The sequence below is a fragment of the Vicugna pacos genome, chromosome 12 (assembly GCF_048564905.1).
Source record: "Vicugna pacos chromosome 12, VicPac4, whole genome shotgun sequence".
Lineage (NCBI taxonomy): Eukaryota > Metazoa > Chordata > Mammalia > Artiodactyla > Camelidae > Vicugna > Vicugna pacos.
In genome coordinates, this window is record NC_132998.1 from 15,005,678 (window position 1) to 15,077,512 (window position 71,835).

At 43.3% G+C, this 71,835-nt stretch overlaps 2 protein-coding genes and 1 long non-coding RNA gene across 3 annotated transcripts in view; 2 read left to right on the forward strand and 1 right to left on the reverse strand.

The window, feature by feature from the left end:
- The first annotated feature begins 10,236 nt into the window (after window positions 1-10,236).
- Window positions 10,237-24,469, forward strand: SLC38A2 (solute carrier family 38 member 2). The gene is made up of 16 exons (XM_072972940.1): window positions 10,237-10,553; window positions 11,701-11,899; window positions 12,194-12,275; window positions 12,417-12,532; window positions 15,398-15,471; window positions 15,569-15,661; window positions 15,790-15,880; window positions 17,258-17,340; window positions 17,738-17,796; window positions 17,890-18,054; window positions 18,464-18,543; window positions 18,660-18,760; window positions 19,346-19,470; window positions 19,834-19,978; window positions 20,092-20,189; window positions 21,401-24,469. The coding sequence occupies exons 2-16, from the start codon at window positions 11,784-11,786 to the stop codon at window positions 21,494-21,496; spliced, it is 1,524 nt and encodes a 507-aa protein (XP_072829041.1). The 5' UTR covers window positions 10,237-10,553; window positions 11,701-11,783; the 3' UTR covers window positions 21,497-24,469.
- A 32,142-nt stretch (window positions 24,470-56,611) lies between these two features.
- Window positions 56,612-62,230, reverse strand: LOC140700144 (uncharacterized). Its single transcript, XR_012078396.1, has 3 exons — window positions 62,125-62,230; window positions 57,738-58,036; window positions 56,612-56,860 (listed from the first exon to the last, which is right to left on the reverse strand). It is a non-coding gene; the product is annotated as an uncharacterized lncRNA (long non-coding RNA).
- A 107-nt stretch (window positions 62,231-62,337) lies between these two features.
- Window positions 62,338-71,835, forward strand: part of SLC38A1 (solute carrier family 38 member 1) — a 60,644-nt gene continuing 51,146 nt past the window's right edge. Inside the window, exon 1 of the mRNA XM_015238050.3 lies at window positions 62,338-62,923. The gene's annotated coding sequence lies outside the window, so the exon portion shown is untranslated. The remainder of the gene's footprint in view (window positions 62,924-71,835) is intronic.

Below are 71,835 nucleotides of genomic sequence, written 5' to 3' on the forward strand. Positions count from 1 at the left end.
GCTGAGCTCCTACTAGGACAAACAACTGTGCTGAATTCTGGGGACACACTGTTCAGAAGGACAGACTCTCTGCCCTTCAGGAAACTTAAGAATCTCCAGGGAAGCAGAGTCAGGGGAAAAGAGCTATGAGAATACAGTCTGCCACCACAAGGGCAGATTCTGGGTGCCACAGGAGCACACAGAAGCGGGTTCTAACCCAGTCCTGGAGGGTCAGGGAAGATTTCAAGGGCAGTAAAGTTTCCAGAAAGAAAAACAAAAACCAAAATCCAGCGTATTTTCCTATTGAATCCACCTAATATTGATGTTTCTTTTCGGAAATTTCCTTTTCATTTGGCATTATGTCATCGTGCATTTCAAGAGTGCTCCCTTCTTGAGTACATTTCGATCAGTATGTATTTTTCAGACACTGATGACTTAAGAGCTTCACTGTCACTTTCCTGGAGGGCTCACCATGCATTAGGGGCCCAAGATATATGAAGACAAACATTTCTTCTAAAGAAAGTAAGTTTCCAGGTCAAATATTTCAATAATCTTCTATATAAAAAAAATTTAATACTGCCTTGCAATACATGAGTTTTTTTTTTTTTTAATTTTTCATGGGTTCTCTATTCAAACTAAATTTGCACATTTCTCCAAAATAAGCTTCAGAAGTCTAAACAAAAGGGAGAAAAATCCCACCAAACTGTAAGTTAGGTATTTCAATACAATTATGTTTGTTAATAAGGAATTTCTATAGCATAGCCACCACAGCATGGGATTTACCTAGGTCAGACTGGTTCAAATTTCAGTTCCTTCACTTACAAGCTGGAAGGGACTTGTTACCTAACAAGAGCAAACCCGTAACTGTCTTCCCTGGCAAAGCGGTGGGGAACAAAGGTCTTAACTTTCTAATAAAGGCTAGTTTTTTTTTAATTTGTTTCCAAGACTTTGATGGAATGATTTGAGGAAAAGGAAATGGTCACAATTACTAGAAAGAACCTAAAAGGACAGGAGAGATGAAACGGTTGAAGTACTTCTGTAATAAATGTTTCCTTACAAGAGCAGAGATATGGGCGGGTGTCTGTGTAATGTCTGCTCAGTGCAGCTGCAGGAGTCTTTGATATGCCGAGCTCGATTTCCAAAAGTCTTAACGGGGAACCACCTGGAACCCGCTGCACAAATCCCACATTGACTGAAACCTCAAGGATTTCCTCGGGGGTCGAGGGGGTTTAATCTGGCAAATACCACTGGGTCTTTGGGACTCCCCGGCCACAGAGGATGGGTCAGGACCTCACCCTTTCGTCCCTCCCTCCGGGGCACGCTGTCGCAGCCACAGTTCACCACGTCAGGAGCCACGTACCCAAGCACCTACCGATGCCAACAGGGTGTGACTGCTTCCCACATTGCAGTCTTCCTAAGCAGTGCCTCCCCACGCTGCCTGGCGCGTCCGCGAAAACTCCGCGGGGCCTCGAGGACCCCTGCGGCTTTCCTCAAAGCACCCCGAGATCAGCCCTGATGCTTAGGACTCTCTAGGTTTCCACGTCACGGGCAAGTGCTGGGCGCGCCCGGGGCGAGCCCGGCTGGCGCGCACTTGGCAGCCTCCCAGCTGGCCGAGCTGGACCGAGGGGGCATCGGGGGGCCCCGCCTCCCTCGCCCGCACCGCGGGGCCGAGATAAAGGCCTGCGCCTCGGCACTTCCAGTCTCAGCACTCTCCCGCGCGCCCCTGCCTCCCTTGCCTCCCGTGCAACACTTCCCTCCCCTCCTCCCCACCCCTTCCTCTCCCCTCCTCTCCGCTACCCAGCCCGGGGCCGGGGAGGCGGCGCCTGGTGAGTCACCGTCACGTGGCGCCAGGGGCGCAGGGACGGGCCGCTCCCGGGCCCTCCGAGCGCTCCGAGCCTAGTGGAAAATTTCCGGAGACCTACTGGGGCTGCGCGCCCCAGGCCCCGCCCCGCCCCCCGGCTCTGCGCGCAACCCCCCCCGCCTTCCGGCCGCGGCCCGCCCCGCCCCTGCAGAGGTTCCTCTCTCCCCGGGGAGCCGCGCTGCGCACGCCCCGCCCGCCGCCGCCCCCCCCAGGCTGGCGCCGCGCGCGCCGCTTGCCCTCCGGCCGGCGGCCGTCGCTTCCTTCGCGCCCCTCCTTGGAGCTCCGAGCCGCCGAACGGCCTTGCCCCCGACCTTGCCTGGGGCCGGCTGGCATCCTGAGCGGCGAGGAGCGGCGTCCTGGCGCCTCCGCCTTCGCCTCTGGGGCGCCGCACCCCCTCGGCCCCGCCACCTCAGATCCGCGTGACCCGGGTCCCCTCACACCTCTCGGGGGGATGGAGGACAAAGGGAGGAGACGGTTCCGCCGGGCGTCTTGCCTTCTAGTCCCTGAACACGCCGCACTGCATGGTCGATCAAACACCGCGTGTGCACGGGCCTGCTGTGCTTTACTTCCCCCCACTTCCCCCCGGCCCTCAGGAAATTAAGTTGTTTTCCCTGCCCCATGACATTCCCCGCTTCGTTTTCCAACCAGAAATAAAAGGTGTTCCTGAGACAGCAACTTGGGGGAGCTTGTTGACCTCATCCTCCCAGGGGTGACAAATGGCTACACGGTGACATTATTTCACTTGTGGGTGTGTTACGCGCTTGGTTCACCTCAAGAAAGCAAACATATAACAGTTTCTTCGACATGGGGGGGGTGGGGCGAGAGGGCGGTATCGCCCGTCCTGTAGGGTGGGTGTCACCCAATGGGTTGGGGGGGTTGAGAAGTGGCGTCAGCGCCACGTGTCCCACAGTGAGGTTACTTGACATGGAGGCAGGCGTCTGAACCAGACACAAGGTGCCAAAGATTTTGGCCAAAACAGTGGGAGTTTTACCTGAGTAAAGATCCCAGAACCAAGCCCAGATATTAAAATGTTTTCCATCTAAGAACCAGAATTGCAGGTATGTTAATGTTAACAAATCCCTAATTCAGTATCTTAGCCTTGGGCACGGGAAGATCCGGGAACTGACTGAAGGCCAGGAATATAAGTCCATTGTGGCCTGAGAATGTTTTGAGTAAAACACATCATTCAGTCGCTGTCATTTCTCTTTGGACAAGAAAACAGACAGCTAACAATTAAGCGCAAAAATAAAAGTATTTTTAAACTGCCCTATACTAGAAAAATATTATGAGTCTGAAATGTTTAATTTTTCAAAAGAATGGAGCATAGTATACTTTTCCACAAAGCTTATAAATCTTTTCCCTACTAAGTATGGACATGTCTTGTTTCCTAGCTTAATTCTTGATCCTTAGTGTAACCTTGGCATGTTCTGAACCACTTGTTAGCACGTATGTGAGAACTCACATCTGTGATTTTGCTCTCACATTTCACTTTCCAAGCCACTTATTGCTAATTAGCAGGTGTCATTTTACCCAATGAAACAACCATGGACAATGTAAAAACCCTTCATCTTTCTGACACTGTTTGCATCCATATTCATTACACCACACCTACCAAAATGGACTGTTCCAGGGTCACATGAAAAGGCCAATGGGTAAGTACCACAAAAAGGTCTTTAGGCAAGCTATTCCTTCCTCCTTTTGGGGAAGGAGATGAGATAAACAGCATATTGATACTCTGGGAAATTCTACAGTGTTGATATAATTAAATAAGTTTATACCAAAATGTCTGTAAAACTATCTAAATATTTCTAAATTGTTCTTGAGGTTGAGTTTCTGCAAGCACCATAATTTTCTTTTTCTGGATGAGACATGAGGTATGCACTTACAAAACATTAATGCTGCTTGCAAACATATGGACTCATAAAGTGTTTTTTTATGCATGACTGTTACCTAATTCTAGCCAACAGGATCTAAGACATCCAGAGCAGTACTTCCAGGAAATATTATCTCTCATAATAAAATTGACTCACAGAATTGACACTTCTTTCTTTTTCAGTGAATGTGGCCCTGTATGCATATGACCCCTGAAACCATAGCAGCCAACATGTGACTGGGAGAGGAGAGATCTTCAGCATGCTGAAGATAGAGTGAAAAGGTGGTGAGCTCTCAGTCTTTGAGGAGATTAAAAGGCCAAGAATTTAGCCTAGGACTGCCCTATCTGTAGACTTCCTACTCTATGAGATAGTAAGTGTCCTTATTACATAAGTCATTCTTGATTGCATATTGTGTGTCTTGCAAGAAAAGGCTTTCTGCTGCTGACCACCTCTCTCTGGTAGCCAGCCTCCATGAAGGCCCCAGTGGTCCTCACTTCCTGGTATTTACCTCTTTGTATAATCCCCTCCTATGCTGAATCTGGGCTTGCTTTTGTGACTAATAGAATATGGGAGAAATATAAAGAGTGACTTCCAAGTCTAGTGTATAAAGGCATTGCAGCATAAGCCTTGATCACTCTTAGATCACTTGCTCTGAGATAAGCAGCTGCCATGTCATGAGGTCACTCAATCAGGCCTGTGCAGAAACCTTCTTGGAGAAGAACCACCTTGCCAGCATGTGAGTGAGTGACCTTAGAAACAGATCTTCCCACACAACATTGTAAAATGATTATAAATCAATAAAAAATGTTAAAAAAAAAAAAAAAGAAAAGAAACAGATCTTCCAACCCTAGTCAGGCCATGAGATAACTACAAAGTTGTCAGATGACCACAACCTCAGAAGAGACTCTAAGCCAAAACACACAATTGAATTGCTCTCGAATTTCTGATTCACACAAACCTGGAGAGTTTCAGCCACATTTTGGAATAATTTGTTACACAGCAATTGCTACCTAATAGAATATCCTTCAACACCAAAAAAAAAAAAAAATGCCAAAGTCACCAGGGTTCTCAGAGTTAATACTATTGCTTTGGGCTTAGGAGCTGTCTTAATAAAAATAAAATACAACCCTTCTTCATTTGTTGAGCCCCTACTAAACATAATCCCAAGAATAAAATATAAAAAATGATCAAGAGAAAAAGAAGAATAGAGAGAGGAATTTGTTGAGGAACCTGGGAAAGATTAATGCTAAGAAAATATGGACGCCACTGGAATAAAGGGAAGGGTATGGTTTGAAGGGAAATGGGGATGGGGGGTTCACTATTTCTTCATAATGCCAGTATCCATACTTGAATTTTGAATAACACTATCTAGACAAGAATGTCAGACTGTGTCCATCACAAAAGATCAGATTAATTAGGTAAAAGGAGGCCATTAGAAAGTAAGTCTTGGAATCAGTTCTCATGCTTATGGCTTACAGAAGACTGAGCTCAAGAAAAACCCGTCCTTTTCCACCATCAAGTCATTGCAGCAGACGTTCATTATGTGCTAGGCACTGAAGGGTAAAGTTAAATGTGCTCATTCAGTGAACACGTATTGAACTCATATTTATCAGGCACTGTTCCAGGCACTGAAAATTCAATGATGAGCAAACCAAAAGTCTTGTCCTTGTAGGGTTCACATACCCAGGAAGGGGTTTGTGAAGGAAGATACAGGAAGGAGGAAGAGATCATAGGGAAATGATCATAGGCAAATAATGTTTTCATACCATGAAAAAAATGCAAAGAATAAAATACAACAATGGAGAAATGGAGATTGCATGCAAGAGACAACTTTTGCTGGGAGGATCAAGGATGACTTTTTTGTTTTTTTGGAGGTGACATTTAAACAGACCTAAGTGCCTAAGTGATGCCACCCAAACATACAGGCAAGGAGATTTCCAGGAGGAGGAAACGACAAGTACAGTGCCGTGGAAGGGGGATAACTTAGAGTACTTTGGGGACAGACAGAAAATCCCTGTGGCTAGTATGCAGTGAAAAGGAAAAGAGTGGTGGGAGATGAGGTTGAGGAGGGCAGGCAAGGGCACAACCAGGTGAGGCCATGGTGAGTGAGGAATATGGATTTTATTCTGGTTGCAAAGAGAAGCCACTGGAGGGGTTTGGTAATGTATCCCTTTAAGCAAAGGATTTAATTTATGTTCTGAGAAGATCCTTCTCGCTGCTGGGTGGAAACTGGACAGTGAGCACTAAGCATGGGAGCCCAGAAAAAAGTTAAGCTATGGCTTTGCAGGCATCTGGGAGAGAGGTAACAGTACCAAAACAGTGGAGATGGTGAGAGGGGGCGGGATTCTGAATATATTTGGAGGCAGAGCCCTCAAGCCTTGCTGATGGACTGGCTATTTGAGCAAAAGGAAGGCTGAAAATGACCGCCTGGTCTGAGGCCTGAGCTTCCTCATGAACCGTGGTATTATTCTTCTAAATTGTAAAGAATTAGGAAAGGAACAGTTTTGCTAGGGAAGTCAAGACTTCTGCTTTGGCCAGTAAGGAATGAGATAGATGCCATTTAGACATATTAGACACTGTTTTCTCCTGGTCCTAGAGAAACTCAGAACTATTTACTCCTGCATGTATTCATTCAACAAAAATGTATTACCAGGCACTGTTCTAGCTGCTGGAGCTAACAGTGATTAAAGCAGATTAAACCTCTGCCTTCACGGAGCTTACATCCTAGAGAGGGAGACAAATAATAAACAAATAAATATAATTTAGGTAGTGGTAGGTACTTAAATGTAGCTAATTCAACCATATACTCAACAAGTGCCTTCTTTTTCCAAGTGGCTGGGTGTGATTAGACAGGTTCTACCCTAAAAAGACACTAACAATCTAGCAAACAGACAACACAAAAAGAAGTGCCACAGAAAGATACTTCAGGAGCATGACTGGGGTACAGCTCAGTGGTAAAGCATGTGTTTAACATGCTTGAGGTCCTGGTTTCAATTCCCAGTACCTCCATTAAAATTTTTTTTTTAAAAAAAAGCATCATGTTCAAAGTAGAATGAGATCAGTTTCAAATGGGAGCATCAAATTGAGAAAAATTAACGAAAGCTCTGGTATTTAAGCTGGGCCTCAAAGGAAAGATAGAGTTTAGATACACAGTAGTAGCAGGGAAGAGGAGGTACGAAGACTATTCCAGGCACTGGGAACAGTTTGAACAGAGAATGGTTTGTGTTGAGAATAGTAAACAATACATTTTGGCAAAAGCATAGGGTATGTGAAGAGGAATGTATTATTTATCTACAGCCGAGTAATAAACTACGCCAAAGCTTTGTGGTTTAAAACAACAAACATTTACTGTCACTTCATTCTGTGAGACAGGACTGTAGTGTGGTCTTAGCTGGGTCCTCTCGCTGATGTATTGCCTGGGGCTGCCAACATCTCAGGGTTAACTGGACAGGGTCACCTGCCACATTTACTCTTGTGACTATTGGCAGGCCTCAGGTCCTCCCTGGGCTGTTGCCAAAGACATTAGTTCCTTGCCCTGGGGGCTTCTCTGTAGGACAGTTCACAAGATGGCAGCTGGTTTCCCTCAAAACAAATGAGGAAGAGAAGAAGAGAGACCAAGATGGAAACCAGAGACCTTCTGTAACCTAGTCTTAGAAGTAACATGCCATCACTTTTGCTGAATAGAAGTACATCACTAGATCCAACCCACATGCAAGGAAAGAGGATTATACAAATGGGCGTGCGTATCAGGTGAGATTCACTGGGCGCCCTCTCAGGAGCTGCCTACCATAGGGAATAAAGGGGGATTAGGGTGGAAATGTAGGCTAGTGCCAGATCAGAGAAAGCCAACCTGAGAATGAGACTACTCTGTTGGAGATGAAGGGCAGAGGAAAGCACATTTAATGTTTGAGCCCACTTCAGGCAAATTGAAATGCTGGAGAAACAGAATTTGGAGGATCATCCAAAAGATGATCTTTTTCAACGAGTTGGAAAAGTTAACTCACTCTAGCCCCCAGATACAGATAATTTCAGGTGATGATGGTCAAATAATTCTACAGAAGATAGCTATCTACCCTCACTAAAAACTTCTACTGACCTACCTTGACAATGCATTTCTGAAAATCCAGAGTTGACAACTAATATTCGTGGTTATTTTCCTATCTTACGTTTATTCTCAGTAGCTTTCAAAATTCTTTGATCTCAACCCACAGTAAGAAATAGATTTTACATCGCAACTCAGAATACATACACATTTATATGTATCAAAACTAAAGTTTCACAGAATAGTACTTAGCCTTATATGGCATACTGATATTTTAAATTCTATTTTGTTCTGGGTGAATTGCAGGAAAAAAAAAGCTTGGAGTAATCCACTGAATTCATCACTATCCATTACTGGGTCCCATTCTACAGTTTGAAAAACACTGTTCTTCTAAAACATTAGCTTAGAAATAAAGCAAAATCGTAGCACTTCTGAGCAACAAGCACTTGGTGGTACAATTTCTCAGAAATTTACTCAGGGTACTGTGTGTGTCCCATGCATTCTAGTCCAAGGCCTCAGTTGGAAGCCACCACAGTTAGCAGATATGCCTCAGACTGGCCTTTGAAAACAGGAATCAGACTGGCAATAGAAAACTCGGTGTTTCAGTACTTCACCCTCTTTGTTTTTTGTTCACGTTCTTGTCTTTACAGAATTCAGAACAAGATTACAGCCCTGTCCCCCAACACACACAAACACACACACACTCTCAATTTTGCAGATTTTTTAAAGCATGCATTGCAATACAAACCACCAAAAAATCAAACAGGAAAGAACTAGTTGTGAGAGTAGGACTTGACAACCATAACTACACCTCTGATCATGCAGGGGACTAACCTGGATGAAGAAGTGACTTGTCCTTTTGATTTTCATCAGTTGAAACCTGATGAAAAGGAACTTCCAGGAAGTCCTCTTTAACCCACCACTAAGGTTGCTCTCCATACAAGAAGAGTTGATTGGTGTTGTTAAGGAATGTATGTGGACGAAAAGAAAAAAAGTGTTTTTTTCCTGCCCCAATTGTGTATCAAGTGCCAAACTTGCCTTAGGGAGCTCTCAGTCTCCCTGGTAGGGCAAGACTACAAACTTGAACGATTTTTAGTACAGGTTTAAAAAAAGTCCTGCACCACACTCCTTAGAAAACAGTTCCTGCAAAAAGAGGGGTATGGAGGGAGGGATTAAAGCGGACGGAGGCTTTCCCGAGGCTCAGTGACCAAGCCTTGAGTGATGGGGAGGGGAAGTTGGACACTAAAGCAAGACAGAGCATTGTTTAGGTGAGACTGGTCTGACCAGTTTAAGGGGTGGGATACAAAGGAGTGTAAAGGGAAAATCTGGTCCTCCCTTGGCAATCCTGAATACTGCTGCAGGCCGAGGGCACCCGCATCCTCACGTGCCACGGAAATAGACAGTTGTACAGATTTCCTCAGGAAAACATTGAAAGCAAAAATTGTGATCACACCCAACCCTGCCCAGTCTCTCCCACGCCCCCAAAAGGAAGAGAGCAGTAGGTCAAATCGTTTGTTTATTCATTCGTTCAACCAACAATTCTTTCTCCTAAGAGGCCTTTGTTTTCAGCCTTTCCGGCAGCACCAAGTATTCCACAGCGAAGGGGCGCCCTAGTTGCCTGGCTCAGCAAGACCGCATCACCACTGGAAGGGGAGGACCAGCATTCCAACGGAGGCAGCGCCTCTGCACAGACAGGGAAAGGAAGGCGGGGAGGGCGAGGACAGCTCTCAGATTGGGGTGGGGGGTGGAATGAGTGCGAGGAAAACGGGGTTCCTACACCTCGTCGCAAGAGCCGGGTCCCCTATTAGGGACCCCTTTTAAGGAGTCTGGCTTGCTGGGCAGGATGTAGCTTTAACCTTAATAGGGCTTTCCGTGTCCATACAAAAAAGATATCCCTAAATGGAGCTGCCGACCGACCTAACCAGGCTAGTTTTGAAGGGTGAAAGCAGGTCTAGGAAAGAAGAAAGAACGAGAACAGGAATCTACCACGGAGACAACGTTGCTGCGTTGGCCCAAGTTTGCGAGAGAAAATCCCCATGTAAATCACAAAAATAATAGGCAGAAAACGATTGGGTGGGCGTAATGTGTCCCCAAAAAGCCTCGAGGAGAAAGCAAAGCCTGTTGGTAACTCGGACAGAAGGGGATTTGAAGGAGAAGCGTCCTTAAAGACAGCCGCATGTCTAGGGCACCCGTCCGGACTGAAAGGAACCGACCGAGGGGGTCCTTCCGGGAGGACCAGGGGGCGGCCGAGCGGGATTTGCCCGCGCGGAGTGGGGTGGGGTGGGGTGGGGTGGGGTGGGGTGGGGTGGCACTGGGGGCTGGCGGGCGGGGCGGGGCCGCCCGAGTCCGCCGCGGGGGAGGGGCGCGGGCGCGGCGGGGCGGGGCCTACGGCCCGGGCGGGCCGGGGGCGGAGCCCAGGTGGTGTTGATACACAAAGAGCAGGCACCCGGAGGCTGGGGCCCCGCCCACTGACGCGTCTTCCCGGGCGGCCGCTATAACCCGCCGCTCGCGCGGCGGCTCCAGAGCCGCACGACGCCGCCGTCCCGGAGCGCCTTCCTCACACCGCCGCGAGCAGCCCGACCACGCGTTCCCACACACTCGCGCGTTCCTCTCCAGAGGGCAGACGCCGGACGATTGGGCAACTTGCCATTTCCTTTTTTAATTAAAATCATTTTCCTGCCTATTGTTGGGTTTGGGGGTTTTGTTTTTGTTTTTTCACGATTTTTGTTTAACCGACAAAAACTCACCGAAGGCGTTTGAGTGTTCTTTCCTGGAGACAGGAGCCGAGACCACCGAGGTAACGCGCGCGGGGGTGTCTGCAAAGGGCGGGGGACCTGGGCCAGAGTGGGGGAGGGGCATCCGGGAGGGGCCGCGGTGGGAAGGCAGCTGCCGGGGTAGGTTCCTCCCGGGGAGGGGGCGCCGTTATCTGTCTGCGGGGCAGCCTTTGACGCGGGCCGGCACCGGGGTCGCCGCCCTCCTCCGGGCGGGGGAGGGGCGCAACGCGGGGGCCTTGTGCCCGCCCGGAGCGGAGCCGCATCTTCCCGTTAGGGGGAGGGGAGCCAGCTGGACCCGCGACTCCGCTGCGACGAGTCTTGTGACTGGTTTGCATTAATGAAAACAATTACATCCAAGGGTCCCAGAATTTGGGGGCAGTGGAGGTGGGTTCGGGCTTCTAGTGTAGCGGAGGCCACGAATGGGGAAGACAGACCGGGAACGTTTGACAATCGGCGATCAATATTGCATCAGTTTCCTTTCCGGGCATAGGAGGGGCCGGCCCGGCTAAGCGCTCGTGAGCCAAATGCCTGTGGACTGGTGTGCTCGAGGGCACGGGCGTGCGCGTGTAAACAAACCCTGAGCACCTTTGCGCGCCCGTGAACGGGCGATCTCCCCTTCTTAGAGAGAAGGTTTCGTGTCAGCCCTTTCTGCCCCCTTCGAGTCTGTCTGCCGCAGAGGCATCTCCCCATCTGGGGGCTCGGGGCGGGAAAACAGTGGCACTGCTACTGCAAATGCTAGAAACTGGAGCTGTGCTCCTGGGTTGCTTGCACATCTAGCCAGTGCCTGGGTGGGATGTATGCCCTGCGTGCCTGTGCACGACCAAGGAGGCTGCGGGAAAAGCCAAACAGATCCCCCCCTCCCTGCACCCTTCCCGTGAAACTTGGGATAATGGAGAGAACGAAACATTAAATACCGCTGGAGAGGCGCCTCGGGGTCCGGGGGGCGCGGGCCCCCTCGGGCGCAGTGCTGCGGCGGGACCATCTTTGTTCTCCGCGGCTCCGCGGTCTGTACTTTTCCGCCCCTTGGCGCGCCCCCGCCCCTCGCGCTCTGCTGGTACTTTTCCACTCGCCTGGCCGGGGATGAATCAGCCGCGCTGCGCCGCCCGGCGGCGTCACGTGACCCGGGCGGGCGGGCGCTGCAGTCCTGACGCGCCGCCTCTACCTTCGCAGGCAGCCGCGCGGGCCGTGCATCGCCAAGGACAAAAGGAACCCAGCGTCACAGTCTCTAAGCCTGAGTCCTCCCGTTGCCCAACATGAAGAAAGCCGAAATGGGAAGGTTCAATATTTCCCCAGATGAGGACAGCAGCAGCTACAGTTCCAACAGCGACTTCAACTACTCCTACCCCACCAAGCAAGCTGCTCTGAAAAGGTGGGAGAAGTTGTGCACTTTTTTTAAAACCTGCTGTGTGCGCCGGGGGGGGGGGGGGGGTTACCTAGGACTCTGCTTTTGTTGCTTCAGTTTACTTTAGCGTTTGGAGTGTGTGTAATCGCTGGAAGACTATCCGCTTGTCTTATTGCAGTGACGTGATGTGAAAGTCGACTCCTACTTAATATGCCTTTAAATAAAGATGTGTGATAACTAAATAGGGAAGGGGGGCTTTTGTATTAACGAATTCTTTTGTATTTTTCAACTCAATTTAGGATTTTTTTTTCTTTTTTGCAGCCATTATGCAGATGTAGATCCTGAAAACCAGAACTTTTTACTTGAATCAAATTTGGGAAAGAAGAAGTATGAAACAGACTTTGTAAGTTAAAATAATTTGTGTCTCTGTGGCTTTATGGAGTAAAAGAATAGTTTTACTTTTAGATTTCAAATCTAACTTGCCCGAAGCTGGTTTTCTCCATTTAATTATTATATGTTTGGTTATCGTTTTCCCTCTATGTAGCATCCAGGTACTACTTCCTTTGGAATGTCAGTATTTAATCTGAGCAATGCGATTGTGGGCAGTGGAATCCTTGGGCTTTCTTATGCCATGGCTAATACTGGAATTGCTCTTTTTATGTAAGTATGTGTAAGTAGTGAGTCTGCCATGCAGGGCAGTTAATATGATAATACCACATATATTTTGGCTCCAGAGACTGAATTTACAGTTGAAGTAGTTAAGTTAAAACTCATTTGCTTAAAATATAAAATATGAGAAATCCAAAAACCTTTTTATTCTACATAACTGCATGACATCAAAAAAGCCAATCAAGCAGGAAAAATTAGGACAATGTTTAAAATGGAAATTAAGCCGAAAGTCTTTAAGTTGACGGGAATAGTTAAAGTTCAACAGGAATTGGATATTAAAAAAGAACTATTGATAAATCCAGGATAGTTAGAATTTTTGTTCTGGCAAAATCTGAAGCAAGAACTATTAATATTAAAAATTATAGTACCTCCAAATCAGTTCAGTAAATTTTCAAGTCTTCCCAAGGACCTGTGGCCTCTTAAGTACATAAGGAAAAACTAATTTTTTTTTTAATATATAGGGTGTGGTGGTATTTGCCTAACCTGGAACATGTTTGTTTTAGGAAAATGAGTCTTAATTTTCTGAACACTGAAAAGCTACCCTTATGTGATTTTTTAAAATTTACTATTATTTTTAACATTTATTTCTTCCAGGTCTGTGATTGCCACAGCAAAGTACCTGCTTTTGATTGGTTCCCCTCCCTCCAATTGTCCAGTTAGAATTAGTAACTCCTGTGCTTTCCAGCATAAATACCTAGAATAGAATTTTAGAAGCTATAGGAGACTTTAGAACAGCGATTCTTAACTGTTCTTAACCATTTTGGGGTCACTGATGCTGGGAGAATGTAAAAGGAAAGTATGGACCTTATTTTCAGGAAAAAAGCATAAAAGAAAAACACATGTGAATTTGAGTATGCATTTCCAATGATGTGTGTATCTTAGGTACTGAGACTGTGTGCTCCTGGCTAAGGAACTTTCTATGGAAGACAGTGTGATTTATTGTGCAGACCAAGAAACCACACATTCATGTCCCATGGAGTTGCCTCCTTGGTACAGATGTGTTTCAGTTATCTAACTGGTGCTTTCTACTCAAGTTATTTCCTCCAGCAAGAATAGAGTGTTCATGGAAAGAAAAGCAGACCTTTGCACAGGCCTGCTTTGTGGTGAAATTCCGCACTAAAGTTAAGCATGGCTTTTTGAACATTGGAAGCTTGCATGAGACTTTTTGAGGTCTAAGAGAAGGACCAGAAATTTACATAGAAAGGGCCCTAGAATTTCAAAGTTTTTAATGGGGTAGTTGAATGACATCATTGTTAAATATTTGAAATCCTTCCTAACTCTTAGTATAAAATCTGGAGGCAGTTTTAAAATGCTGCCGCTGTGGTTATGGTGCAGAATTTACGTAAGATAAAAGGGCACCTTTGTTCCTAAGAGAAAGCAAAATTCTGATATCTTCCCCTTGCACTTTTGAAGTTGGTTTTTACTTGAATAGGGTCTGTATGTTTGATGATAAACCGTTTTAATAAATTGTTAAATAATATCAAGAGTGCTAAAGTGAGTTTTTAAATCCATCGGTATTTTTCAAAGTATATTTAGAGGTAAATAATCCAGAAGCCACATGGCTGCCATGGTCTGGTTAAACACCTAAGTGCCTAACCCTATTAAGTAGAATTAATTCTGGGGTTGAAAATGACCTCAGGGGGTTGTGAGGTTGAAAATGACCTCAAGGGGTTGTCCATCCCTCGTTGTCCTTTCCATGTAAGAGAAAGGACTGAATTTGTCCGCATACTTTGAACGTTGTTTTTGATTGAGCCATCAGCTTTTTTGTCTAGTCAGAGGTGAGGCTGATGGTATCATTTCTACTGCAGACTAGGCCCCATAAAACTTTTGGCATTAGAATGGCAGCTTAATGCCACCACCTCTACTTAATTAACAGACATCAGTTTCTTTGCCAGACCTTACATGATACTGTATTTAGTTTGCCGGTATAGAATTTTTAAAATGTGACTGTCTTTGCAGAGTTTTCTATGAGTTTCCCTGATTTTGATTTTTTTTTTGTTCCTTTTAATAAAAAAAAATTATATTTTTCCTGGTTTGCCTCAGGGGAGGAAAGTAAAGCTGGAATGAGAGAGAACACATGCCCCAAAGGAAAATTCAGTGGCTTAGTAGGGAACCTTCAGTCCCTGTGTTTTCTGTTTGTTTTTTTTTTCTCCTGTTTCATCCAAGTTAAAGGACTGACGGAGGGGACAACCCAGACAGTCTGACTGAGAGCCTGCTTGTTCCAGCAGGCATTGTTTACTTTTGTGACACTGCTGGGCCTGTGTTCCATACCATGGGGTGCAATGTAGTATATCGTCACAGTGGTTACTTCTCTGATTTACACCAGAACGTGTTTGTAAAGCTTGTGTCTGACACTAGAGTATCTTTTCCCCCTTGTTAATTTATAATCCCAATCCTCTTGTCTATATGGTCCAAGTGGTCTTAGGATCTTTCATGAACCTGTTTCCGATGGATTTCACAAGTACCTTGTAGGCTGGGCTTATTGGTGGGTGTTAAACCCATTTTACATATGAAAGGAGCTATTAGTGCAGAGAAGTGGCAAGTACACAGCTGGTTGTTATGGTGCCAGAGTCAGAATATAAGTCTCGTAACTATCCCAGCACCTTTGGTTCAGTGGGTGAACCCTCTGCTTAGCCAGTAGAGCTATTCCCTGAGACACAGTGCAGATGTTTAGTGCCAGGTAAGAGAACTTGTTGACACCCTAGCCAGGAGAGTAAACACCATTCTTGGAGGCATTCTATCTGGCCTCAAAATATTAGAAGTTTCGTATTTAATGTTTAACTAAAACCAAAAAAAGTCATCTTCAAATACAGATGTGCTTGTTTATAACCCTGTGCCTTTTCCTTCTCTCATCAGAATTCTCTTGACATTTGTGTCAATATTTTCCCTGTATTCTGTTCATCTCCTTTTGAAGACTGCCAATGAAGGAGGTATGGTAGCATTCTTGTTATTTCTAAAACAACTGTCTATCATGATTTTTTTTTCCCCTCTTTTAAAACATTTCTTGCTTCTATATTTCAATTGTAGGGTCTTTATTATATGAACAGCTGGGACATAAGGCATTTGGATTGGTTGGAAAGCTTGCAGCCTCTGGATCGATTACAATGCAGAACATTGGAGGTAAGAATTTTTAAGACGATTTGGGTAGACTTTTTTGCTCTTTATGTAGCAGAGAGTGGTGACACATTGCTTTTGGTGTCACATGCCACATTTTGCACTTGTAATGGTATAATTTTGTTTTCCTCCAGCTATGTCAAGCTACCTCTTCATAGTGAAATATGAGTTACCTTTGGTGATCAAGGCATTAATGAACATTAATGAACATGAAGATACAACTGGGTAGGTGCTAAGTAAGGTTGCTCATAAGAAACAATTATAGTTGAAAATGGTTAGATACATTTTATCAAAGTTGGATACAAAATGATTACTAGTAAATTATTTTTGGTAAATGTTCCTGTTGAAACTGACCAAGAAGTTCCCCATAAACTGATTTGAACTTTTGAGAATGAAAGGCTGAAGATAGGAGCTCATCTTCTAACTGGATAACTAACTAATCATCTAACCTGCGTGTGAACACAGGTTTTCTAGAACTACTCACCTTTTCTTTTTATATTTACTGTCCCGAGGAGTTACAGCTGGGTAACACAGAGCCTGACCTAAGTTAGGATTGAAGCTTTCAGTTACAGTAAAAATCAATTCCTGTCTGGTTTTTTGTAAATTCGAAACTTAATCTATTTGAAATGCAGAATATCAGAAAACATATGACCATGCTATATAAACCTTACCCTTCTAGCAAAGTTTTCATCCAGTGGACTAACAGGTTTTTATCTCAAGTAGACACGAGGAGGCATAATTTACTTCCCAACTTACATGCAGCTCATTATCTCAAAATAAAGAGGTGTGGTTATCTCCGTGGCTTTTGAAATTTAATAAGCTGATCTTTAAGCATCAGTTTTCTGTGAGGGGTCTTTGTTGCTGCGCTGAACTGAGTGGAACTGACAGGGCAACTAGACTTTGAAAAGTAGCAATGTAAAACTTCAGTTGACCTAAAAAGGAAAAGGCATTGCTAGAGCTCCTAGGAGGGATGCATGACATTTTCTTTGAGTTCACACGGGGTCTTTTTTATTGTTTTTGGACTCAAGGTGGGTCAAGGTGTCACAACATACTCTTGACAACCTGGAATAAGTTCTTGTTTTGGTGGAGGGAGGGTTGGGTTTTGCTTTGTTTTTGCCTGTGTATTTTATCGAAGTATGAAAAAATTTCCTTGTTGAAATGTTCAATAAGTACACTTGCTAACAAATGTCTGAAAGATACTTTTTAAAAAATTTACTTGTTTCCAGCATTTAAAAATGTGAGCTAAAGCTATGACATAGTTGGTATACAATCCTGTAAAAATACTTAAAGATAAGATTACAGGCTTAACAATGCCGCTTTGTTCCCTATGTTAGTGTCAAGCCTTTAAGAAGCATTTAATGTTATGAATCGGCTGGCAGCCTTCCCAGAGCAAACAGTGGGACAGAAGTTACACTGTTTCATACCCCATTTCTAACCTGAGTGCACAGGAATCTGTCCTGTCTCTGTGAATTAGCCATACTCGTTTCAAACCTGTCTTCTTTTTAAAAAAATATATAAAATGAGTCTTGTGAGAAGTTTGTGTATGATATTCTGAGGGTTTTTGTGGCTGGTCCTGATCTGTTTTTCTTTTCTTTAATTCAGATTGTGGTATCTGAACGGTGACTATTTGGTTCTACTGGTGTCATTGGTGCTCATTCTTCCATTGTCACTGCTGAGAAATTTAGGTGAGCAGACCCGTCTCTAAAGAGGATTGAAGTGAGCCTCACCAGCTAGTTGGCATCCTGTTAGTAGACATTGACGAGGGCCAAAGAGCCCCAAAAACATACCTTTGGGAGTTGTCACACTCAAAACTTAAGGCTTTGAAGATCCTAGCAGGATACTTACCAAAGGGCCAAAATATTTTATTGACATTTATAATATCTTGTGCTTTATAAAAATACAGATAGTTTTTATTGTTTTAGATATTAACAAGTGTTTTTAAGCAATTTTACACCTGACTGTATAAGAATTAGAAATTTGATGCTGTGTCCACACTGAAGTCTTGCAAGCAGAAGTGAGTTAGATTAGCCCTAAATCTGTTTTGTTATGTTACACTCACCCCGACTTTCCCTCCTGTTACAGGATATCTGGGGTACACCAGTGGCCTTTCCTTGTTGTGTATGATGTTCTTTCTGATTGTGGTGGGTACCGTTTTTCTTAAAAGCTAGAGATTTTTTTTTTAAATAAGCTGTCACGTCATTCAGTCTTACAAATGCAAAATAATATGTTTTCAGGTGATTTTCAAGAAATTTCAAATTCCTTGTCCTGTGGAAGTTGCTCTGATAATGAATGAAACAGTAAACGACACCTTACTGCAGCCAACAGCTGTTGCACCTGGCGTGGCATTTAACATGACTGAAGATTCCTGCCGACCACGTTATTTTATCTTCAACTCCCAGGTAACTAAATGTAATCTTCATTTTCTCAAAAGGAAGATTTTAGGGAAGAAGACAGGGAAAACAGCCACTGGAAATGTTAAATCGCTCCCCAGGTAAAGGGAGATGAGGTAGTAACTGTTCTTGAGGAAACGTGGTTAGCTAAGTATGGAGGACTGAGGGGGAAGTGTTGGTCTGTGTCTTGAAATAGACTGAGGAATGAAATGATCACGTGATGTTAGTAACTGACACGTTGAGAAGTGAGGATATCGATCACACTTAGTGAACCAGATTAGAAGGGTGGGAGCGGATATGTAAGAAAACATTTTTGGCTTTGATCCTGAGATAAATGAATATAAAATCTAAGTTGTAGAACTGTGACAACACATGAGTTACTTCAGGATATTAAGTAAGTTTTTTTTTCTTTTTGCAGACTGTCTATGCTGTGCCCATTCTGACCTTTTCGTTTGTCTGTCATCCTGCTATTCTTCCCATTTATGAAGAGCTGAAAGGGTGAGTAATTTACCAACTTGTATATAAATTTATTGGAAGAAATGGGATAAAAGATTAGACTGTTGCTGTAACTACTGCTAAAATGTATGTCTGTATTTTCCTTTGGATTCCCATAGCCGCAGCCGTAGAAGAATGATGAACGTGTCCAAGATTTCATTTTTTGCCATGTTTCTCATGTACCTGCTCGCCGCCCTCTTTGGATACCTGACATTTTACGGTAAATAATGTCTAGTTCACAGAAAGAGCACCCAGTGAAATGAAAGGGATACTTCTGTAGGCATAGTTCTGACACTTTAAAGATTCAGTCTTTGATATATTCCATACTTGTGATGAGACATTGAATTTAGAGCTTGAAGAACTTCCTGTAGTACATACTGAATCCGAGTTCTAGGACTCAGTTTCAAAGCGACACCGGTAGCCGTTTGACAGCATTTTTATGTGATATGCTTGCATCTAGGTTCATCCTGACTATCTCCTCTCCCGTCCCCTTCAGATTATACAACACACACAAACTGTAAGCCAAACCATGGGATTTAGCTGTTTAGCTCCTGTTGTTTTTAATGGGGGTCATGTGGCTAAATCTCTACTTGGTATTTAGAAAAAAATTTCTTCCAATGTTCTTTTAATTGCATTAACCCTAATTCCAAATTAATCTTATTAGCCTCTTAGTTTATAGTCGTTTGTGAGTAGCTAATAACTTTGGTCCATATTATGCTATGAGTTAGGTTTCTAACTCATCTCCAGAGAGAACAGCACACTTGAAGCTTTTTTTTTTTTTTTTTTTTTTTGTCTTCCTCTGCAGGACACGTTGAGTCAGAACTGCTTCATACCTACTCTTCTGTCGTGGGGGCTGACATTCTTCTTCTCATCGTCCGCTTGGCTGTGCTGGTGGCTGTCACCCTGACAGTCCCTGTGGTTATTTTCCCGGTGAGTGTCACCTGCTCTCCTTTCAGTAGGAATAAGTTGTCAAAGGTGCAGATCTGTGAGATCTTCCTCTTCCGGGAGAAGGGAAACCCTGATACCACAATATCAAGTTGATGGTAGTTTATGAAGGGGCTTTTTTTTTTTTTTTGAATGTTTTGTAGGTTTTATAAACATCCTGGGACTTTTTTTTTGCCATAACTGAAGATACAAAATAATTTTTCAGTGTTCAGATGTTTAGAAACGAGGAGATGGTACAATTTTTAGTATGTAAAGAGCTGTTTGTTTTGGATATATTTCATATCATTTGGGTTTTGTTTTTTCCTTTAATTAAAACTGTAAGTTTTATTTATCTGTGTATTTTTGCAGATCCGGAGTTCCATAACCCACTTGCTGTGTGCAACAAAAGACTTCAGCTGGTGGCGTCACAGTATCATTACAGTGTCTATCTTGGCATTTACCAATTTGCTTGTCATCTTTGTCCCAACTATCAGGGATATCTTTGGTTTCATTGGTAAGTTTTCGGAACTATCAAAGTTGATTGAAATATCAGGGGTTTTAAGGTTTAAAAAATTAATATCAAGTGATTCATTGAATTCTTAAGGAGCGGTAAATGTTCTTTTACAGGTGCATCTGCAGCTGCTATGTTGATTTTTATTCTTCCATCTGCCTTCTATATCAAGTTAGTGAAGAAAGAACCTATGAAATCTGTACAAAAGATTGGGGTGAGTAAGAGGCTATGATTGTAGAAATAATAATACTTTTAACACCAGAAATTCCTCAACTGCCTTTAATTTTAGTCTTCCAAATGTCGTTTCATTTAAAGTTTCTAGTAAATGTGTCTTTAATGGTGTGCTTCACAGACCAAAGACTGGGGGAGGAGGGGAGGTAAAAGATGCTTTGCCATCTAATATCTATGCTGAAGTTAATTGCAAGAAAGTTATTAGATATTTCAGAGAGGAATAGAGAGGAAGAGTGTAAAGCTACCAAGTCAACTTTCCACACTGTTGAACCTGTGTTTGCTGGACTGCCTACTGTGTGACAGTCACTTAAGCGGGACTAGAGTGTCTAAAAGAGAAAACATGGGGTATTTAGTGGGGTAAGACAGCAAAGCTCAGGGGGGCTGTTCATTAATACATTTTGAAGTGTAGTAACAACTGACTTTACAGAGTAGTAACAACTGACTTTACAGAGTGTGTGTTCACCATAAATGATCTGGTGAGGATATTGAGGGAGAAGGCTGCTTTTCAGTCCCTTTTCTCCACTCCTGTTATAGTCTGATTGAAGTCCTAGAGTTGTTTTTATTTATTTGTTTATTTATTTGAGGGGGGAGGTAATTAGGTTTATTTATTTACTTTTAGAGGAAGTACTGGGAATTGAACCCAGGGCCTTGTGCATGCTAGGCGTGCGCTCTGCCACTTGAGCTAGATCCTCCCGCCTAGAATTGTTTATGAACTAACAACTGTCATCTTGGTTCACTCAGAGCACACAGTGGCAGTAGTTGAAGGGTAGGTTTAGGAGTAGACTTAACTCCTGCCTGCAACCCCAGGCTGCATTTTTAAGATAACTTCGGTTTAGTTTTGTAACTTACGGTTTTTTTGCTTTTTAAAAAATGCAAAAATCCCAGTCCAGTTGTGTTATATGAAGTAGTTTATTTAGCCAAAAAAAAAAATTACTTACCTTTTCATTTGCCACAAAGGGATGAAAAGGGAAAGTTTGGGAAAATTTGAAAGACACAGTTATATAGCACTATATAGAGTACCCCTTGATCAGTCACTTCAGACAGTTTAAATACCTTCTAGTAAGGGGAAACTAGCTCTGTGAAACCCTATGTACACACTTTCAGCAATTATAAGCCTGTTTTTTAACGTAGAAAGGGGAATGTTTGGCACATGTTTTGTTGCTTGCTGACCCGATTTCTCTGCGCTCCCTGCAGGCTCTGTTTTTCCTGTTGAGCGGCATAGTGGTGATGGCCGGGAGCATGGCCCTGATTGTCTTGGATTGGGTACACAACGCCCCAGGAGGCCATTAACTGGCGCCACTAAAACTCCAGTAGTCCATTTGATGCCAGTGTTGGGTCAACTCTCAACTACTATGAAATTTCACCTAATGTTTTCAGTTTCACTTCCTTTTGAAGTGCAGATTCCTCGCTGGTTCTTCTGAGTGCAGAATAAGTGAACTCTTTTTTTTGTTTGTTTGTTTGTTTTGGTTTGGTTTTATTTTTTAAAGAAACTATTCTGTATGATAGAAATGGATATTAACAACAAAACCACGAGTCTCGGGTTAACGGAAGTGACAATTTTATTCCATTCCAGAGAATGGACAAACTCTTAACTTTAATCAAGCCACATGTTTGGCTGTGTCATTGTTTAACTTGGATATTTTATGATTTTACTTGAACGTGCCTAATGGAACCATTCGATGTGAGAAACAATTCTTAATTTACAGCAAAGTATTGAAATAACCATTGAGAAAAACACTATTATTTTTTTGTACCAAAAATATTTAAAGACCTCAGAAGCACTATTTTACTTTTTTAAAATTGCTTTTTTTGAACTTGATCCAAAAGCGGTTGTCAGTAAATTCCGTGAAAAAAAAATTCATTGTTATTTAACAAATACTGGTATTATGAAATGATTTGCCTTTTTGTAGGCATAATAAGCCAAATACTTTTTTTACCCAAAATAATTTTTAGAGAAAATGATGTAATGAAAAACTGTACCATGAATAGGAGCATAGTTTTTTCCATTCCAGCTTCACCAGTAAAGGATGATTGGTTGATTGTGGCTGCACCAAATCAGATGAACTCTGTTCATCACTTTTTCTTCTCTGTCCGCAAATTATTTGGTTCATTTAGACTGAAATGTTTATGGCATCAATCTGTTAGAATGGAAGATAATGCTGCCATTTCTGTGGGAAGTAAATTAACTAATTTTGAGGTACCAAATAGTGCAATTGGGTAAAACAGGGTTTATTCAGTTGCATCTGCCTCCGGAGTTGTGTTGACAGCTCCGGGTGTGTTCTGTTTTTTTTTTTGTTTTTTTTTTTGCTTTTTTTCGGGCCAGCCCTTTTTTTTGGCATTGCTTCCAGCAGTGGAAAATGGGCATTCGATGGCTATAGGCCAAAACAAACCTATCCAGAGAGTACAGCTTTTCAGAATGCTCATCTGCTACCGGAAGTGTGAATTACTTGACAATGTGTGGTTTAGTTGTGTTCATGTTTTGTCTTCAGTAGAGGTCTAATGCACAGGTTACACCAATACTTGGTAGGAGTTTTCTTCATATAGGCCACTGGGTTTCTCATGCAGTAAGCTTTTTTAAAAAACTCGCTTGCACTGGATTGTCATCTCATTCTTGTACAACATAGAATCACTTGTTTACATCCAACAGATGGTTAGCTAGGGAAAACAGTGCAACCGGAGTGAACTGGTTGGTCTGACTGCATGTTCACCCTTCCATTTCAACCCCAGTTAGAAGTGAAAAAATTACTTGGCTTTAAGAGCACATTTATTGTACGTCATGGTGTATGGTGAATATATTATTAAATAATGTGGTACTTTGCTCATCAGGTGTAATGTCAGAAATCTAATATACATAATTCCATTAGTGGTTGAGGGAAGCAAAAAATGGAATCATCACTTGGTCATCTGGCTCTAAGGTGGCTCTTCTGAGCCAAGCATTTTTAGTTTTAGGCAAGGGCCAGAAATGTGGCAGACATGGCTTTTGTTATGCATTCTTGTATTATATGTGACTGAATTACAGACGAGCTATGTCTGTGATCAAAGACCCTTGTGGAACTGGAAGACGTCCTGTAGTGCTACATTGGGTGAAACCAATGGTCCGTTTTTGTTTGTTTCTACGGAAACGGAAGTGGGGACCATCTCGAAAGGCAGTGAGAGGATGGATTCTATAGCGCTGCTTTCATTGAATTGGGCTTTTGGCACTCCTTCCGAATCCAGAACCTCACTCTAGTTCAGACCAAGAATTGGCACTTCTGCGTGAATTCCTGGAAAGATTTGCTGGTTTTGTATCTTAAGACTTGCCGGGGAATACCAAGAGCTGTTCTCTACAGTTTACATCCTTTCGTGTGGGAGAAAAATACCATGGCAACCAGGAAGAAATGAAAAAATACATATATATTCCTCTTCTCACAGCAAATTGATGCAGGAGGCTCCTCCAACCCCCTGGCTGTTTGAGGCTCAAAATCAGCTGCCCGGGGTAAATTCCATTGCATGATTTTCTTGGAGCAAGAACTTGTCTACCTGGAGGTTCCTAAACAGTGAATTCCCAGTAATGAGCAGTCTTCAGTATTAAAACCACTGTCTTGTCACCTCATTTTGCATTACTGTCTTCCGTGGATGTTTCAGTTATAACTGTAATGTTATTTATAGAACAACATTAATCCATTAAAGCTAACCTATTTTTCAATATTTATGATAATCTTATGTACATACATTGTCTGTCCATATGTATTTGTAAATAGGTTGTATATAATGTCAGGTTTGGGTCTTGGGTTCAAATGTATATATTCCTATAAGTTTCTTAACTGCATTTTGATGAATTCACATTATGTATCTATAAAAATTGTCCCCAAAATACCTGTACAGAGATTTCAATTGACAAATTGTGTAAACACTAAAAATTGAAAATATTGTTTAAATTGTATTTGCAATAAACAGACCGATTGAACATTGCATTTTTTCATGAAAACTTGGTGCAAGTTCAGATCTCTTATTTAAATTTTTAAATAAGGTCTAAATTTTCAAAATGCAGTAGTAATCAAAATGTGATCTAGTATAGTGAAATGAAATGTGATCTAGTGTCATGAAAGACCTTTGAGAACCTGGGTGTGTTAAGCTTTCTGTATATAGTGTAAATATCCCCACCTTATTGTTAGAAGCCAACAATTCCAGTAGGACTTGTTGGCAAAGAGTGCTACACTGTTTCAATGAAACATTGTATGTTTTGTTTTAACTGAACTAAAATAAATACATGCTTAATCCTGAGTGGCAGTGTTTTGTTTCAGGTAATGGGATAAAGTGTGTGTGGTGTGTTTTCTCAGTACAGCAATCCAGCACCTAGTAGGTGGCTATATAATGCTAGTGATTATGATGATAAACAGGAAAAAAGTTCAAGTTGCTATTTACATTCCTAAAGGTTTTATTTACCAAGTATGAGGAGGAAGGAAAGAAAATGCTCAATGGCATTTCAGGATCACCTGGGGAACTTTTTTTTTAAATACAGCTTTCTGGAGCATGTGTCTATGTCCAGTTCCATAGGTCAGGAGAGCAGCCTGGGTTCCCCCTCCCGCACCCCCACCCCCCACCCCCACTATCCAAGTGATTTCTGATGCTCAGGGAAAGGGGCTGAAAGGGGCCCAGGAAAGAGCTGAGTTCAGCCTTGGAGCAGTCGCAGGACAGCAGAGGAAGCTGCGGGGAGAGGAATCAGACAAGCTGGGGTTACCTGAAGGACACTAGGTATGAGGAGGGTTACTAAGATACACCAGGAAGCTCAGGTGTGGCCCGCTGACAGTCTTAAAAGCTTGGGGCTAGTAAATGAAATACCCAAAGCTGAAACAGGAAGTTACCTCAAACGGCAGATGTGCTTGGGAGTGGTTTCAAAAGCAAGGGGACCTTAATGCTAGAACCTTATATTCAGTTACTAACCGTGGGCTAGTGGGAAGGAATTATTTATTAGCAGGTACAGCAGAATTTGCAACAAATCTCAATTGAAGAACAAAGGGCTAGTGGAGTTTTTAGTTACTTCATCTGAGAAGCTTTCACTGAACACCTACCGTATGCAACTTAACATGCCCGTGGGAAAGAGACTGGGGTAATGCGTCAGACTCGGGTTTTAACAGAATCCATAGTTTTCAGTTGAGCCATTTAACAAAACTGAAATGAACCAGGATGCCAATTTATTGATCTGAAATTTGGAATATATTTGCCAGGTGAGTCTCCTGAGATGAAAATCCAGTTCTCCAACCAGAGAGCCAGCCATTCCCATGAGAGATTTCCAGTAAGCCCGAGGAGTCAAGGAACATCTCTAAAGGACCAGAGCTGTTTGTCAACCTGGAAATACTCTTACCTACAGAACTGGCTTAGTTAAGCTTCTGACAGCGAAGTAAGGAAGATCCAAGAAGAGCCATTTCAATTAGCTTAAGCAAATATCGTGGCAGAGAGAGCTTCTTGGAAGGGGACTGGGGTACTTCAGAAAATTCAAAGATAAGCAGGTTTCCAGAAGGTCGAACTCTGGATTTGTTCTAGAGGCCTCGATGACAGCATCATGGAGCCTTCGGTCTGGAGCTACGCTGTTAGATTCCTAGCAACTTCTTCAGCCAGCTTCTCAAGATAAACTGACTAATAATGGTTCCTGAACTCTAATAGCCACGTGGGCAAGGTTACAGCACAGCTGTGACTTCAAAGACCTACCCCTATGGCTGGGAGACTAGTTCTCAGAGGAGGAGTGAAATGGTCACCAGCTGGAACCTGGGTCGCCACCTGCCCCAGTTTTAACACTGAGAGTCCTGCATCCTGGCAAACCCCTCCGTTCCAGGCAAACTGGGATGGTTGGTCCTATGAAACAACCTAGAGATACCGATAACCTCAGTTTCTTTCTATTTTCTTTTTCTAGACTTCCAGGTAAGACTCCTGTTTTCTTTTATGACTTTGCCCCGACTCAATGGATTATAGCTTCCTCCAGTCACTTTTTTTTTCTGATTTCCCCCACCACGGTTATAAGCTTCATAAAAAAGTCATCTGACTTTTCATTAATTTATTCCCAACACTCACAACAGTGTCTAGCAAAGAGTATATACATCCTCAATATAATTGTTGAATGAATAAACACGTCCTTCATCCCCTATAGCACACTTGAGGCTGGGCTCCAACTTTTAAGCAAAAATTTACTAAATGCATGCAAAATAAATATAGCTAGTACCATGAAATTAAACACTCAGACTTCAAAGGTAGAGTCCAGTCATCTTTAACAACAGGACGGCTTTCTTGCCTAGCTTACGATCTGCCTCCAGGTGGCAGAAGCCACCTTTAACCTCTACTACGGGTAAGTGTGTTTGTGGCTGTGAAATCCTTTTCCACATCCTAGCCAGATTTGGTTGTCCTCCACGTATTGTGGGGGGAAAAAATCAACACTGTCTACTTATGTCTTCAAGAGAATCATGAGTGACCCTCGGCCAGTGCCTAGGAATGGTGCCCACAGGATGTTCTTTATGTTAGTGATTGATGATTTTCTTGTATATGCCTGAAGCAACAGAGCGTCCTATACTGGGTTTTCAAGTTGCTTTACAAACACCAAGATTTAGGATGTGCACCCAATTTCATTGTTGGGGTCCTGAGTTTTGGTAGCCAAGGCAGAATATGTCCACGTGACCAGTTCCCCATAAAAGCCTTGGGACCTTGAGGCTTATACGGGCTTCCCTGGGCAAAGACATTCCACACATGTCCCTGTAGTTCAGTGCTGGAAAAAGCATTTTTTTGTATAACGTTGGACAAGGAAGTTCTCAGAAGTCCATGATGGTCCTCTCTGGATCCACTACTGCATATCTTTTTCCTGTTGATTTTGCTGTAATAAGCCTTGGCAGTGAGTGTTACCTGCTATTGAGTCTTGGGAGTCCTGGTGAATCACCAAATGAAACACATGGTGTCTCTTTTCTCCACGCCATCAGTTTGCAAACTTCAGCATCTCTTGCCTTCTCCAGGAAGAATCTATTCACAATGAAAGCCCCGAAGCATTATTTGAGGAAGTTTTTTCTAAATATGGTCTGGGGCGTGGGGCGTGGGGAGGGTTAGAGAGTAAAAGGACTTTTTATATTACACCTTCCACTGTGTGCAACTTTGTAAAGTCGCATTTGACATTTCTCCCAAGTCGTCCTGGCTGTGCTGTGAACTGGAGAGTCTCTCTGCCTGCCCCTCCTCCCACACCATATACACCTGTCCCCTAGTCTCACGAGTAGTTCAACTCTGTCCTTGAATCTCAGATAAACGGAAGTCTGGAGTCGTCAGGACCGGCTCTCCTGAGATGGCAGTTAACTGGTTTTATCTTTTTATTGCCATACTGCTTTTGAAGATCTCACTAAATGACCTGTCTTAGTATGCTTTCTAACCACGAACAGTACTTTCCCTGAAAGGAGTTCTGGTAAGTTCAACTTATTCATCCAATTATTAAATATATATATATCTAATGTGGGAGGGGAGGTGGGTATCGCTCAGTGTAGAGCACGTGCTTGGCATGCACAAGGTCCTGGGTTCAATCCCCAGTGCATCCATTAAATAAATAAATAATAAACGTAAACCCTCCCCCTCCAAAAAAAAAAAAAAAACAAAATAAAAATACTTTAAAAAATACCTGATATAGAGCCTCACCTGAAAAGTCAGTAAAAGCAGAGCTGCACTGGGTGACTTCTAGAGCCTGACAGCTCAGCTCCCAGCCTCGGGTTCCCCCTGTTCATCCCGCCGCAGTGGTCCACGAGTGCCGCCTTAACCCAGGGCTCAATGACACGTGATTCAAAAACAGGGCTCTAAATTCTTTCAGGGGAATGAGACCCCAGGACTACAAGGATCCCGACAGCCTGGAGCTCAGCTGCTGAGTCCCCTCTTTCTCTCCTTCCTGACCGGATGGTGGCCTTAGCTTCCTGCCCACAACTCAGTCATCTTTATCTCAAGAGCGACACGAAGCACCCATGGAGGTCAAGCGTCCTCAGCTGTGACTGTGTGACCGAGGAGTCCTTCCAGGGACCTCTGAGGGGGAGCAGGTGACGACATCAAAGTGGAGAAGAGACATGATGTCAAATAACCCATTCCCTGTCCCCCAGTCAGCAACGGTGCCATCGCCAAGAACTGCCTTCAGTTTGCTGAAATTGTGGTCTCTCCAAATACGTAGGGTAAGAAATCTTAAAAAAAAAAGCAAAAACCGTTGATCTTTGGTTAGATCTAGTTCTGGAGATTTTCCATTTTAAAAGAACAAGTGATCATACATCCATCTTCCAAATCATCTGTTTCTCAGAGTTTTGGGGAATTAGTCATCGATCCTAAGTGTCTAACTTTAAACTTCCAGAGTTATATACATGCTTCCTGAAAAGGTGGGAAAAAATCACACATCAATATTGTTTTTAAAAGTGAGGTATCTGGTCTAAATTGGCAATAAAAGGAACTAAATATACTGACGACATTTACTTTATTTATTTTTTTAATTTTTTTGGAGGGGAGGTAATTAGGTTTATTCACTCATTTACTTTTAGAAGAGGTACTGGGGATTGAATTCAGGACCTCACGCATGCTAAGCATGTACTCTGCCACTGAGCTACACCCTCCCTGAGCATACTTACTTTAAGGCTACAACTCCAGGAAGCAGCTGTTTATTTTTCTCGAAGGGAAAATCACCCCTTAAGTTTTGGTCAATGATGAATTTTCTTCCAGGGTCTCCAATCTACTGCAGCCTCTCATGGAATCATACTGTGTTCCAAGCCAAAACTAAGCTATATTTCTTTTTAATTTCCTTCCTTTTTCTTTGTATTTTGCCTTTAAAGTGACTCAAAGTCTCAAGAGATGCGGAACTCATGGTTCACAACCCTTCCACTCCAGAGAGAGGGATTGTATTTTTAAACTGATCCCTAAATAGAAAGATCCAAAGAAGGACCTATGTGAAATATGAAAATCTCTTTTCAAAATGCACGAGAGCCTCATAAATTTGAAAACATTCTTCTCTCACAAACTGCTCCAAAAAGAAACATTTGGTGCTAACCGCCTGTCTTGCAGACAATGAAGCAAACAAGGGAACATTCCTTCTTGCTTGTAGGGGAGAGACCAGCGAAGCAAGGACTCTTTTTTCTTAAAACACACACACACACACACACACTACACATAAGCAGTAATACCTTAAAAAGCAGTCACAGATTTTACGATGATATTTATTGAAGAAGAATTAATTATCAACAATGCCGGGAGTGTCTCCACATGACTTGTCCCTATGCCACGCTGTTTATGGAAAGCCCTCCTGGTCTAGGGAGGAAAGCATGACCTTGTAGTTGTGCAGAGGTGAATTCAAGATCAGCTCTGCCCATACTAGCTGTGCGATCTCCAGCGAGTTCCTAAACCTGCCAACGCGTCAGTTGGCTTAGTCTGCAGTGAAATTTTCCAAAGCTCCCATCTTTCAGGGCTTACCACATGCCGGGGTCTGCCTGGGGAATCACTGCAGCCCCCCGGGACTGACTGGTGCCTGTTTTAATTAGAGATTTACTGCAAAAGGATACTAAGTCTTGTTGGGTAAGCCTCAACCTTAAGGAGTTAAGTTAACTTGCTAAGGAGTGGTGGAGCTGAGACTCGAGCCTCAGTCAGCTGATTTACTCTCACAATGAGAATGAATGGCAAGTGCCCGTGATTGGGGTAGTTTTGGAGATTAAATGAAATAACTTAGAAAGTGCCTATCACTGTATACATCACACAACGGAATATCACACAGCACCAAAAACGAAGGGGCTAGAGTTTATTTTAGTAATACAAACTTGAATGAAAAAAACCCAAGTCTCAGCTACACGTCAGTAAACAATAAATAAAATAAAATAAAGTAGATAAACAACAAGGTCCGACTGTATAGCACAAGGAACTATATTCAATAGCTTGTAATAACCTATAATGGAAAGGAATCTGAAATATACGTGTGCGTGTAAAACTGAATCCCTTTGCTGTACACCAGAAACTAACCCAACATTGTAAATCAACTAGACTTCAATTAAAAAAATTTTTTTTCTAAAAGCAAATTCAGGATGTCACACACACATAGCCTTATACCCTTTTTAAAAAGTTCAAAACAACTAAAACTAAACAATACCTTGATTAGCATACTTACATATAACTTGCGGAAGGCTTACGATAGATCAGGGCTAGGCTGAATGCTTTACACACAATAGCTCATTTAATCGTCATATATCATGTTTAACATGATTTGTGAAACACACGTATTGGTTAAAGGAGCGCCACAAAGTCTTCCAGCCTTCTGGGATCTCCTTTCCAGTGTGCAAATCAAAACAGTGTGAGCCCTTTTGTAATACTGTCTTACTCAAGGTTTCTACACATTTGCAAGGGCTTTTTTTTTTTTTCCCCTATCATCTCTTCTTGCTTTATCTTTTCTGTTCTTCCTGAATTCTCGACCTCACGTGGGTCTTTTCTCCTGCCTGTGTCATCCCTCAGCTCCCTGTCAAACATGCAACACGGGCCTTTTCTTTAACTTCACAAAGCATCACCAGCTTCACCTGCCATCTGAAGACGGCGGGTTTCTGCAGAGGTATTCCCTCAAGGGAAGCCAGGTAGCGTGTTGCACTGCAGCAAAGCCAGCAGTGGAACATCCAGCATCACCTGAATGTCGCTGAAAGAACACAAGAGAAACTGCTAGACACCCAGGGAGAAGCGAACTCGAGGGCTGGGGGCTCAGGAGCGGAAGGCAAGCTTGTAGTTTATGCCAGGGGCTTACGTCACATTTTCAAGACAACAAACTACAATTTATAAAATTCTTTTAAAAAGGAATGCTTTGCTTTTCCTTTTTTAAATCGTATAGTTGATACACAACGTCAGATAAGTCAGAAGTGTATTAATAAGTGAGGCAGAATTTTTAAAGGTTATAACGCATTGGTAGTACTTTGCTCTTAGTAGTCCCTTGGCCACGCAGAACCCGTCCTCCTGTGGCACCTCAGCCTTCAACCACGTGGCTGGACCCTCACCACCCCCCCCACTCCCTCCGCTGGCAACCCTTATTCTCCACTCCCCCCTTCTTACCTGATCCTCCCTCAATTGTACTCTCTTCTTTCGGTTTTCCAGACTAAGCCAAGCAAAACAAAGAAAGGAAACCTTCATCTTTCATGTCCAAAAAGGCCGTTCCTCGTCTCTACGCTCTCTGCCATCAAGAATTGGAAGCCGCAGTTAGTTCCTAGTTCAAATCATACCTACTAGGGTGGCTGTAATAACACAGTGGAGAGTAACAAGTGTTGGTGAAGACGTAGAGCTATTGAAACCCCTGTGCGTTGCTTGCAGGAATGTAAAGTGGTGCAGCCACCGTGGAAAAACAGCTTGGCCTTTCAAAAGGTTAAACGTGGAATCACCATATAACCCAGCAATTCAACTCCTATGTATATATCCAAAAGGACTGAAAGCAGGGACTTGAACAGGAATGTGCACCCCCTGTGTTCACAGCAGCGTTATTTACAGCAGCTAAAAGGTGGAAACAACCCAAGTGCCCGCCAACAGATGAATGGTAAACGAAATGTGGTGCATACGTACCGTAGAAAGGAATCGAATGTTGACATAGTTTGATACGTGCTACAACACAGATGGACCTGGGAAAAGTATACTTGGTGAAATAAGCCAGACACAGGAAGGCAAATAGTACATGATTCCACTTACAGAATGTATCTAGAACAGGCAAATGTACAGAGACAGAAAGTAGCACGGAGGTCGCCCGAGGCTGAGGGGAAGGGACCGGGCAGTGTTACTGTTGAACTGGCACACCGCTTTTGTTGGCGATGGTAACCCATTTTGGGGTGTGCACAGCGGCTGTGGTTACACAACACTGTGCATGTAATTTGATGACACTGAATTGTACACTTACTAATGGTAAAAAAGAGATAAATAATATGTTACATATACATTACCACATAACCTCCCCCTCCAAATCCCATGCTTTCTCTGCCTGCTGTACACTATTTCCCCCATTCCAGGGGAGCAAACTCAGATTTAAAACTTCAGTGCAGCATTGACATTCAAATCCAGGTATGGATTCAGACCTTCTCTTAATCCTAAGTCACACGCAATCATTATTCTTTTATTTACTGTACCACTTTCTGATAGCACTTCGAATGTTAAATTGTAGCTGACTGTTGCTTGATTGTGAACTCCTTAAAGGAAGGAAAAGCTCTCTCCATCTTTGGATGTTTGATGTTTATTTCAGGGCCTGACAGCTGGAGTCCTCTGGAAGTGAAGGCATTGCTAAGGGCCAAGACCCAGCAGGGGGCCCACCCTGGCATGGGCTGTGTTGGATTCCATCAAGTAAGCCAGCAATCAGCAACAGAGCACTTATTGCAGGCACCGCTAGAGGCTGGGTGCAGGGACGAAGGGCACAGTGCCCAACCCCAGAGAGCATCAGTCTGGTGGGTGAGGTGGACGGTGAGACAGAGCCTTAGAGAACAGACACCTGCTCTGTGAGGGCACAAGGTACGGTGGAAACCCAGGAGGGGAAATGCAGGCTGGAAGTTAGGGGAGGCTTTCTGGAAGAGGTGTGCTCGATCTGAGTCTTGCTGAAAAATGGGGATAATCCTGCAGAAAAGGAGCAGGAAACAGTGTTCCGGGCAGCAGACAAAGCAGATACACAGGCATGGAGGGGTAAGGGTGTGGAGGGTCCTGGGACTAGTCCTGGGTAGGTGGGATGTGGAGGGGAGGGAGGGGCGGGAGATGTGCTGTGATACAAAGCGGGAGTGGTGGACAAAGTCCTGGTAGTGAAGGGCCAGGAAGATTTGGGACTTCAAGCTGATAGGGGTAGGGAGCCACCAGAGTGTTTTGAGAAGAGAACTGGACTGCTAATGAAACACATCTTGGTCCAGACTCAGAAAATCGTCAAAAGGACGCTGACCCACATAGCTGCATAGAGCATTTGGAAGGACCACTGACCACCCATATTATCTGCCTTATAAATATTTATTAAATGAAAGAATGAATTAATCTCCAGGACTTAAATGATAAATCATTAAACAATACTTTGTTCCCTCTCTCAATTTTCAACCATTTGCAATGTAGAAATGAATTCTAGAAGACACTGGAGAACATGTGAACAAGAGTTTCTGGACTCCCCAAAGTCACAGTAGCATGGAGGGGTACCATCCATGGTGGACCCATGAACAAATGTTTAACTGTGAACAAGGGTATTTCATGTGTGTGGGTGCCCGTCTCTTTACCAGTTCGGCCCCGAGAAAAGCTGACATAATTCTGCTGGGACAAAATGAAAGCTCCTCTCCTGGAAACGGCTTAATTATTGATATCTATTTAATAACAGACAGTGCAAATGGGAGCACCGTGCATTTTGCTCACCCAAGGCATTTGAGTTTACTATGCGCATCATCAGACAGAGTAAATCATGCTGTGGTAGTGAAACATGCCAAATCTCGGTGGCTTAACGCACTGATAGTTCTTTTCCATGCATGCAGTATGTCCAAGGTGTGTCAGGAGGACGGCCCCAGGCTTACTGTATCTCCCTCCCGGCACGTGCTTGGCATCTGAGCAAGAAGAAGAGAATAGAGTGAATTGTGGACTCGTTCTTAAAACTTCTGTCTGGAAGTTCAGGCATCTCTTCCATTGACATTTTGTTGGCTGAAGTAAATAACGTGGTCTTACACAAGGTGGGAGAGAACTGTGATCCCAACACGTGGCCGGAAGTATTTGTTGAAAATCACCGCTGACGTCACAGTCTGCGCTTCTGGTCTCCAAATATTGATCCTTTCCCCCTCTATTTAAAAAACACTCATCTTATAAACTCAAAATGAATTAAAGACTTCAACGTAAGACCAGATACTATGAAACTCCTAGAGGAAAACATAGGCAGGACACTCTTGGGCATAAAGCACAGCAATATAGTTTTTGAACCATCTCCTGCGTTAATGGAAATGAAAGCAAACATAAACAAACGGGATCTAATTAAACTTAAAAGCTTTTGCACACCTAAGGATACCATCAACAAAACAAAAAGAAAACCTACAGAATGGGAGAAAATATTTGCAAATGATGTGACCAACAAGAGACTAATTTCCAAAATATACAAACAGCTCATACAGCTTAATATCAAAAAAAAAAGCAATGCAATCAAAAAACAAGCAGAAGACCTAACTAGACCTCTCTCCAAAGAAGACATACCTGTGGCCAACAAGCACATGAAAAGATGCTCAACATCACTAATTGTTAGTGCAGATCAGCACTGCAATGAGATACCACATCACATCAGTCAGAATGGCCACCATTAGAAAACCTACAAATGACAAATGCTGGAGAAGGTGTGGAGAAAAAGGAACCTACACTGTTGGTGGGAATGTAAATTGGTGCAGCCACTATGGAGGACAGTATGAAGCTTCCTTAAAAAACTAAAAATAGACTTACCAAATGATCCAGCAATTCCACTCCTGGGAATATATCTGGAGAAAAATATAATTCAAAAAGACACATGCACCCCATTGTTCACAGCAGCACTATTTACAATAGCCAAGACATGGAAGCAACCTAAGTGTCCATCAACAGATGACTGGATAAAGAAGTTGGGGATATACAAATACACATACAATGGAAACTACTCAGTGATAAAAAAGAATAAAATAATGCCATTTGAGCAACATGGTTGGACCTGGAGATCGTCATTCTAAGTGAAGTAAGCCAGAAAGAGAAAGAAAAATGCCATATGATATAGCATATATGTGGAATCTCAAAAAAAAAGGGACACAAGTGAACTTATCAACAAAACAAACAGACTCACAGACATAGAGAACAAATTTATGGTTACGAGGGGGTAAAGAGAGTGGGAAGGGATACATCGGGAATTTGAAAATTGCACCTCTTGGGGAGTGATGGAAATGTTAGCTATCTTGGTTGTGATAGGGGTTTCCTTAGTATATACATCTATCAAAATTCATCATAATGTACATATGAAATATGTGTAGTTTATGGTACAGGAACCATACCACAATAAAACTGTTTTAAAAAAAGAAAGAAGGAAAAAAGGAAAGAAGGAAAGAAAGAAGGAAGGAAAGGAAGGAAGGAAGGAAGGAAGGAAGGAAGGAAGGAAGGAAGGAAGGAAGGAAGGAAGGAAGGAAGAAAGAAAGAAAGAAAGAAAGAAAGAAAGAAAGAAAGAAAGAAAGGAAGGAAGGAAGGAAGGAAGGAAGGAAGGAAGGAAGGAAGGAAGGAAGGAAGGAAGAAAGAAAGAAAAAGAAAGAAAGGGAAAAAGAAAGAAAAAAGGAAAAGAGAAGAGAAGAGGAGAGAGAAGAGAAGAGAACAGAAGAGAGATGAGAAGAGAAGAGAAAAGAGAAGACAAGACTGATCCTGAGGGTGACAAGCCAAAAGTCTCATCCACAGCATCAAACTCAATGTCCAGAACTTCTGGGAGATACATGGTGGTCTCTTCATTGGGACTGATGCCCATTGTGTCTGCATTAGGTCTCTATGTGACTCTTCTTGCTCCAAGTCCTGTGAACTAAAAAGCTAAGTTATCAGCCCTCGGTATACTGTGCACTGGGGCTCAGAGGCAGGATAAATAATCCTGAAAGTCCAGGTCCGTAACGATTCTGAAATACTGCTAGACCAGCCTGAGGAGGGCTTCCTTCCCTGAGATAGAATAAATTATTTAATTAGGCTCCAATTCTGCTCCCCCACAAGGGTATTTTCAATCCACGTGCCTTCATAGCCCTTGAATGAAACGTCTAAAAGATTCGTCCTTTTATGGTATCCTGTTTAGCTTTATCAGAAATGGGAATTAGTGAATGCATCTTCCTTAGGTGTTAGGGAGTTTTTCTTGCCCACTTTCTACTCATAGAAGACAGGGGCCAAGTGTGGTTTTAAATCCAGAGCAGTCAATTTCTCTTTTCTAGGCTAGTGGTCCCTTTAGTATTTTAACACTCTCAAAAATTTAGTCGTATTCTCATCTGATTCCAGTCAATTCTATATGCCAATGGCCATAGCGACAGTTCTTTTTTGAGACAGACTTCCTTTTTTAATTTAACTTTATTCTGAGATAAAATTAATATACAATAGAATTCACCCATTTAAAGTATAAGACTCAATGGTTTTTCCTGTCTTCACAGAGTTATGCAACCATTGCCAATAATTACAGAACAGTTTCATCTTAAAAAGAAACCCCATGCCCCTTGGCAGTCACTCCCTGTTTCCCCCAGCTTCTCCAGCCCACCCGACTCCACTCCCAGCAAGAGGCAAATACAAAAATCTACTTTCTGTCTTTATGGATTTGTCTATCCTGTATATTTCATATAAACCAGATCATATAATATATGGTCCTTTGTGACTGGCTTCTTTCACTTTAGCATCATATTTCTAAGGTTCATCCACATTGTAGATTGCAGATGGACTTAATTTCTTTTTATTGACAAATAATATTTTATTGAATGGATGTACTGTATTTGATTTATCCATCAAACAACAGACATTTGGGCTGTCACCACGTTTTGACTATTGTGAATAATGCTGCTATAAACATTTAAACTTACAAGCTTCTGCACAGCAAAGGAAACCATAAGTAGCACAAAACAACAATCTACGGAATGGGAGAAGATTTTTGCAAACAATGAAACCAACAAAGTCTTGATCTTCAGAATATATAAGCAGCTCATACGACTTAGTAAGAAAAAGCAAACAACCCAACCCAAAAATGGGCAGAAGACCTAAACAAGCAATTCTCCAAGGAAGACATACAATTGATCAATAGGCACATGACAAAATGCTCAATATCACTAATTATCAGAGAAATGCAAATCAAAACTACAATGAGATATCACCTCACACCAGTCAGAATGGCCATCATTTAAAAGTCCACACAAAAATAAAAACAAAAAAAATAAATAAAAGTCCACAAATGACAAATGCTGGAGAGGCTGTGGAGAAAAGGGAACCCTCCTACACTGCTGGTGGGAATGCAGTTTGGTGCAGCCACAATGGAAAACAGTGTGGAGATTCCTCAAAAGACTAGGAATAGACTTACCATATGACCCAGGAATCCCGCCCCTGGGCATATATCCAGAAGGAACCCTACTTCAAAATGACACCTGCACCCCAATGTTCATAGCAGCACTATTTACAATAGCCAGGACGTGGAAACAGCCTAAATGTCTATCGAGAGATGACTGAATAAAGAAGATGTGGTATATTTATACAATGGAATACTATTCAGCCATAAAAACCGACAACATAACACCATTTGCAGCAACATGGATGTCCCTGGAGAATGTCATTCCAAGTGAAGTAAGCCAGAAAGAGAAAGAAAAATACCATATGAGATGACTCATATGTGGAATCTAAAAAAAAAAAAAAAGAACATAAATACAAAACAGAAACAGACTCATAGACATAGAATACAAACTTGTGGTTGCCAAGGGGGCGGGGGGTGGGAAGGGACAGACTGGGAGTTCAAAATTTGTAGATACTGACAGGCATATGCAGAATAGATAAACAAGATTATACAGTATAGTACAGGGAAATATATACACAAGATCTTGTGGTAGCTCACAGAGAAAAAAAATGTGACAATGAATATATGTATGTTCACGTGTAACTGAAAAATTGTGCTCTACACTGGAATTTGACACAACATTGCAAAATGACTATAACTCAATAAGAAAATGTTAAAAAAAATTTATGTACAAGTTTTTGGACAAAGATAGATTTTCTTTTCTCTTCAGTCATACATCTTGAATTTTCCATGTCTCTGCTTTATTGCCTCTCTCTCTATCTCTCTTTCTCTTTCTTTCTTTCTCCCTATCTCTCTCTCCCTCTCAGTTGCAGTCACCCTGGCCCTATCTTAGGAAAGCCACGCCTATAGTTCATTCACCCTATTTTATCCAACTGATGAAAAGATATAACCCAAAAACATACCCAATGGCTGTGTCTTGATTTGGTCCTTGCTGCAGGGCTATTTTAATCAGATTTTGTTATCAGAGCATTGCTCAAGGCTACTTTTTACTGTTTGAGGCTCAGAAATGGTGGCCTTTGGCAACTCTATACATTCCCGAATCTGTGGACTCTATTCCCTTTCCTGCTTGCAAACTGGCCAATTCTTTTCTGAGCTTATCTATTTCTTATCACACCCTGCCAGACACAGTCATCAGTAACCAACACAGGCTATAAACATTCTATTTTCCAACCTCTTCTTCTAAGGCTACAAATTATTAGGAACTTGATGTGTCTTCTGTATTATCTCAGATGACAATTTCACCAAATGTTTTGCCATTGCATAATACGGAGATACATTCCTCCTCCAGTGATAATTTTCTGCCAACTGCCACCAGCCCCTAAGCCAGTACTTCACTGTATGGGAATTTAATTCAAACAGAACTTTCTATAACATCTTGGCTAGGTGATGCTCTGGTGAAAAACAAAACAAAACAAAACAGAAACCCCAGAATCTCAGCTCTTTAATCTTACAAAAATTTAGTTCTTGCCTTTGCTACATATCCAACGCAGTTCATCAAGGCACTGAGAAAGTCAAAATAGCTTAGACTGCACAAATCTGCCCTACCACTCACCGGATTGGAAAAAAAGACACAGATAAAGCCAGCTGCAAAGTTAACAGGAAACAGTATTTCCCCCAAGGACACACTGCAGCTGTAAAATGTCATAACAACCCCCTTCTTTCCTCCCTGAGAAACTCTTCTCTAAAATCAGAGACTATCAGAAATGTAAATAATTTGATTTAATTGTTGTTTGAAAAGATATCATAAGAATGGAACAACCTACTCTTGCCCAGGGGGCGCCAAGTTACTGTGACGCAGAGAAGCCATCAGGATTTCCAGCCCAGGTGCAGAGCTTCAGATAAGGGATTTCTGCACATAACATGTCACATCTATCTTAGCTTCTGTTGTTCCCCACCCCCCAAAAAAAACCAAGACCCTGGGTGTACTTTGCAGTCTGGCTGTGATGTTGACCACTTTACACAGCCTTGAATTGCTTGAAGCCAATCAAAACACGGATTTATTTAAATTTCACTCAAACTCTGCCCTTGCCTGGAGTTTGATCCATCCTAACCCCGTCTTTCCCTTTGGTTAGTAAAATGCCCCTCGGATTCCTCTAATTTGTGGTCTCCTTCATAGCAATGGGTCAATAAATTTGATTTTGCCTAACAAAGGGTTTATTTTTTTGTTGTGCAGGGTTGATTAGCCTAAGACAGGGCATTCATTACATTATAAACTTTTGACATTGGAAGATCTGACTTTTGTGTAATGAAGTAAGTATAGCTTCTTGTCAGGCCCTGCCTGGACCCTGAACTGTCTTAGCTTTCTGAAGATGAGTTACTTATTTCCTGGAAAAATGAAGCTAGTTTGTCTATACAACACAAGCCCTCACTCACAAAAGCTATGGGGTGTAGAAATAACAATAGCCAAAGTCCTAAAGCTTCAGGGCAATTTGAGTACCAGGCTGTCCCTTAAAATTCCACTGGTGCACAGCCAGGCTGCCCCTGAGCCATTTATGTCTCTGTCCCTCTGAGACACTAATACCCTAGAAAGAGGGAAGCCCTACACTGTGTCCTGGGTAACTGCCATGTCTCAATAATATGCACAGAATGAAAGAGAAGGAAGAGAATTGTAAACGTGCGGTCCCCCCACTCTCCACTCATCGATGCGGTCATCCCTAGAGACGAAGGAAGGGTTCAGAAGTGGGTGTTGGGAGATCCAGAGAAAGGGCTAGGGTATCAGCCATTGTCCCAACAAGAAACAGATGTGGACGGGATTAAAGGAACTAACCAGGAAAGAGGAAGAATGTCGGACGAGCAATAGGAGGGAGCCATTATCACCACTGGTCTGAAGAGGCAAAGAGAGGGGAATGTAGACCCCACTGAGAGCAACGAAACTCCGAGTCCCTGATCAGTCACTTCCCATCCCTTGCTCCACCCCACTCCCTGCCCTCCAGCCCTAGGCAACTGCTAATAGAGCTCTGTCTCTATGAAATTTGCCTGTTCTAGACATTTCATATAAATGGAATCCTACAATGTATGGTCTTTTGTGACTGGTTTCTCTCACTTAGCGTAATGTTTTCAAACCCCATCCATTTTGGAGTATACCCTGGTACTTCATGCCTTTTGATGACTGAGTAACATTCTATGGTATGGATTATATACTACACTTTGTTCATCCCTTCATCAGCTGATGGGCATTTGGATTGTTTCCACTTTTTGGCCACTATGACTCATGCTGCTGTAAATTGTATACAAGTTTTTGTGTGTGTGTATGTTCTTATGTAAACATTTGTATACAAGTTTTTATGTGTCTGTGTTTTCAATTCTTTGGAGTATATATATACCTAGGAGTGGAATTGTCAGGTTATATGGTAATTCTATTGTTAACTTTTTGAGGAACTGCTGGGCTGTTTTTCAAAGTGACCATTTGACCATTTTACATCTCCCTAGCACAGTTCTGATTTCTCCATATCCTTAGCAATGCTCTTTGTTGTCCGTGGTTTTGATTACTGCCATTCTTCTAGTATCTTTTTGATAACGTACTTGGGTTTCTATTATCAGATTATCGAGTCAGGCTCTGGGATCTGATATGAGTAGAGGTCTTGGTGGGGTGAATGCATCAGAGAGGGGTTACAGTCAGGGTCATTACACATAGAATGGGATGGTTGGCTTAGGAAGGGGGTGAAGGTGATGACTTCTGTACTTCGGTCTTCCAATTTGGGATACACGTGGGGGATTATATGTGTTGGGAGCAGAACCTAATGGTGTCTCCCATTTTGATGTTCTCAGTCAGTTGTTTTTTAATTTGCGCTCTTTGGACCACTGGAAATTCTTCTGAAAGTTCTCATGGGATGCCTGTGGTTCTTTCAGTCACTACCCAGATGCTGGACAAACTGTGAAGCTGACAAGTTCAGAGAAATCAGGGCAGATGAACAGATAACTGATGTGGAAGCAGGGGTACCGTGGGAGAAGAGGTATCCTGTTTGCAAACACCACAGTGGCTTGGTTCTCAGGCCAGTCCAGCTGTCTGTAGAGTGTCTTAGCAACAGACTGATCTATTTATTAGGACCAGGTTAATATGTTCCATCAGCCCGTGGGTGACAGGTTGGTGACTAAAGAGATTAATTTTTTTTTTCTAAAATTGGCCTGCAAAAAGAGTAATGGAGTGAAGGAGTCTATGGAGAGAAAGAATATGCCTTGGCAAGCAAAGTAGAGAGAGTGAGAATAAAAATAAATAGGATTGCCGTGTGGAAGCAGAGTGCATCACCTTGGTGACTACAGACGTTAGAATGGTTTGGGAGAGGCACTGTGAAAAATGGAGTCCAGCGTAGCGAGTCCTAAGGTATCAGAAGTGGGTGCAATTGTCCCTGTAACACGTGGTCTACAAGGCGCAGAGGTCGGGAGTGCCTGGTCACTAGGTCATAGCAAGAGAGGGGTCATCAGGAGGGGCTTCAGAAAGCTTGTTGGCGTGCAGCTCTGGGCTCAGGTGTCTCTAGTCAGGAAGGACAGGCAGCTGTCCCCGCAAATGAGGATCTTTTTGCCCTTCCCTTCCACGATGGCCCTCGGGCATGGCTGGGCATGGGACACTGTGCTGGGAAGGAGCATCACCTGGAGAGAAAGCTGTTCGGACCCAGGAAAGAATCATTTCATTTGAATTTAAAGAGGTTGCAAAGGATTGACTCTGTCTCTGTCTCTCTTTTAATTTCTTTTTGTTTTATTCCAGAGGCTGTGTTCTTAGAGGAGCTAGCAGTGAATTAGCTCATTGAATATTGCAGGTAATTTCTGATAATAACTGATTATCACATTGGTTGGCAGGCTAAAGAGATTTGCGCTGTTATTTCTAATCTGTTTTATAGATTAGAATTTATTTTTCTCAATAAGTATAATTAAATGTATGATCCAAATAAGCTCTGAATCTAATCACATGATGTATTTTTTTTTCTTGGTAGAAATTTTCCTATGGATAATTAAGAAAGGACCGCCTGGCCCCAATATATCAGTTGCTGTACCTATAAGATTAAAAACATTGCATAACTTAAAGCCTGTAATATTATCCCCATCTAACTCCATCCTTTAGCATATTGATGGCACAGTTCATTTTAATCCTTAAAGAGGATCAAATGGAAACGCGATCAAAAACTCAAATTTGTTTTTCTAGTGGACTTGACCATTGCTTGCTAATTTCTCAATTTCTGAAAGAATTCATTGCTTAAATAAATCGGGCATAGGAAAACAAGACTCTTACAGACTGCTGGGGAACAGAGGCAGAACTTAGAAGTAGCTTTGCTGGAACTTGATTAGTCATTCTCTTTAATTCTTCATGTCAAATGCGTAATGCTGTTTTGGCATCACTTGTAATAATAAGAATTCTTCAGTCTCTTCAGGAAGCTTTAAATGTTCTGAAAACAAGTATTGCCACGGAAGCTTTAACTGGTGAGTGTGAATACAGGGTGCAAACATTTCCATAATCCTCCAAGAGGGCTTGAGCAAATTTGTTGTCAATGTTCCCTGCATTTCCCAGAAAACTCTTATTTCTAAGGCTGAAGATGTTTTCAGAAAAAGTTGGCTTTGTGTGAATAACCTTCAGGTTATTTATGAAGATGCTCTAACGCTACTATGGTGAAATGACATATAGACATGATGAAAAGAGAATTACAGTGGTTCTATCCGGACCTGATCGAGATCTTCTTTTTCTTTTTTAAAAACAATTTTATTGAAATAGAGTCCTCGTACTATAAAATTCACACTATAATATTCATCCTTTTCAAGGATATGACTCAGTGTGTTTTAAGTATATTCTCAGAGTTAAATATACCAAATATAATGCATATATTTACACACAAATATAAAAACATTCTATTGTATGGATATAACACTTCCTGTTTATCTTTTCATCATGGGATGGACATTTAGGTTGTGTCAATATGGGGCTATTATGAATAAGGCTGTGTGAACGTTCAGGGACAAGTCTTTAGACGTACTTTCAATCCCAATCATGTTCTTAATACACATTTGCATAGGTTATTGCTTTTTTTCTTTTCTTTTATTGTTGCTCTTTCTTCTGATATATTCATTTACACAGTCACTTTCTTTCTTTAAACCTAAGTGAGGAAGAGAGAAGGTACAAGAGGCAAAAAGGAGGGTCACTCAGAGCCACAAACACTCTTTTCCTGATGCAAAGCCAAGGGGTAAGTTCCCCAAGGTTATCTTCAAATTGCATGTTTCTTTTTTTAATGTGAAAAAAATATACGTAGGCAAACTAAGAATACATAATATACACACATACACATATACATAAACCTATGTGTGTGTTTGTGTGTGTGTGTGTGTGTGTGTGTGTGTGTATAAAAGCTTTATCCAAAAAGTAAATAAAAAGTAATTGAGAAAGAAAACTTTCAAATGTAAATAAAATGTCATTTAAAAAAGTTATCTCTTTTGAATGTCTGATCTCCAGGTCTTTAAGGGAAATCCAGTTTTGCACAACTAGGTCTTGAAAGACTTTATTTTACCCTTGTTCTAAGAAGCCATATGCTCACTCAGGCCGAGTTTGTGATTACAGGGTAAACTCAAGTGAAATAAGGTTTTTTGCCCTGCTTGCCTAATTCCTAAATTTAATTGAAAAATCATTCTTTCTTTTATAAAATCCATTGCAAATCTTCATTTTGTTAATATCATCTGCTACTCAATAAAGCAATGCTCTGTGTGTAATTCCCACTGCAAAGTGAACTGGCTGTGTTTTGCTGATACGGTCAACTCATCACCAAGCAGAATGAGAAGGAGTGAGTCCTCTCACCTCCTGCTGGGGCTTCTCAGGATAACATACACTGGCTCTTAACGGTGTCAGGCACCGCCACTGTATCATTACATATGTATTTTGTTTCATCTTCACAAAAGACCCCAAGGTAACTTACCATCTCCATTTCACAGATGAATAAAACTGAGAGGTTGCCTCACTCCCCAAGGTCACAGAGGTCATTACTTGAGGTCAGATTCAAACCCTGGTCTTTTTGACTTTTTCTGACTCTGGAGTCTACATTCTTATCTATTCCTTTATAGTGCCTTTATATGTTATGACCCTGGATGAGGGCAAAAAACCTGTGGAAACACGTATCAAAGGATCTCACCAGTTTGGAATTCAGCTATTAGACTAAAACTTAGGAAAGAAACAAAAAAGGGCCAATACGTGGAAAAAATACATTTTTATATAAACCCCACTAAAATATGCACACATTGCTATAGGATAATCCTCCAGGCTCTCTCTCAGACTTTTTTTATTATGCTAAAATATACATAATATAAAAGTTACCATCTGAACCATTTTAAGTATACAGTTTAGTGGTATTAAGTACCTTCATATTTTTATGCAACCATCACCACCTTCCATCTCCAGATCTATCTTCATCTTGGAAAACTGAAACTCTTTACCCATTAAATAGTAACTCCCTATTCCCTCCTCCCCCCAGTCCCTGGTACCCATCATTCTACTGTCAGTTTCTATGATTTGATAACTTTAAGTGCCTCATATTAATGGAATCATACAGGATTTGTCTTTTTGTGGCTGGCTTAGTTAACTTAGCATAATGTCTTTAATATTCACCCATGCTGTGGCGTCTTGGACAATCTCCCTTCTTTTTAAAGCCGAATAATATTCCATGGTATGTATGTCACACTCTGCATTTTCATTCATCTGGCAGGGGGGCACCCGGTTTACTTCCATGTTTTAGCTATTGTAAATAATGCTGCTCTGACCACAGGTGTAGAAAAATGCCTCCAAGGTCTTGCTTTCAGTTTTGTGTATATACCCAGAAGTGGAGTTTGCTGGGTCATATGGAAATTCAATTTTATTTTTTTGAGCTGTTATACTATTTTCCATAGCAGCTGTACCATTTCACATTCTCACCAACAGAGCACCAATCTTTCCACATCTTTGCCAACATTTATTATTTTCTGGGTTTTTTTGTTTTTGTTTTTGATAGTAGCCATCCTGCTGGGTGTGAAGTGGTATCTCATTGTGATTTTGATTTGTATTTCACTAATGATTAGTGATGTTGAGCATCTTTTCAGATACTTGTTGTCCTTTTGTGTATCTTCTTTGAAGAAATGTTTATTCAAGTCCTTTTCCTATTTTTGAATTGGGTTGTTCTTTTCTTTGTGGTTACCATGGAGATCAACATCCTCAAGTTACAACACTCTCATCTGGATTTATATCAGCTTAACTTTCAGAATTTTAAAATATACTAAGCAATAAAAAAACTTTTGTCTACTTCATTTATGAGAGTAACAGGGATTAAACGTCAAAGTTTCAGAACTTAAGAACAGAAATAATTATAATTTTCACAAATGCATCAATATAGTGCTTTTTAAGTGTCAGGGTTTTTGTTTTTGTTTTTGTTTTTGTTTTTTAAGGAACTAAGTTTTATTTTCTAGAAAGCAACTAAAGACTACAGAAATGCCAGTGGGAAATATTTTATGCAAAGGTAATACTAATAATAGTGGTGATTAGCCAAGAGTAAGTTTCAGCTTTTAGGTACTCGCTTGACCTTTCTGACACCTGAAAGGCAGAACTTTAACGTTCTGGGATTTGTCCCGAAAGCCCTTTCCGTGGGGTTTCAGGGCAGCCAGGGCTCTCCCGCACGTGCCGGCTAGTCCGCCTGCCCCAGCAAACGGCCGCTGGGGCGCTTGGACGCGTCTCCGCGCCGCATCCGGGCACAGCTGGACGCACAGCTGCAGGCTGCAGCGGGGGGAGCCCCGGGGGCGGTCGTCCCTGAAGAATGCGGAAGAGGAAGGCTCTTCGGAAGCTTCTTCCTTCCCTCCACCCCCTCTTTCTGCCCCTCTCGGCTGACTTTTCCGCTCAATAGGAAGAGCAGTTCTTGTTAGTGTTGCTAAACAATCCACAGCTGGTGCTGACGACGAGGCCGCTCGCTTCTTCCCCGAACTTCCGTCTCTGCCAAACATCACGCGGACGAACAGGGCAACTGCAGACATCGTGGGGACTAATACCGCCCCTGCTAGGAAAAAATTCAGCCGAAACTGCCGCTTTCATTCAGGTTTAAACACCTGACAGGAGAAACAGGCTCTCCATGTCACTTTTCTTTTTTTAAAACCTTGGGGATTTTTCTGATGATAAAATGATAACTCAGTGTAGAAAAAATAAAGATGAATTTCAAGGAGAAAATCACCTTGAGTCCTTTCATCCAGAAATAACCACTATTAATCTGTTTTTAACAGATTCCTGGCCTTTGAAAAATATGTGATATATACGAACATCCGTTTGTATACATTTTAATTTCACCGTTGGAGAGTCACACTGCATACACTTTTTAGCTTCCTACTTTACTTTCAGTTAACATTACTTGCATCGTTCCATTTTATTAACTATGCCACAAAAATACGTTTTTAATGCTTTATGCATAACGTCATAACTTTAGGAACCATTCCCTGCAGGTTTGTTGTAATGTTAGCACCACCTGACTCCTCTTCCTGTGTTCTTTAACTCCGCTGAACCCTCGTGGGCATTTAACACTCTGGCTTCAGTGAGAATTAAGCACAGGAAGAGGAAAAGCGGGCCATCTGTGCAGGAAGGTAAAACCAGTGTAAATTAAATGGGGTGTGAAAAAAAGCCACTTACACTCTTTAAATACCTGCTACTTGAGAGAAACGCTCACCTATGTACAGAACTAATCACTGAACACACAGGCTTCAGGTGAAGGGCTGCATCTGAATGTCCTTTGTTCAAAAAAGCAAAAGCAAACCTAATTTTCACCAATAATTATTTATAGCTTCAAAATGATCCAAGAGGTTTTGATCAAACCTTACCCATTTCAAGGATGGCAAGCCAAAACCAAAACAAGCCTCCATCTCTGGCATGGGTACCATTTTCCTCCTGGCTCCGCTCACCAGCTCAGACGCTGTCTATTCATCCGGGGCTGTTTGCTCACTCTCTGCCAGCTCTTCCTCCCTGGTGGGTTTTTGCTCTTTCCTTTCTTTTCTATTTCTCCCTCCAGACCGCTCTTCCTTGTCTTCATGGGAACACTTACAGTGGAACAGCCCAGTGGCGGGTTTGAAGTCACACGGTGCATTTGAACTCTGTTTGTGGCCATGTATGCAAGATTGTCTCTGTCCCTCAGTTTCCAATCTGACCACTGCGGATAACAGACCCTACCTCAGAGGACTGCGGTGAGGCGTGCACGTGCTGCTTTCTGGAAAGCACTTTCAGAAAAGTGCCCAGCACCCAGCCAGCGCTTAATCACTCTTTCTATTATTATTACTACTAGGAGATCTTCCTAGATGTTTCTTCCGCCTTCGGTCTCTCAAGAATAATGAGAGACAGCTACTTCTGTGCCAGCACAGTGTTTCCTGTGTGTGAACCTGGGTCTAAGCTCTTCACATGGCTTGTTTTCACTCCTTTCAACACTTGGCATACTAGAAACTACCCTCCACTTTACAGGTAGGAAAACTGAGGCTGGGAGAAGTTCCCATCCATCTTTGACATCTTCTTCAACTGCAGCATCCTTTTTAGTCACATTATTTCTTTGCTAAATGTCCACAAGACAGTCTATTAACTGCCCCCACATTGCTTCAGCTTTCCAACCATGGGCACTGGGTTGGTGCCGGCTAACTCATCCTGACTGCAACCCAGTGGCCGTCCCGAGCCTACCCCCTGCCCTTTCAGCTCCAGCCCTGAGATGACTTCAGTTCGGCTCCTGCCCCTGCCTTTCCTCATCATCATTTCAATCCCAGGACATCATCATTTAAAGCCCCACCTTCTCCTAGAAGTCCAGTGATGTTCTCTACCCCTCTACTTCTTCGAGTACATCACTCACATCTTGAATGTCCCAGAAATTTCCTTTAAAAGGAAAGTGAATGCATGCAATCAGGGAAAGGTGACTGGTATAGGTTGGTGCAATTTTAGAACACAATTTTGAGATTTTTTTCCAGCCACTGACGAGGAAGCATAGCATACTTGTGATGGTTGAGACCTCAGTGGGCGTAGGAGCCACTTATGGATCTGGTTAGAATGCAGAGTCTGATCCCAGTGGTCTGAGGGAGGGCCTGAGACCCTGCATTTCAGAGCTCCCAGGTGATCCAGTGGTGTTGGTTCTTGAGTAGCAAGGGCTGACTAGATATATGTTAAAAAATTTTTTTAAATTTATTTTTCAAGGGAGGTAATTGGGTTTGTTTGTTTGTTTGTTTTAATGGAGGGACTGGGGATTGAACTCAGGACCTCATACATGTTAAACACGCACTTTACCACTGAGCTGTACCCTTCCTGCCAGTTGAGAAGATATTCTTAGGGAAGAAGTCAAACAATTAATTGAGGATCACAGAAAAATATTGACTTATAAAGAGACAGAGAAATAAATATAATCTACAGGAGACAAATAGTTGTCTAGAAAAATAAAGACCGAAAGCCTTTTAAGGGATTTCAGGTATAAATTTGACTGGATTTTACATAAACTTTAGCCCCTCACTCTGCACGCCCCGCATGCATGCCTCCACCACATCAGATTTATAATTTGTACCCTCTCCTGACACATTCTGGTCACCCCCGTAGTCCGTGTCCACCAGCACTTTAGAATAATGTTTAGAGTCCTTTCGAGGTCAGCAAATTTGACAGGTACCTGTGTCCAGTATTTAGGAAGTTGTAACGAGTGAACAGGAGAGGGAGAGAGTGAGATCGGGGGTCAGAATTAGAGAATTTAGAGGGGTAGCCGGCAGCCCACAGTGACACCTTCTCCAGACCAAGTCTGGGTCACATGGTTTCTCACCAGGGAGCCGAGGTGAGCACAGACCATCTACTTGAAACTTTAAAGTGCAGGTCCTGTGGTCAACACACGTGAAAGGAATGGTTGAGTCCTGCTGCTGAGGGGGAGAAGACAAGGCAGACTGGGGTGACAGTGGCCCAGGGGATGGAGGTGGCTACCGAGAGGGTACAGGAGAAACTGCTCTCGAATATCAGGAGTGCTTGTCAGGTGATAGAGGGAAGGAGAGGAAGGGGTGGTAAAGGACAGAGAAAGGACAACCTGAAACCGAAACAAGTAGCCCCAGGAGGCTAGAAGATGGCTTATCAGGGATGTTATGGAGGAATTCCTGCATCCCAGCCTGAAATGCTGTGTTCCTATGATGCTTTCAAGATCTATCTGGTCACCCGTTAGCTGACACCTGCATGGACACTGGCGCACCCTAAGCAAGTCCAGTCTGTTCAGAGACCCTGTCAAGCCCCTCACCTAAGCCTGTGTCTCCTTTCTCTCTTAATGTGCTCTCAGGCTCCCTTCTTTTCTCCAATTAAAAATGTGAAAGTTTCTTATGGGAGAAAAGTCAGAGACTGACTAGATACCTGGTGATAACATTCTCTAAACCACAAAATAGGACCCCTGCTTTGACCCATCACCTGGCAGGGGGCGGCACAGCTGGTGCTGGATGCATCCTGGCCGGTCCCACACGTGTCACCCAGCAGAACCACACGCCCCGTTGCTCCACCTGCTGCAGATTCTCCCACAACCAGACACAAATTAAGGGGAGGTCTGGAAGGGCAGAAGCCACAAAGCAGTCACTGCCCTTTCCTCCTGTGAGAAAGAAGGCCCCCCTGGGAGGGTTCATACCTGAAGTTATCAGCAGAGACCTTAATTAGAGTTCATGCTTTAGCGACGGCTCATTGCTGAAATTCACTGAAACCAAGGACTGGACACAGGAGAGGCCCTGGGGGTGCAGGGCCGGGCAGGCGTGACAGAAGGAAGGAAAGCAGGCTGATAAGGGAGGTGAGGAGGGCACCAGGGTTACCCCCTGTCCTGGGCTGCCACAGACTGCTCATTCCTCCCATCTTATCTTGCCCTTAGATTCTGTTACAGAAGTCAGGTCCCTTTCCCAGGAAATTCAGCACAGGAGTAAATGCATTGCTGGCTTCCCCAGAGAAGAGACTGTAGCAGCTTGGACTGTTTGCAGCTGGCGTGTGTGTGTGTGTGTGTGTGTGTGCGCGAGCGCGCACATGTGCATGTGCATTCCAGTGTGTTTGTGTACATCTGAAGGCTTGTGCATTTTGTAGCATCAACTGACTTGGAGGAGAAAGTGTCTCCAACCACCCAAGCAGTGATGACGGTGACAGTGATGATAATGATGACAGCTCTCCCTTCACAGCCCTCCTCCTCTATGGTACTCTTCGAGAGGCTTTGCATTCATTAACTCACTCCATCTTCACAACGACACTGGAACAGGAGCTGCTATCATCTCCACTCTGCAGACAAGGGGACTGAGGCACGATGTGCTTAACTAACTTTCTCAAAGTCACCCACGTAGCTAGCACAGGGTAGAGCCTGGGTTTGAGTTCAGGCTGCCCAGTGCTAGATACCATTTTTTAAACCACCAGGCTCTACTGTCCCCCATATTAAATATAAAACCGAGTTAAATAAGCGTTCGCATAAAGAATACTGGTTGTTAACAAAAGCTCATAAGTAGAAAGCACTAAGTATCAGGCTCTGTTTCAGCTTGAATCTCGTGTAATCCACACGACAGTCCTACGAGATGGATACTATGCATATCCCTGTCTTACAAGTCAAGATCTCAAGATAAAGGAAGTTAACTCGCCCACACATGCATCTTGCATATAGACAAGACTAGGACTTCAGTACGTTGAGTAGCAAAGCCCATGTCTGTAACCAGTTCTCTCTACCGAGAGAAAGAACAAACAGCAAAGAACTTACTGTTTTAGGCTCTTCATTAAAGTCAACAAACAACTCAGGAATACCTGAATGCGTGTGTCTGAAGGCTTGTGCGTTTTGAGGCATCAATTGACCTGGAAGAGCACGTATCTTTTACAGCCCAAAAGCGATGATGATGGTGATGCTGCTGATGATGGTGATGCATTTTTACTCCCCTTACATCACATCCTTTTACTTCGCCTCCATTAGAAAAATGGATCCCCTGTCCATGCCAGCAGATCCTCTTTTCATCTCCAAAAATCCACCTCAGCGCATACTTTATGTTTCTAATGTCTTTCAAATGCCAGCTTGATGTGCATTTAGGTAACTTGAGCAAGCTATCAAAGAAATTAATTGGATAACTATTTCCATTATTTTGCCACTGGTATAGGAACAAAATAGCAAAACAAACATCCTAGTAATTTATAGGATTGATACGCTCAGTAGACTTTCAGGACTCAAACAGTGCATTACATAGCTCTTTTTAATCCCAACAAATAGGGAAGTGCCTGGTAATCACTCAATAAATGTTCATTAAACCGCATGGATGATTAAGCTGAGTTATAGTAGAATGGTGGCATGATTTCTAATTGTTTTGTTCCGTTCTACCCCTCATATTTAAGGCATATGACAAGAAGCACAGGCATTGAGAGCAGGCGATGGGAGTTTGAATTCTAGCTCAGCTGGTGTCTATGAAATCTTGGCTCAGCTACGTCCTCTTTCTGTCCTTCACATCCTCCCTCTGAGAGCTGGGGGTAATCGTGTCTACCTCCAAGGTTGCTGTGAAGGCGAAAGAGGCAATGTGCAAACACGTGATCTATAGATGGGCACATGCAGGGGTTCGGGCATTTTCCTTCTATCCCCTTCCCTGCCCTCGTCCTCAGTCAGCACCTCTGCAGCCTTCCCTTTTTCCCCCTCCACCTCTACCCCTTGCTGTTCCTCTTGGCTTCTTTTCATTCTGCTGCTTCACTAAAGAAGGGAATGGGAAGGGAAGGAAATGAGATCCAAATTCTTCTGTCCTGGTTTTTCATGCCCAAGAGTCAGACAAGGTACCACAATGAGACCCTTAGAAGCCTTTCTTTTCTATTTCATATCTGTTTATGACATGGAAGACACTAGGCTGTGTGTTTTTGAAAAGAATTTTCTCAAGAAGTGTCTTCTACTCTTGCAAATATTATTGTGTATATATTGATCATTGCTACGTGATGTGGGAATTATAAGGACTACTTTAAGGTTATGCTACAGAGGACACTGTGGGACACTGTCCATGTCCCCTTTTAAGACAGCTGCTGGCGGAAGCCCTCACTCATCCGCCCTCTGGTGGAAGCGTTCCAACTAAAGAAAGCTGATTCGCCCAAGGTCTCACTCCCTTCCCATGGCAGCCTGCATCCCATGTCCAGATGATATGGGGGTAAAAATATCTGGCCCCTTACCCTAACTCAAGACAACTCTGAAGGGCCGTCGCAGCCTCGGAGCCCCCGTGGGGCTGGCTCAGGCTTTCGGTAAGACCGCGTTAGAGCCCAGTTTCTCTCTCTCCCCTAATCTTGTTCCCTGTCCTTCCCTTCCGCAAGTGTAGATCCCACGAGCAGCCCCTAATAAACTTTCCGCTTGTTAATCTAAGTCTCACACTGTCTCCCAGGGAACCCAACCTGTAACAGATGTCCAGTTGGTTGATTTTCAGACATTTCTGTCAACTTATATCAAGATTCTCTTGCCTCCACACAGCAAACACAAGTTGTGTCTTCAGTACCTACATGCTTACCCGTAGAATAAGAATGTCAATACATATACTGTGGATGGCTAAAAACTGAGAATGTAAAAAGTTTCTATTTCTGCTTACCTGAGAGAGAAATGTAATTCCCTAAAAATGGAGTCTTAGCTGCTCACGGTTAACACAATTCATATTTTTATTTAAAAAAAAACATTTTATTTGCAAAGTTACTTTCTGTAAATTAATTTAGGAAAAACTGCTGTCTTCAGACTGTTGAGGAGTGTGGCATATTTCTCAGGGAATTTAGATCTTTATTTATATATAAGCAAAATTTTATACTTTGAAAAATGTAGGAGAGCCTACACATTTCTTGTTAAGAGAACTCTTGGGTATTTTATGTTTTCATTGTAAATGTTTTATGTGTGTGTTTAAATTGGTTTATAGGTGTAACAAAAGTCCAGTTGTTCTGTTTTATTGACTTAATAATGATCCTAAATTCATCTGGAATAATAAACAGATATACTTTTATGTCTGATATATATATATATATATATATGGAAAAAACATCTGATAAAAGAAACACCACAACCGAGGAGAGAAGAGAAAGAATGTTCACAACTGGTACTGGAATAATTGGTTAGTGATTTGGAACAAATCAATGTAGATTCTTAACCCTCCCCAGATGGATTAAGGAATTAAATGGGTGGAAAAAAATCTAAGTCATAAGAACTAAAGCCAGGCTCTGGGTGAATATTATCTTATCTATATATAAGAAATGTTCTTGTAGGTCTAAGAAAAAAAAACACTCAACAGTTCACTGACATAAAAATTTTCGACATTTGAACAAAAAACAAATAAAAAAGAAAAAAAATCGTAAAAACTGTAGCTACAATTATGACTTTTAAAAAATAAAAAGTTTATACAAATGGATTTTAAAACAGTAAAATATTAGGAGAAAATGAATAAAGCACACAGCACACAATTCACAGAAGAAATAAAAATTCTAACCAGCACTTTTTAAAGGATCAATAAAACTGGTAACAAAAGAAATGCAAATTAAACCCAGAAGCTCTTTTTCACTTACTAAATTCATAAAAATGAACAAAATTATAACACCTAAGAATGCTGAGGATGCAATGCCATAAGCACCTTCTCATACTATTAGTGTTCTAAAGCATACTTTCTTTCTAGAAAGGGATTTTAAATTTGTAGCAAGTATTTTAAACCATTGTTACATTTTAACCCTGGAATTCTACTTTATCTATGGAATTTAACCCTGGAATTTATTTACCTATGGAAAGAATCAGAGATGAGGGGAAAATAGTATACACTTATTTAAAAAAGTGAAATTAATGAGAATGATCGCAAAAGCATATGATGGAATATTTTCCAGTCTTAAAAATTTTCTAAGAATTTGTAGTGATATAGTAAAATAATCGAAACTTAATGTCACATAAAAATAGAGAACTGGACATAATTCTAATTACAAAAATGATACTCACACATACAATATAAACTAAATATCAATAGTGGTTATCTAGAGTCTATAAACTTATGGATGATTTAGTTTTCTTGTTTACATATGACTGCATTTTTCAACTTATCTACAGGAAAATAAATTTTGCAACTGTGTGTGTGTGTATTTAAAAGTGAATGGAGGTAAGGAATTAGAAACATACTGTTAGCTGTTTTTTGGAGGACCTTAGCTCTTAAATGGAAGAAAGATGAGACCTATCACCAGAGAAAAATGTAAAATCAAGGGAAATCTTTCTTTTCACCTCTCTGTCTCCTCCATCCTTTTTTCTTTCTTTCTAAAGAATTTAAATACTTTAGAGTACTCCAACTCAGTAGAGGAAGATGAAATACAGTAGTAAAAAAAATAAATGTAGGGGTAAATTTCTCAAGGAGATCAGAGACTCAGATAAACAATGTTACAAAAGGAATTAACTTTGAACACATTTGTTGAACAAATGAATGAATGAACAAATGAACAAATGCCAAGAGTAAGACAGTTTTCTATCGTTCTGTTCCCTTTCCAAATTGAAAAGGGAAGATCAGTGCATTTTTCTTTTTTGACCAAATTAACAGTATTGAATACAGAGAAAGAACTTTTGCATTCATTATTAAATTGATATTGCTAAGTGCTTTGTGCTCTGTAGCTTAATTGTAGGATTATGTCTAAATACTAATTGTTGTAAGAGCAAGGAGGAACAAAAGAACAAATTAACTTATTAACCTGCCTTTTTTTTTAAAATCACAAAATGTAATTAGACCCCATTTACAAATATTAATTTCATACAGTGAATGTGACTTAGAGAATGCTGGCACTTATCCAGGTAATTCTGGAAGTAAAAATCACACTTGCTATTAAGGAATGGTAATTCTTAGGTGGTTGGGGCTCTGAATTTTCCAGATAATTTGCATAAACTAGAACACTGTTAAACTAAATACATTACTTAAAATTTTTTTTATTTTACCTTTTTTTTTTTTACTTTTGGGAAGAGGCAATTAGGTTTGTTGGTTTGTTTATGTATTTAGAGGAGGTACTGGGAATTGAACCCAGGACCTGGTACATACTAAGCATGCACTCTACCTCTTGAGCTATACCCTTCCCCTCTAAATACATTACTTTCTAAACACAGGCTGAGGTTCCTCTTTTCCTTTTAAAAATGTCATTCAGCAGGCACTTACCCTTGATGTTTTAAAATGGTAATTTATTCATCACAAGACCCCCAAAATGGCTATTCATTTGATTTGTGTATATAGGCTCTCAGCCTTTAAAAACTTAACAAAATGTACATTTGATAAATATTTTATATATATATATTTAATATTCCTTGTCTTTTTAAGGACTTGAAGTTTAAATTAAATAAAAAAGAATAGAGCTACTTAACTGAAAGATATTCTATTTATTCATTCCTACATTCATTAATTGGACAAATATTTATTGAGCTTCTGTGATGTCCTAGGTGTGTGGAAACAGTTAAAAACATGCCATCTTCCTTTATGAAGCTTGCAGACTGGTGGGGAAGACAGTCTCTGAAGACATCATTTCAGTGTCGAGAAGCGTATAAGCTAGTTTGGGTTTCAGAAACTGCTGCCTTGAGCGAGTGACGTCTAAACTCAGCAGAGAGGTCAGGTGGCCCAGAGCAGCAAGAGGGAGTCCAGAGGGGAGGCTCTTGTGGAAGGCTGAGGAGGAATAACAAAGTGGGCTGCAGGGAGACAAACTGTACCTCCTGTTTGGATGAACAGATCGGTGATGGCCCTCCTCCATCCACACGCTAGATGGCCCCTGTCAATTGCAGCATCAAGTTATCCTGAGGAAGGTGCACAGCGGGTGACAACGGTGCCCTGGTTAATTTGTCCCCTTTCAGTCTATTGCAATGTATTGCATTTCTGTGTGCTTAGTTGAGTGAATTTAAAAATTATATTTTCTGTTTTACCTAGTTTAACTTGTCCTCAAAAAATAGACAAGTAGATTTCCAAGATTCCTCTGAAGACACTTCAGACAAAAAAAAAATCATAATAATAGTAACATAAGGAAAATTATAAAAGTAGAGCTGACACTCTCAACCCCTAGAAAGAACTCTTTGGTTGGCCACATTGCAAGGTAAAGCAATGTTCATCCAATCAAATGTGATAAGAAGTCCAACAAAACAAATTCAGAATGATCAAGCAGGGTTCACGGGTTCACTTCCATAATCATTAGTGGTGACATTTAAGTGAGCCTTCGTAGAGTAACAATGGAAATATTAAGTCTTTGGAAATTAGAGGATAGGATTAAGAATTGAATGGTTTGATTTGATAAGTGCAGCCAATAGTACACTGCCTCCACTGGGCCCCTGTGTCTCTTTGACAGCTAAGATTGGAAATTCAATTCAAGGGTCAAAATAAATCAAATCTGGAACCAGACTTGTGAACTGCTGTATCACAGTGTGGTGAAGATTTCAAAAATAAAGTATATTAAGTATATTGAATCAAATTTATTTCGCTACAATGTTAACATTTGAATGAAAATTAGGAATATATTCTAGCAATGGAATAAAATCTTAGCAAGTAAGCGTAGAATCCTGCCATTTAATCTGAAGTTTTGTGAGTGTTTTTAATGTACATAATGAATAGGACTAATACAGTGGTGTTATCAACAAGTGTACACAAGTACATATTATGTTGCAGAAGTAAAATCAAGATGCTTTTGAAGGCAAGGTCCGTCATCCACGGCCTTTGAGGAGAACTTTCCCAGGAGTGTGTTAATGGAGGCTCGTGCTCGTCATGATCTTAAGGAGGGAGAAAAAGAAACAGATGCCAGAAATATTTAGGAGGTGAAGTAAGAGGACTGGTGATTATTCCTTTGAAAATGCTCACTGGATCACACCCATCACTCCCTCCTTATTAAAACCCCCAGCAGAAGGAGGGTAGACTCCAAACAAGGCTCATGTCTTCAGGGAAGCCCTCCCTGATGCCCAGTCCAGCGCATGTCCCTCTGTTACTCTGAAAAGTCATGCTGAGTCCATGTCCTCAGAGCACTTATCTCCACCTATGTATTCACTGGCGAGATCATCTGAGGAATGTTGGTCTCCCCAAGCTCCATGAAAGACTAGCAGAATGCCTGGCATTTAGTAAATGTTAGTTCAAAGATGCATCCATTTGCCGTGAAGGGTGAAGGGAATACTAAGATACTCCCCTATGCTCCCCGCCCTGAGGAGTTGTGCCCCCGCTGGTGCAGTTCCCCACGATGGGCCCTCTGCGAGGAGAGAAGGGTTTGGGTTAGGGGGGAAAAAGATGAGTTCAATTTTGGACATGTTACATCTGAATCAAAGATGTTGAGTATTCCATCTTAGATAAACAGATATGTGTGTGTGTAGATATAACTCTAAAATCTATTATTAAATCTCTTCTTAAAATTACCCCATGTGTGATTATTAAATAGCATTGGATGCCTAAAATGTAGCTGAATCAATAATCCTTTAAGAACACTGAAAATTACTGGGTATTTCTTATTTTAAGAACAATTACTCAGAACAGAAACTTATTTTAGTAAAGCATGTTACTCTACTCAAGTCATGAATAGAGTTCTTCCCCTTTTATTGCTTCCCCAGCAGTAAGAGAAAAAACAAATAAAAGCAAAAACCAACCCTTCTTCCCCAAAGCTACCTTTTCAGCAGAAAAGTCAAAAACTGTATTTCTGCCCAGCAAGCCTTCAGCGTCAAACAGCAGCCAGTGAGAGCCTCCAGCATCCTGAGGTGCCCTGTGCTCATCCCGGCCCGAGCCAGCTGGTGCCGTGCATTTGTGACTTGTTTCAGATGTTCCTGGTTTCTGATCTTGTCATTCGTTTTCTCATCTTCTTATCTATGTCCTCACTCCCCTTTCATCACTTCCTGGCTATCGCTTCTGGCTCTCTTACTCTTGGATGAAGATCCTTTCTCCGACTATATTGCCTTTGGACACCCAAGCTGATAAGAAAGGAAGAATGATCACATTGGATCAGGACTAAGGAACAGTCGCCCCTGTGTTCTGTTTCCCAAAGTATCTCTCAGGGCTCTGGAGGGTTTGTAGGTCTCCCCTGGTCTAGCCACCTGAGTATTTAATTTGGATCTCTCATTTATGAATTTATGTTATCCTTGCTTTGAATGAATACTTTTAAACATGCGTTTTAACCTTTACTTGCCTGATTCCAATGTCTGTGCCCTTACCTTCCATGAACATTTTTGTACCTTAATTTTAGGGTGCAGATTCCCAGAATTGCCACCAATGGGATCTAAGTTCTTTCTGTTTATTGCCAAATTATTTCTCCAGGAATAATTATTATTATTTATTAAATACCTAAGATATATTGTGAATTATTTCAAGTGTTTATACATATTAACATACATATTTCACATAACCCTCTAAGGTAGGTATTATTGTTTATTTCCATTTTGAAGATGTGGAAACTGACGCAAACAGAAGGTAAGTAACTTGCCCAAGGTCACAGGGCTAGTAGGCTATGAAGTCAGGATAGGAACTCAAGAAAATTTGACTTCAGAGCTTACATTCTTTTTTTCTGTTGGTGTTTGTTTGTTTTTAAACTGAAGTATAGTTGATTTAGAATATTGTGTTGCTTTCCGGTGAACAGCATAATGATTCCGTTACATATAGATATTCTTTTTCATCAGAGCCCACATTTTTAGTCACTAAATTACTACCACACAAAGTTATACCAACTTACGCTGGCACCATTAATACATGTGAATGTTTTACTTGATTTCGGAACACTTCTACTTTTTGATTAGTACATTCTTACGTGTAGCCTAAACTTCCCTTTCTGACTTTCAAAGTAAGGTTTGGAGCTGACACAGAGAACTAACTACTCTCTAATAAACACTGTGTCTCCTGACTCCCACAGCGGGAGGAACAGGAGTAGGGGAGTGGGCTCGACAGCTGTTTCAGTATGGAGTGAGTGTAACAGACTACTTGGTGCCTATAAATTTGGACTTTGAAAATTCACTGCCCCGTGCTTATTTCTGCAAAGTGCGCAAAATAGTCACAGATACCATTTTTCATGCATTTAGGTACCAAGCATTGTGGCAAATACTCTGGAGACACAGAGTCATTCGATCATCGTGAGGGTATCGGTAACAAGCTAGGGAGGTCCACACAAGTTGGCCCGTACAGTGATGCATAAATGTCAGGTGAATTAGACGTTAACCTTCTGGGACTGATCACTGGCTCTACTTCTCTGGTTTTGCTTGAATGAATGAGACTGTACTGCCATGTAGGCAGCATACCTAACGAACCTGACTCCTTGCTCCCCTAACAGATCAAAAACTAAGTGGCCGTGCAGAGCTGCCCTGAGCTGAAATCAGAAACAACAGACATTCTCAAAGAGGCCTGCTCTGGGATTTTTAATTTAAATTAGTTCAGAGTCAGTGGGAGTTGTTGACCTCCTGCCAGCCAATTACAAATCTGATGACGTAAGCCCACCGTAAAAGCCGTTAACATGTCCTGACGATCTGAGTATCATTTAGGGATGTCTGCTCAGTTGCGAAGGTCCACAGGAATATTAGCTACAACTGACAATGCCCTGGGGGCCCACAAACCTATCACAGAGCCAGCTGACTCCCTGGAAACAGGGTGGCGGTCCCCACCCGAAGGCAGAGGGGCCTGGGACCTGTCCTACCTCCCAGTCCTCTAAAGGGGGTTGTTTCAGCATCAGGGAAGCCAGGCGTGGAGAACTGGCTTTGGGGTCAGCCCTGGACGCAAGACCTAGATGTGCCAATGACGGCTGTGTGGACCTAGAATAAATCCCTCAACCTCTGAATCAGGGGCTCGATAGTCTGCACCTCTTAGGAATGATGTGCGGATTAAATGAGAGATTGTCTATAAGGTGCTTATCCTGCTGCATGTCTCTCAGGAAGCACACAGTGAACAGCAGAGTCATCACGACATCCCTTCCCCCTGGTGAGACCACAGCAATTGGGGTGAAGGGCTGAGCTCCTGAAAGGACCTCTGAAAGGACATTTCACCTACAAGCAGTCCTGGAAGAACAGTCACACCAGGGGCACTTGTCCTGGACACCACTCCCTTACTCTTCCCACACAACTCTCCCCATAGGAATAGTCTTCACTTCAGCCTCCGTGTTGATGTTTACCCTCCAGTTCCAGGCTGTCAACTAAAACCCAGAAGAGTAGTGAAGATCCTTCCACACGCCAGGCCCAAGTGTCTAGTTGCATGTGGTTGTAGCATCAGGGTTAAGCCTGAGCCTGGACTTTGAATTCAGACCTGAACGGGAATCACTTCCCTCACTTTCCCTTTTATTACCACTTACTGTCTTAAGTGAACACGGCCAACTTAGCCTCTGTAAACTCGCTTTCTTGTTTACACAAAGAGGATAATATCTAATTGAGTAGTTGAAAGGATTAAATGTGATAATATTTACATGTAAAGTGCTTAGCACAGTAGCTGGCAAGGAGTGAAGCTCAATTTATCACTATGGAATCCAATTTAAAAAATGCTAGGTGACTTCGGTCTTTTGTGCACAGAAATCAGCAAGTAGGTTAAAACTGTAATCAAAAGATAAGCTTGAGATGGGAGGCTCTCCAAACACTGGTGAACATACACATTCTACTTAATAAGGCAAACATTTCAACCAGCTTAAGGAGTCATGCTCACCGTCCACCCACTTTGCCTATTTAGATCTCCTACCTTGTTCATAAGAATTATTTCTGCCGGGCAAGGTGCACGCTGCTTAAAATTAGTAATTGCCTTCTAAATTAGCTTCCTCTGGGAAGGAAAGGGGAGAAGACCCACCTTTTTGGTGACCTGTAGAATAATACTATGATGTGGGTACCACTAACCCTCTTTTTTTTATAAATCGGGAAACAGAATGAAGGACAGAATAAGCAGGCGCGGGAAGCAGTAGGTGTCAGGGGCAGAATTCGATCGCAGGTCTGGCTGAGCGAGGCTGCCCTTCCGTTTGCACTGCCCTTCAGTTTCAGGTTTATTCAAGGGCAGGCCTCCTGAATGGGGTTCTCACACAGCCACTGTTGAACTAACGAAGGCCATTTTCTGCCGTTAGACGGAACGAGGGTTTGCGTCAGTTCTGAGCGTCCCGTTGTCCTCTCGCTTTTCCAGCGGTGATGAAAAAGCCACAGCCACTCCATGACTTAAACTACTGGGTCTGCCCGCTTGAAATGCTCCAGGTAGATTAATTTTTGAAAGATGATTCACCTTCCCTTTCCTGTTTTGATGGAACACGGAGACGGAACCATGCCTGTCAATAAAAGGCTCGAGTTTCCACCCCCCAAATTCGCGCGGCGCTGACAGTCTAATTGGCTGACGCGCAGGTGGGATTTCCTGTCGCCATTTTAAGGAAACACACTCCCCTGCAAGGAAGTGTCCAGTTGGTGAGGGCGGCTGTGCCTGGAACAAAGAGTGAGCGAAAGAACGGGAAATGGGCCCTGCTGCCCCGTTCCCCTCCATCCTGCTCCCTCGCCCCGCGCTAATCCCGGATTTGGGGCGCTCGGCTCAGTGAACCCCGACGCGCCGGCCCCGGGCGGAGTCACGTGGGGTCTCCGGGCCGCCTCGCGCCTAGGCAGGTGTGCGCCCCCAGCTCAGCAAAACCTTCGGGTCGCGTCACACCCAGTCCCCAAACAGAGCCCCACTGCACCGATCTCGGGGTAGGGGGAGCTGGCGGGGTCTGCGGGTGCTGGATCCGGAAGAAGGGAGGCACCTCCCACTGCGGGTTACGGACAAAGGGTTTCCAGAGGTGCCCGCGCACCCCGCCGCCGCCCCGGCCACTTCGGCCCGCTCCCCGCCAAACCCGGCGCTCTCGGTGCATTCCCGGGAGGCGACACGCCGCTCCGTCGCCGCCAGCGGCTCGCCGGGCTGCGCGCGGACCAGCCACTCCTGCGGCCATCCTCCCGCGGCGCCCTTCCCACAATGCAACTCCCCGCGCTCGCCCGCCCCTGCCGGGCCCTGGCGTCCCCCTCAAAATGCGCCCTCCAGCCCCTCAACGCTCGGCCCCCCTTGCCTCATTCGGCTCCCTCTCAGCCGCCCCCACCTCCATCCCCGAGGGCTCCCTGTCTCCAGCCGCCGCCGCAGCTGGGCTCCGGGCTCGCTGCCGGGCCCCAGGAGGGCGTGGGGGCAGGTGTCCAGGCTGCGCCTCCGCTCCCGGTGCCACCGCCAGCGCGCCCGGCACACGCGTGCCCCGCAACCCCTCCCTCCCTCCCTCTTTCCCCGATGCTCAGTCTCCGCCAGCCGCGGTCGCTGCATCCTCAGCGGGCGGCGAGAGGGAGGAGGCAAGGCGCGGCCGCCGGCAGAGACACCATGTGACGGGCATCGCTCAGTGACACGCAGCTTTGGTTAAAGAGAGGGCGCGCAGGAGGGGAGGCGACGGCGCGCGGGACGCGGAGGAATAGCCTGACTTTCCTGGCTAAGCCGTCGCGAGCCATGGATGCGCAAGGGCGACGCGCGCCTCCAGTAAAAGAATGACTGCGATTCGAGACCCTCTGCGGCCCAGCGGGTGGATGTAAGTGCGAGCACAGTGTGGGTGGGGGTTGGTGGAGAGGGGGAGATTCTGATGCAATCGGCCCCGAAAGGAGGAGGAGAGCCAGGAGAGCGCGGGCTGGGACAGCCACACCGCTCCGCCTGAAGGTCGCCGCCCTTCACCTTCCTCGGAAATCCGCCACGCCACGCCAAGCCTCCCCGCCCAGCCCTCGCTGACGGAGGCCACCTTTTCCCGGCCGAGGGAGCCAGACCTTGACACAAAGGACATCGCACGGCTGCAGCTCACGGGGAAAATCCCGGGAGGGCGGACACCTTGACGTCTCCTTTTCCCACCTTTCCCTTTACTGCCCGAGGTAAGGCGATTTTCCGGGCCCGGTGGAAAGCCGAGGGAGCGGCGGCGGGGAGGAAAGGGATGTTTTAAATGTGAGAGGAGGCGGTAACGCAGAAGTCGTCCATGCGGCCGTGAAAGGAAGGAGTGCGCCTCTGTGCCGGATGCGTTCGGATTTTGCTTTTCAGAAAAGAAAAGTCCAGATCCCCGGTTCCTCTGATCGCCCTCAGAAGTATAAGAAGGCGCCGGAGCCGCCTGATTTCACCTTTGCGTGGGCTGTGGCTTACTTTTGGGGTCTGATTTCTTAGTGGCAGAATGTGGTACCAGATTTGGTTCAATTATACAAGAGTCAGGGACCACGCGGGTCTGAAGGGGGAGAGCGCAGCCGAGGTGAGGGCGCGACTGCGTACCCGGGGAGTGTTTGAATGCCAGGCATTTGCGGGGAATTTCCTGTGTCCGCAGGGCCCTGAGGAGAGCATGTGATGTCCCCGGGGGTGTGCGTGCGGCCGGCCGGGTCTCTGAGACTGGCTGCGGGCCGGGGAGCACGCTGGCGGGCCCTTCTCTGGCTCTGCCCGGCTCTCGGTAACCGAGAGGAGTTGGAGGATGCGGGGAGGAGTCGGGGGATTACTAAAGGTTGCTGGCAGTGACTCACTGCCCTTTCCCGCCCGAAGAGGTTCTTTCCCTAACGAAGAAGGGGAAAGAAAGAAGTGCTGTTCTGAGAGCTGGGATCCGCTGGAGCTGGTGAACAAAAGGCCACCGCTTGAGCGGGACGCGGGGCCCGGGCGCGGACTGCCCTGGGCTCCACTCTCACCCCTTCCCCCACCCCCGCATCGCGCTCGCGTCCCTAAACGCTGCCCCCCAAAGGCCTTTAGCCTCGCCGCGGCGGGACCTGCGCCCTGGTGCGAGCCCCTATCTCCGTAAAACGCCCCCCGGAGCGTCGGGCGCCTCAGCACCCACCCGGACCCCCAGGTTAGGAGGCTGTCTGGGCGCTGCTTCCCTGCAGAGTCTCCCAGCCCTGGGTCTGAGCTGGACTGCAGTCGGAGAAGGTTCAAGTGCATATGGCGGCAAAAGGAATTTCGCGGCACCAGCGTCACGGCGTTTCGGGTGCCTTTCACAGGCTGTCTTGGGCTTGAGAAGGTGGTGCTACAGTTGAGAGCCCTTTGTGTCTCGCTCGGCGGCGCGGACCCAGTTTTTACAGCACGGGTTCTCCGGTGGAAACCTGACTGCCACTGGGATCACATACTTTTTCATTCGACTCCATGGTGATTTATGTAGTAGAGCGAAAAAGACCCGAGCGCTGGGAAACGATGTTTATTTGCATTTGAAAAGGGATCTGATATCGCTAACGTGGGTTTTAACATTTTTAATACAAGGGGGAGGAGAGAATAAATCTATGGTTTGCTGACTGCAGAGCCCAGCAAGCCTGTAATTTGTCACCTTGCTAGAAGAAACTGTGCTGCAACTCGTGCTTTTTCTGACGTCAGAAGGACAACGGAAATAAAACCTGAGCTAGGTGGCTGGCTGGCCTCATTGTTAAACATCTCTCACCGGGTGTGTATTCCTGAAATCCATGCAGATCCATGGGAGGCCCCCTGGATTTTGATTTCCTCCCCAACCGCAAAATAGCTTTATTCCTCAGAGTCACTTCAATTCTCAGGATGTCGCCTGAGGCATTGGGAAACTCACCTCCTTTGGCTTGAGGTCCTAACCTTAATGAGGTTTATTCAAACTTTTTTCCCCCAACATACTGTTTCCTCCTGAGGGCTTCTGGGGCAGGTAGCAACTAACAAGATATAAAGTTCCTGCTTTTGTGAGGCTTGCCTTCTCCTGGGGGAAACAGACAGTAAATGCACCTATAAATGAGTTTCAGAGATTTGTTCCTGCAGTGAAGAAATAAAATAGGATCATGTGATGCGGGAGGATGCTTAGAAAGATGCCCCTCTAGGAGGGCCTGTGTGAGGGGGGAGGGAACACTGGTCCTGAGACTAGGAGACCAGGCACCTGGTTCTTGCTAGTTATGTCTTTTCCTCCCTCTGGGTCATAACTAGAGGGCAAAAACCAGTCTTCCTCATTGTTGTTCTCCTAATGCCCAGCACAAGGTAGCTCCCTGTCGGATTGAGATCTTGGCCAAAATGTCTTGTTCACCTCTTTATGCTACTGTTGACCATCCCTGTCTTTCTATGTCTCATTATTTGTCCCCTTCTTCTAAGTTGAAACGTCAGGGTCTTTTTCTGCTCTGCTTCTCTTTCTCTCTTACCTCCTCTCCACTTTTTCTTTTTTTTAACAGAGGTGCTGAGGATTGAACCCAGGACCTCTTGCATGCTAAGCTTGCGCTCTACCACTGAGCTATTCCCCGCCCCCTACCAACTCCACTTCTGCGCTGTTACCAGGCCCGTGCAAATGCCCCACAGACCTGTCTTCTCATCTCCATCCCCACTGCCCAGGTTCAGGTTTCTGTCACCTGACCTAGACAGGGCAGTTGCAGCAGTCTGTGGGATGCAAGATCCATGAAACAGACCTGGAGGCGCCCTCAGGGGAGCAGATGCAAGCACAGTGCATAGTGAAGAGTGAAGTTGCTGGCTAGGAGGTGTAATGGGCTTCCAGTTGGTCTCCACTAGACCGAGCTCTGCTCCCCTAATTCAATCTCAACACTTCCATGAGGTCTCTATTTCTAAAACTCAGTTTGCATTTTAAAGTAAACTTGCTTCTAAAAGTCATCAGTGGGTTCCAATTGCCTGAGTTAAAGTCTAAATTCCTTAGCCAGGCTCCCAGGACCCTCCACAATCTGTCCTCACTTCTTTCCACCTCCTTCTCCCACTTCGCCCTATCACTTTTCTGTCTCAATCTTGATGTTGATTCCAGACTAGAATGCCTACTGAAATGCTATATATTTGTGAAGGCTTAGCTCAAATGCCACTTTTTTACCTCTTCAAAGAAGTGTTCACTGATCATCTCTTAGCATTTTCATAAAGATTTGTTTATCTTTCACTTTCTGCACTATTGTCAGTCCAGGTGATGGAAGGTAGGGGCTAAGGACATGGGCTTTGAGTCAGATGTAAGTACCATACCTTGGGCAAGTTGTGTCTGAGCCTCAGTTTTTGTCCACTTGTTAGACGGAAATCATGAGATGATGATGGTGGTGGTGATGGTAGCAGGTCCCATCTTATGGAGTTATCCTGAAGGTTTAATGAAGGTAGTGGATGCACAGTGTCAGCGCTCCATACATATCAGATGAAAAGGGACCTCAGCTTCTCATCTGTCAGAGGGAATGGGGGAAAAAATGACCAGCAAAGTTCCTCTTACCTCTAATATTTAGTGAATATTTAATCATTTAAGAAAACTTTTCTGAAAAAATATCTTAATGGAAACTACTTGAATATTTTCAGTCTCTGGGAGAATCTTTGAAAGGTGATCTGGAGGTAAGGGGAATAAGCATATTCCAAATAGCATTGTAGACTTCAGAGAAAGACACCCCAGAACACTGACCCTAGAATTGAGTCTTTTAAGAACATTGTTAAAATACATATATGTTAAAAAGAATTGTTATTTTGGTAACATTTTGATTCATCAGTTTTCTACCGACCACCTGCATGTTAGGGTTACGTACTAAGCTTAAAGGAATTCAGTCCTGGGAAGCACCATAGTTTGGGGAAACTTTGCAAGCATGCGGCTTGCAATCAAGGAACTCTTGATGAAGTGACAGTGCGTCTTTGCCAATAACTAGCCGGGTCCACTTGGGCAACTCAGTTGACATTTATTTATGCCTCACTGTCTCACCTGTCCAATGCTAATAATAGTGTCCGAGCTGCCTCACCCACAGAGTCATGAAGATACAATGAGAACAGAGCTGAGCACATCCTTGAACAAGTTAAAAGAACTCTTCAAGGTGGTAATCAGCCAGAGATACACACACTGCTAATCTGCAGGTTTAGGAGATGGATCATGATTAGTGATTCTCAACTTGGGCGTCACATTGACTCACCAGGGGTCTTTTAAAAGTTGCCAGTGCCCGGACTCCATTTCCAGAGATGCAGATTTAGTTGGGAATTTTTTTTTTTTTAAATAACACCAGAGATAATTCTAACATGCAGTGGATTTTGAAAAGCAAGCAAAACAGAAGCAGAAATTAAATGACGGCTCCCATGTGTTGCTTGGTCAAGTCTGGGTAATACGAAATTATGAGCTTGGCTGATTTTTCCTCCCCAATTCGACTAAACCAACCAGTTGTTGACATCATGGAGCTGCAGCTTCAGGTTACAATTTATAACCTGTATTTTCCCCAGCGTATAAGCCTGTCCAGGGATACAGCCTGGGCCACAGAAAGATTTAATGTGTGGATCTCAGTTTCCGTCTGTTAGGAGTGATGAAGATTGGAAAAGAAAGAGACAATGGAAAGGAAAGGGAGAGGTTATGGCCCAGAGTCTGGGAGGAGAAGGCTCTGACTGGGACAGAGGCAGGACAGCACAGAGGGAAGAGTTGTGTTGGATTTATTGAACTGGTTTGGTTTAGGTTACAAACTGGTGGCTGTAGAACCAAATGAAGCCTGTGTGCGTCAATTTTGCGTGATCTACGCTTTCTTTTAAAACTGTTTGGAATTGGTTGTCAACAGTTAAATATCAGAATTTCACTTTAAAATCTGGATTTCTGGCATTTCTTGGGGGGGGGGGAGATCCGTCTTATTCCTACCGAAATAGATGAGACACGTGTTCTCCAGTTCCTTGTGCTGAATCTGCTTTGCTCATTTATCTTACCTACTTGGGCTGTGGCTGTATTGGGTTTTGTTTTGTTTTTTTCACCCTTAGTGTAATCTGTAGATCTTGATGTTGGCAGTACATTAAAGTCCCTTGCAGAGCACTTAAAATATACATGCTTAGAGTTCATCCTAGACCAATAAAACCAGAAACTGCTGTGTGTTGGAATCGGGGCAGGTTATCACTGCTATTTTTTTAAATCTCTGGAGGTTATTCTTATGTGTAGTCAGAACTGAGGACTATTAGTCTGTTAACCTACTCAAAAGACTTGTCCACAAGCTCATCTTCTTATCTCTGAAAGTGAGCCATTAAGAAACAGTCTACAGAATCATAAATTCCGAGAATTTTAAAACTGGAAGGGATCTTTGAGCATGCATCAGTTAATCTGACCTTCTTATTTAGAGGTGAGAAGACAGAGGTCCAAAGAGAAGAACATCATTTAGTATTAAGTTATAGTGTGTTTTATTATGGTTTCTCTTTTCAAATGAAGGCATATTTTTAAATATTTCTTTTTATAAACAGTTCTCTTACCATGCACTGCTTGGTGGTGCTTTAAAGTTCTCATTATTTCTGCTTTTCCTAGAATATTTTGCTGGGAGTTAGCTGTCGTAACTTATATGAGGCTTTAAAAAAAAAGAAATTCCCATTCATTGTTTTTAGTTCAATAGCAATCCTTAATCAGAGACATCAGTAGAGCAAAAATATACATGTGTAAGAAAAATAATTTCTTAAAAGCTATAATATTCCAGGCTGTTTTTAAACTGTACATAATTATTTAAATCTATGAATTTTAAGTTGATGAGATTTTAAATTTTGTGGTATTCACACTGCTCAAAGACACTAACTGTTTTAATTAAATTAAACTTCAGTTTTTAAAAGGTAATATACAGTCCATCCTCCTATATCCAGAGTTACAGGTTAATTAACTTCATAGTATTTTCTGTTTTTGAGAAATCAGAATAGTTTCAAAACAGATGTGGATAGGTTAACTCCTGGATACCATATGCTGGGGCATGTTGATAACAGACAGTTAAAAGATGGTCTGGGAATGTGAAAGGAGGAGTTGTGGGGCGGTAGCAGCAGGTGTTGGGATTTTGCGAACAAGATAGGATGCAGGGGGCAACCTGTCCAAGGAAGTGAGCAGCTCATCTCTGTACCCCACGCAGAAATGGTCAGTCCTTATCTCCCGGTCAGCTTCCTTTAACACCGGGCTTCCCACCCTCGGGTCCTGGCATTTGGGGTCAGATAACGCTATGTTGTGAACAGCTGTCCTGTGCATCGAATTGTGTTTAGCAGCATCTCTGATCTCTCTCCACTTGAAGCCTGCCGCACCCTCTCACCTGTGATAACTAAAAATGTCCCTGGGCATTGTCAAATGTCCCCTGAGGGCAGGGGCCAAAATGGTCCCCAGTTGAGAACCACTGCTTTGTACAACCCTTTCTGGACTTGTAGAAGTTATGCCAAGCATTCTCAAACATTCCAGACAGAGTGGCCAGGATGTGAATGATAAATACTTTCCATGTACCTAGTACTTTACAGTTTTAAATGTATTTTCACACAATTCACACATGCCCAGATCAAATGTAGAAGAAATTAAGTGGCAGATTTAATGAAAACTGTGCGATAGGGCTGTGCATGCGCTAACTTCCCATTTTTGTCTTGATTTCCTGAGAAATTGTGTTTCTGAGGATTGCTGCTCTATTGTCTGTAGACAGATAGTCATAGCTTGCTTTTTAAATTTAGTCATCATTGTTATTATTAACGTATTTACCATCATGTGCTTGGGAGCTAAGTGGTCCCTGTCCTCAAGAGGTTGAAAATGTAATTAGGGAGGGGGGGATAATTCCATAAAAAGATGGTTAAAATGTATAAGAACCCTTGTTGTAAGCCAGTGAGTAATCTATGCAAAAGTGCTGTGAGAATTCATCACAAATAAATAATCAGTCATGGGTTGGTCATTGGAGAAAGACCTCACAGAGAAGGCTGGCTTGAAATTTTAAAAAATTTATAAAGGCACGAAAGCCAGCAAGCTGGGATTTGAAAGCAATGTGGTACTAAAGTAGGCGTGGGCGTGATGGGAAGGGGCGGGGGTGGGAAGCATGCTCAGGGCCAAGGGGACGTGGGAGCAAAGAAGAAAACTGCCCAAGGGTAGACCCATGGCAGGAATGGGAGGTTCAGAAGGAGCATCACGGGAGAGAAGTCTTAAGAGAGTGTTTTGAGCCATCTGGGCTTTGAGTTTGAGGTTCCAGGGATTGGACTGCGCCCTGTGGACATTAGGAACAGTTATGACTGGCACCTGGGGTAGGGTGGGGGGAAGAGGAGTGTGCAAGACAGGGGTTTTCAGGAAGAATCTGCCTCTGTGGATGGGAGAGGGTAGGGCTCAGTAGGCAGACTGGGGGAAAGACTGGCCCGGTTCGGATTGTGGAGCCGGTTGGAGGGAGAGGAAGAAAGGGCGGCGATGAAAGTTGATAGGGGCCGATTAGATACTCGGGTTCTGCGTCTGAGTGACAGGGGTACGAACATGGTCGTGAACAGAAATAGCAAAGCTGATGTGCGAGGTCGGGTGACGCGTTCAGTTGGGCGCCTGGAGTCTGAAGTCTCGGCAGACACCCACGTGGAGAGGTCCGGGGGCAGCCGGGGTCCCAAGAGCATCTGTGGACTTTTTTCTGAGCGGGACGGGACCTGACAGGTCGTCTCTTCCCTCCAGCCTCCTCGGTTTACAGATGAAGAAACGTGTGCGTGTTAAGTGATGGGATCTTTATCATGTTGCATTTCTGAGGCGGATCCGATTTCAAAATGCAGAGGAATTCTAGTTTTACAAAACGAAAAGGCCTGGGGGAAAAAAGATCTGAAAGATGCCCGTGTGGGACGAAGCCTGACACTTCAGGCTGGAAACTTAAAGAGGAAAAAGCACGTGGAGTGTGCGGAGGGGACCGAGGGGGCCACAGGGCTGCCCTGAGGGTGGGAGGGGGCGGAGGAGCAGCCCCCGCCCAGGAGGATGCGGGGAGGGGCGCGGTGGCGGAGGTCAGGAAACAGTGCCCCTTCCTGCGGAAGGACATGAAGGGATGAGGCCTGAGGAAAGGCCACTTGCCTTGATTAGGAAGTGGTAACGATGTTAGCAGCGATAGGCACCATCGCTTGCCAGAACAAGCGCCACCCACGGGCCCAATTGTGGGATCTTTACAACGGCTGTGTGAGGTCGGTATTACTTTATTTCCATTTTACAGATGAGGAAACTGAGGCAAAGGGTGGTTAACTGTCTTGCCTGGGGCCAACTCGGCTCCTGAGGGTGGAGCCAGAGTTTGCCAGTGGAGCCTGGATTCAGGGGAGTGATGAGGACAGCGGCAAGCCGTTCAGACTGTTGAGGGAAGAGAGAGGAGGCGGGTGGTGGTGCAGGGTTACTTTCCAGATACTGAGCAGAGTGTGATTGACAGACGTCAGAGAAGCCGACAAAGAGAAAGTGGGAGGCCAGGTCCTAGCAGAGCTGAGACCGCAAGCTCCAGTTAAGCCGGGAGTCTTGAGTAAGAAGAGAGAAAACACCTTTTCTTCTGAGACTGTTTACTGTTTCCCAGCCTTTCGCTACCAAGGCCCTTCTCCACCCACCAGGGACCCCAGATTTTCAACGATAGTATCAACTTCAAGCTTTTATATTAATTGAAGTATAATTTATATGCAAAGCAACATCCGGACCTTGAGGATACTGTGTAGTGAGTTTTGACTACGGCTTTAATATATTAATTCACTTCCCATTTTTGTTATTCAAAGATTCATAACATTACCCGTCAGAATCTAGGATGATCACAGCAGATTAATGCAATCTACCCAAAAGCAAGGACTCCTGACATTTTAGCTGACCTGTTTAGCCTGTTTGAGGCCTTTTGAAATAAGGAACAGCAGCTCATAGATCCATATTATTAGCATCTGAGAGCCCCGTGATCCAAGGACCCCACGCGTGTAAAAATAGGCTCAGGCCGTTGTGGGAAGAGGTGGCAGGATGGACAGGACCATCACTGGCCTCCCGCTTAACACGTTCTCAGGACCACTGGCCACTGTAATTGATTCCCAGGACCTGAGCCAGGAGAAGTATGATCTTACTCTTCAGAATGAAAAGCCAATGTGATTCATAACAGTTTTAAAATCAAGTACACATGCCTCGATATTTAGTGTCATTAAAGAATCCTCGTTA

Excerpts from the sequence above, each read along its gene's own strand:
- SLC38A2 (XM_072972940.1), top strand. The coding sequence starts at position 11,784 with ATGAAGAAAGCCGAAATGGGAAGGTTCAATATTTCCCCAGATGAGGAC. Across the intron at positions 15,662-15,789 it reads TACAATGCAGAACATTGGAG|CTATGTCAAGCTACCTCTTC; the intron begins GTAAGAATTTTT and ends GTTTTCCTCCAG. Across the intron at positions 20,190-21,400 it reads AATCTGTACAAAAGATTGGG|GCTCTGTTTTTCCTGTTGAG; the intron begins GTGAGTAAGAGG and ends CGCTCCCTGCAG.